Genomic DNA, 66,239 nt, shown 5'->3' with positions numbered 1-66,239 from the left:
TACAACAAAGACCTTTCTTCCTTAGAAAATCTGCATTTTATGTCACCCGTCTCCTGCAGCTTCATCCATTAAAACGGTGACATTGTTAAAGGCGACGGGCTGCCGCTCCCCGCGATGCCGAATTGGATTCTTTTCCACCCCCATTTCTATTGCCGCCAGTGCAGGCCAACAGTTTCCAGTGTTAGCTCTGAACAGACACCATTTATGATTACATATTTCCATGTTAATTCTGCAGTGGCGAGGACTGTGCAAAGCGCTGGAAGACACAAAGGCAGTGAGACGTCATCGCCGTGTTTGTGGTAATCCAGCACTTCTGTAGCGAGTGGCCCCCGCATATCCTACTAATGGAAATGCAGTGAATTTAGCAATCCGATTTGACTTCCGGAATTCAAAACGTGGTTAAGATTGTCTGCTTTTATGAGAACATAATACAGCTTACGATTTTATTTAACAAAATATTGCAATTAATCAAATTACACTCAGACTTTAAGCAGTCTGATCCGATGTGGCAAACACTAACGGAATAATAATAATAAGAAGAAGAAGACACTCAGACTTTAAGCTATACATCCATCCATCCATTTTCGGGGAAAGTAGCCACATCTAAAGAGATAAAGGTGTATCGCACATTTAAAGTGGGAAGGATGTTGGAGGTCAAAGCAAACCGAGCAGCACTCAGACACGACAGGGGGCGTCGGGACTGCCAACCAGCAAAACGGGCGCATTGCGAAGTCAACTGTCGCGTTATTTTAACTGTCGTGATTTCCTCGTGACAGAGTTCTTGGAACATTTAAAGGAGTACTCCACCCAAAATATATTTTTAATGTTACTTACTCCATGTACTTTGTAGTGGTGGCAAAAAAATGTTTACTTGACAAAAGTACATAAGAGAGATTCTTGTGAACGCCACGGCCAGTGGCAAACAAGAAAAATGTCCAAAGAAAAAAAAATCTTGCCGTTTCTTGTGTGGTGTAATCTTCTTGTCTTTTATAGTCCATCCATCCATTATCCAACCCGCTATATCCTAACTACAGGGTCACGAGGTCTGCTGGAGCCAATCCCAGCCAACACAGGGGGCAAGGCAGGAAACAAATCCCGGGCAGGGCGCACGCACACACACACACACGGGACAATTTAGAATCGCCAATGCACCTGACCTGCATGTCTTTGGACTGTGGGAGGAAACCCACGCGGACATGGGGAGAACATGCAAACTCCACACAGGGAGGACCCGGGAAGCAAACCCGGGTCTCCTTACTGCGAGGCAGCAGCGCTACCCACTGTGCCGCCTCTTTTATAGTCGCCAGCTCAAAATGAATGAGTTTTTGCTAAAGTGTTGTTAAATTGTTACTTCCGGAATTGCCAGGGGTATTGTAAACAGTAAACTCCAAAACCTGCGGTGGGTTGGCGCCCTGCCCGGGATTTGTTTCCTGCCTTGCCCCCTGTGTTGGCTGGGATTGGCTCCAGCAGACCCCGTGACCCTGTAGTTAGAATATAGTGGGTTGGACAATCAATGACTGACTGACTGACTGACTAAACTCCAATGACTCGCCGGAAAAACGTTTTGTCTCCCTGCACCACATAAGACTGGCAACTCCAACAGACTCCGGCTTGGGACCTTCAGAGCTCCACTCCATTGAGGAGGATGGCACTTTATATTATATGATTATAATAAGACAGATAAACAGATTATAAGTATTAGAATCATCTAAGTAGGCTATAATATATATATATATATATATATATATATATATATATATATATATATATATATATATATATATATATATATATATATACTGCTCAAAAGAATTAAAGGAACACTTTTAATCAGAGTATAGCATCAAGTCAATGAAACTTATGGGATATTAATCTGGTCAGTTAAGTAGCAGAGGGATTGTTAATCAGTTTCAGCTGCTGTGGTGTTAATGAAATTAACAACAGATGCACTAGAGGGGCAACAATGAGATGACCCCAAAACAGGAATGGTTTAACAGGTGGAGGCCACTGACATTTTTCCCTCCTCATCTTTTCTGACTGTTTCTTCACTAGTTTTGCATTTGGCTACAGTCAGTGTCACTACTGGTAGCATGAGGCGATACCTGGACCCTACAGAGGTTGCACAGGTAGTCCAACTTCTCCAGGATGGCACATCAATACGTGTCATTGCCAGAAGGTTTGCTGTGTCTCCTGCACAGTCTCAAGGGCATGGAGGAGATTCTAGGAGACAAGCAGTTACTCTAGGAGAGCTGGAGAGGGCCATAGAAGGTCCATAACCCATCAGCAGGACCAGTATCTGCTCCTTTGGGCAAGAAGGAACAGGATGAGCACTGCCAGAGCCCTACAAAATGACCTCCAGCAGGCCACTGGTGTGAATGTCTCTGACCAAACAACCAGAAAGACTTCATGAGGGTGACCCAAGGGCCCCATGTCCTCTAATGGGCCCTGAGCTCACTGCCCAGCAGCATGCAGCTCGATTGGCATTCGCCATAGAATACCAGAATTGGCAGATGCACCACTGGTGCCCTGTGCTTTTTACAGATGAGAGCAGGTTCACCCTGAGCACGTGACAGAAGTGAAAGGGTCTGGAGAAGCCATGGAGAACATTATGCTGCCTGTAACATCATTCAGCATGAGCAGTTTGGTGGTGGGTTAATGATTGTCTGGGGAGGCATATCCATGGAGGGTCACACAGACCGCTACAGGCTTGACAAAGGCACCTTGGCTGCCATTAGGTATCAGGATGAAATCCTTGGACCCATTGTCAGACCCTATGCTGGTACAGTGGCTCCTGGTGCACGACAATTCCTGGCCTCATGTGGTGAGAGTATGCAGGCAGTTCCTGGAGGATGAAGGAATTGATACCATTGACTGGCCACCACACTTTCCTGACCTAAATCCAATAGAACACCTCTGGGACATTATGTTTTGGTCCATCCAATGCCACCAGGTTGCACCTCAGACTGTCCAGGAGCTCAGTGATGCCCTGGTCCAGATCTGGGAGGAGATCCCCACAACACCATCTGTCATCTCATTAGAAGCATGCACCGATGTTGTCAGGCATGTATACAAGAACACAGGGCCATACAAAGTGCTGCATAATTTGAGTTGCTGCAATTAAATTTTGGCAAAATGGACTAGCCTGCCACATCATTTTTTCACTCTGATTTTTGGGGCGTCTTTGAATTCAGGGCTCTGTAGGTTGATCATTTTCATTTCCATCAAACGATGTGCCATCCTTTCGTTCCTAACACATTACCCAGTCTATATCAGTATAGATATCCAGGAGGATTTCTTTTTCCCATTGAGATCTGATGTGTTTTCAAAGTGTTCCTTTAATTTTTTTTGAGCAGTTATAATATATATATATATACACAGTGGCGGTTTTTGATATGGGTGACATTTTTTTTTTTTGCACGCACACATGCTGCCCTGACATCATGCCAGTGCATTTTTGGGAGTGCAGGGGCACCGATCGGTTTCCCATTGTCCATTTGCTAGGTGGGCGTACTGCTTGCTGTGAGGAGAGGGTCGGGGATTCCCCTGTGTGAAGCTGATGCCAGCTCAGTGCGTGTGCCCTCTCTATTCTTTATCACAGGTTAGTAAATTCGCCATAATTGGAGTGCACATTACAGGCTTTAAAACGGTAAAATATCGTCAATGAGATTTTGAACATGTTGATAAATTGATTTGAGTTAGTAAGAGTTTTTATTTTTTTTTTTTATGGATATATACTGTATGTTTGCCTGCTAACTTACTAATGCAAATGACTCGCGTAGTGGAGAGTGGCAGGTGGAGAAAGTTAACCCGAAATAATAAATTATGAACTGCAGCTCTGAGAGAAAAGCTTTATGTAGTTGTTAGTGACCTGGTGAACTGATGACTGGAGATGGTACTAAAGTGAAAATTCTTTACACAAGAACGAAATATTTTAGTGCAGTAATAAATGTAACATTTGATTGTGTATCTGTTAGACATTACATTTCCAGTAGTTTATTTTATTGCACAGATTTCGTTCAGTGTTTATTAGAACGCCTGGGGGCATCAGAGGGGGTGTTCGCTCAGGGCACCAAACAGGGTAGGACCACCCCTGTATGTCTATACACTCACCTGAAGCATTATTAGGAACAGCTGTTCAATTTCTCATTAATGTAATTATCTAATCAACCAATCACATGGCAGTTGCCTCAATGCATTTAGTGGTGTGGTCCTGGTCAAGACAATCTCCTGAACTCCAAACTGAATGGCAGAATGGCAAAGAAAGGAGATTTAAGCAATTTGGAGCGTGGCATGGTTGTTGGTGCCAGACGGGCCGGTCTGAGTATTTCACAATCTGCTCAGTTACTGGGATTTTCACGCACAACCATTTCTAGGGTTTACAAAGAATGGTGTGAAAAGGGAAAAACATCCAGTATGCGGCGGTCCTGTGGGCGAAAATGCCTTGTTGATGCTAGAGGTCAGAGGAGAATGAATGGGCCGACTGATTCAAGCTGATAGAAGAGCAACTTTGACTGAAATAACCACTCGTTACAACCGAGGTATGCAGCAAAGCATTTGTGAAGCCACAACACGCACAACCTTGAGGCGGATGGGCTACAACAGCAGAAGACCCCACCGGGTACCACTCATCTCCACTACAAATAGGAAAAAGAGGCTACAATTTGCACGAGCTCACCAAAATTGGACAGTTGAAGACTGGAAAAATGTCGCCTGGTCTGATGAGTCTCGATTTCTGTTGAGACATTCAAATGGTGGAGTCAGAATTTGGCGTAAACAGAATGAGAACATGGATCCATCATGCCTTGTTACCACTGTGCAGGCTGGTGGTGGTGGTGCAATGGTGTGGGGGATGTTTTCTTGGCACACTTTAGGCCCCTTAGTGCCAATTGGGCATCGTTTAAATGACACGGGCTACCTGAGCATTGTTTCTGACCATGTCCATCCCTTCATGACCACCATGTACCCATCCTCTGATGGCTACTTCCAGCAGGATAATGCACCATGTCACAAAGCTTCAATCATTTCAAATTGGTTTCTTGAACATGACAATGAGTTCACTGTACTAAAATGGCCCCCACAGTCACCAGATCTCAACCCAATAGAGCATCTTTGGGATGTGGTGGAACGGGAGCTTCGTACCCCGAATGTGCATCCCACAAATCTCCATCAACTGCAAGATGCTATCCTATCAATATGGGCCAACATTTCTAAAGAATGCTTTCAGCACCTTGTTGAATCAATGCCACGTAGAATTAAGGCAGTTCTGAAGGCGAAAGGGGGTCAAACACCGTATTAGTATGGTGGTCCTAATAATCCTTTAGGTGAGTGTAGATATATATAAATAATAGGGGGGCTTTGCCCCCTGCTGGTGCCCCTCTTAAATGGTGATACATTGGGAAACATTTTTTTTTGGTTTGTTCTTAACTTCTCTTTGCTAACCCTCACGCGCGCCCTGCCATTCGCTTGCCTACCCTTCACCCGCCAGCAGTGGGCGCTGTTGTGAAGAGGGGCACTGAGCACACATCAAGAAGACGCGGCCGCTCCTCCGAAAGCCTTCTTAAACGGCGATGCATTGGGACGCAAGTAACAGGCGTTTCTTTCACCTCCTCTTTGGTCGAGAAGCTGTTGACTTGCGGCTGCTGCTGTCGCTGGTGCTGCGTGGTCTGCCTTTTGTGCGGAGCTTCGAACGTTTAAAAGCCTGTGCAGCGCCTGAATCTTCGATCTCTGTTCGCTGTTCCGTTATCTCGCCTCTGACTAATATATTCGGTTTGTTCGCGCTAATGCGATCTTTACTCTCATTTTTTGGAGACTTTTGAATTTTCCCACTTCCGTTATCTCTAACCTGCTCTGCGGCTGGTGAGACCAAGATCAACTTATTTGGCTCAGATGGTGTCAAGCGTGTGTGGCGGCAACCAGGTGAGGAGTACAAAGACGAGTGTGTGTCACCTACAGTCAAGCATGGTGGTGGGAGTGTCATGGCTTGGGGCTGCATGAGTGCTGCCGGCACTGGGGAGCTTACAGTTCATTGAGGGAACCATGAAAGCCAACATGTACTGTGACATAGTGAAGCAGAAACTGGGCCGGAAGGGCAGTATGCCAACATGATAACGACCCCAAACACACCTGAGGGTAAAGGTGCTGGAATGGCCAAGCATGTCTCCAGACATAAAACCCTATTGAGCATCTGTGGGGGGTGGAGAGAGATATCCTCAAAACAGAAGGTAGCGGAGGTCAAGGTCTCTAACATCCACCAGCTCCGTGATGTCATGAAGGAGTGGAAGAGGATTCTTCAACCTGTGAAGCTCGCGTGAACTCCATGACCAAGAGAGTTAAGGCAGTGCTGGAAAATAATGGTGGGCAGCCACACAAAATATTGACACGGTGGGCACAATTTGGACAGTTGTCACTTAGATAGATAGTGTGATAGGCACTATATAATATAATGTTAACGTTTACCCCCCCAGGTGGAATTGAAGAGTCGCATAGTGTGGGGTCTCCTCAGTCTGTCTGTCGCTGAAGCTGCTCCTCTGTCTGGAGATGATCCTGTTCAGTGCATGCAGTGGATTCTCCATGATTGACAGGAGTCTGCTCAGCGCCCGTCGCTCTGCCACGGATGTCAAACTGTCCAGCTCCATGCCTACAGTAGAGCCTGCCTTCCTCACCAGTTTGCCCAGGCGTGTGGCGTCCCTCTTCTTTGTGCCTCAATTCTGTCTCTTGAGCTCTTCAGGCAGTTCCTTTGACCTCATGATTCTCATTTGCTCTGACATGCACTGTGAGCTCTAAGGTCTCATATAGACAGACAGGTGTGTGGCTTTCCTAATCAAGTCCAATCAGTAGAATCAAACACAGCTGGACTCAAATGAAGGGGACCTCAAGGATGATCAGAAGAACTGGAAACACCCGAGTTAAATATACGAGTGTCACAGCAAAGGGGCTGAATACTTAGGACCAGGTGAGATTTCAGTTTTTCTTTTTTAATAAATCTGCAACAATTTCAAAAATTATTTTTTTTTGTCTGTCAATATGGGGTGCTGTGTGTACATTAATGAGGGAAAAAATAATTTAAATGATTTTAGCAAAAGGCTGCAATATAACAAAGAGTGAAAATTTGAAGGGGGTCTGAATACTGTACTTTCTGTACCCACTGTATGAATGGAGAGAAAAGCCAAGCAAAAACACAACACACACACACACACACAGAGACAAAGACATTTCCAAGTAGAGACTTTTTATTTCTCATTTGTGATTATTATCAGCTTGGGGGAATATCCAATAACAATGCCAAATAAAAATAATAATAAAAAAAAAAAAAAATTCTTCTCCCTCCTTCCCACCCCAGCCCACCCTCCCAACATGCAGCAGTTATTTCCTTACCTGGGTCAGGATTGCCATTGCAGAAAGTGTAATAGAATTTAACATCTTATTACTTACAGATACAATATTGGGGTAGAGGGATGAGGGGTGGGTGGGGGTAACGTACCCATTTCATCAACCCAAAAAAAAAAAAAAAGTTTAAAAATGAAAGATGGAACAACCGCATCTTTTAATTATGACATTATCTTACGTTACATTACATCACACAGGATCTTAAGAACACAAAAAGAAAATCTCTCATCAGTTTTGTTTGGTGCAAAAAAAAAAAAAATAATAATAAAAAAAAAAAAATTGTGGAAGAGGAGAAATTAATAAAAAAAAAGGGTGGTGTGGTGGGGGGTCCACTGTTCGAGACGGATGAGAGAAAGACCTTTTGCCAGTTGAACATCAGAATGAGGAAAATCCGTTTAAAATCATTTGCTTCTTTTCGTTAAGAAAGATTGTTGAGCACAGCCCACATCAGTATAAGCCAACTTGTCAAGACTTTCCGGAGAAAAAACACTTCAACATGAAGCTACCATACACAGTTTTGAAAAAAGTATACAAGCTGCAGTTTATTCACTCGGCTTTAACGTAAAGGACAGCTTGGGCCTCGACTTCCCTTTGCCCAGAATGAGTTTCTGCTCCTCTTTTTGCTGACGCTGCCTTTCTTGTTCTAATTTCATCCTTTCCTCGTGAATTTTTCTTTGCTCTTCAACAATTTTCAACTGCTCCTCAGCCTGTAGTGGGGGGGAAAGAAGACGACAAAGATACCATTAAAGATTCAAAAATAGATAGACAGATAGATATGAAAGGCGCTATGTAATAGATAGATAGATATGAAAGACACTATGTGATAGATAGATAGATGTGAGAGGCACTATATGATAGATAGATAGATTGATGTGAAAGGCACTATATAATAGATATGAAAGGCACTATATAATAGATATGAAAGGCACTATATGATAGATGTGAAAGGCACTATATGATAGATGTGAAAGGCACTATATGATAGATGTGAAAGGCACTATATGATAAATAGATAGATATGAAAGGCACTATATAATCAATAGATAGATAGATAGATACTTTATTAAATAAACCAGAAAAGCTGCGATCGGAACCCAAAGATGCGAGTCGCCTGCCTATCCCACTGACAGCAGGTCGCAAAAATGTCTGCCCGCTGGTTCAGCTTTTTAGGATTCTCATTCCTGCCTCTCTGGATGTTTGGACTAACGGGCAATGCTTACCTTTCTCTTTTCTTATGGAAATAATAAAAGCCATTTAAACCCCACTGAGTCTGCCCGGCGATGGACTGGCTGGCGCCTTCTCCAGGGTTTGTTCCTGCCTTGTGCCCCATGCTGGCGAGGGTAGGCTCCGGCAGACCCCTGCAGTCCTGTTCTGGACTAAGTGGGTTAGTGTCTGACCAATCACAGAGTCCCAATACTGTGTTGGTGGGCAAACTGAAATGGCTCTAATGAACCCACCCCGTCAGCGTCCTCCCTTTTCAGGTGACTTCATGCACGGAGCCATTGCCACACCTGAAGATTCACAGCTTTGGGACCCTCTTCTGTTCTAATCCCACGCCACTCTCTAACCCTGTAGCAGTGCTACCATTAGTTAGAACTGCATCTCCCGGCAGTCCTTTCAGGGGCTGTTGGGGGTCAAAGGTGGCCAGAGGGGTTTAAAAGGAGGGCAGGGGTTGAAGGGAAAAAAAAAAAGTTGGTTTTGTTTGTTTGGCGCTTGTATTTATCTGTTGAATTGCCTGCCGTTTTTCTGCCATACATCTTCGTGTCCTGGATTGTATTGTTTGTTGGGGTCTGGAATCATTGGTCTACCTGTCTACTGTTTACTGAGGTCGGTGTCTGGATTCATTGGCTTACCCGGAAGAAGGAGTGCTCCTGAACCATTCATCTGTCATCATACTTCAACAATTACCGGTAGGACTGTGTTTTTCCATTTCCCTCTCTTCACGCAAATCGCTGGACTTAACTTCACCGCTGCTCATTTCATGCATGGACTTTACTGCGTGTTTGTCGTGTTTATCTGTTAAATGTAATATCGCCGAAGGGATTAGGGGTGGTATTATTGTTTTCCTTTAGTTAATTTAATTTCATTATACTTTTTTATCGTTTAAATTCCCAGCGTGTTTTTCTTTGTTGTCTCTGTAGTGTGTGAGTGTGTGTGTGTGTCGTGCCAAGGCTGGGGTTGTCCCTGGTAACCCTCGAGTAAAATAAATAAATCACCGTCACTCACGACGGTGTGAATCTTAGCGGCTTCTGATCACTACAACCCTCCTAAATCCAGGCTGGCAATGGCAGTTGGGTGGCTTCAGCATAGGGTGCAAGGCAGGAACAAAGCCTGGAGAGGGCGCCAGTCCCCACACACACACGCGGGCCAATTCACCAAACCAGCACATCTTTGGACAGTCGGGGAGCAACCAGAGGAAACCCTCAGAGACCCTGGGAGATTCAGTGGTGTCACGGGACCCTGGTGTCCTCACTGTGAGGCAGCAGTGCTGCTGTACTAAAGACAAGCCGTCAATCAAATAAAATCAATGGAGCTGAGCTTCTCTGTACAAGAGCCCCCCACTAAGAGGGGCTTTGCCAGAAATGTTCTGTACCTTCTATTGAGCAAAACATCCATCTTATTCAAAACCTTCTGCCCCTGCTCAGTAAAATCAAAAAGCTCAAATCTGAGTAAATACTCATTAAACGCCATAGAGAAATCAAAGTTGGTTTTGATGTAAGGGCATCTGGTTTTAATGCCAACTTGAATTTATCAGTCTAATAATAACTAGGGGACTTCGCTCGCCAACCCCCCAGCCTGTGATATGCGCCAGCCTCTTCGTGTCTCTGCCGCTCGCGTATGTGGATTTCACTTTCACCAAACAACAACTCTTAATTCTCGCAGATACGCCTCCTCATTGTATAGAAACACGACTTCTCCCTGATGGCAACCCGAATTAGACGATCCACAAGTCTCCGACTTAAAAGTTTAAATCCAAACAATATCTACAAACTTCTGTCATATCACCCATGTCCAAAGATTCAATCACTTTTTGCTGTTCTGCTATTTCACTGAGTAATAATTTCCGTTTGTTTGCGCTAATGTCATCTTTACTATCCTTTTTTTTTTGAGACTTTTTAATTTTCGTACTTCCATTATCTCTAACCTGCTCTGCTTGTGTATTGCGCTAACGTTTTTGAATTCTTTACGACATTCTACTTTGTCATCTGCTCTTTGTCTTTTATTTCTGGCCCCAGGCCTGGTGAAATCTCTTGGCACAAAGTCTCGTCTGGCGGGATGTGAAAGTATCTCTCTGAAAAAGTCACGTCTCGTCTCCTTCCAAGATTTTTTTTTATAATGTAGAGATAATAATAATTATTATTATAATTTATTAGAGGGCATCTGGTTTTATTATTAGACTGATGCTGCTCAGCTCAGGACCACAGACAACTCACATCTGTGTGGACAATTCCTTCTCAATCTTATCCTCATCACTGACTTTAGCTTTTTTAGTACAAAGCTATAAATCCTTTTTGTGCCTCGACAGTATTACCTTGTCCAAAAGTACTTTTTTATTTTTATATACTAAATGGCTGTGTAAGGTCGTGCTGTAAAAAGCCCAGGCTCCTAGAAACTACTGAAGTCATCAGAAAAGAAACTGAAATGCAGAGTCGGTGGGTTTCGTTTTGCTGATGTGCTCGCCTCACTTGTCTATCAATGGCTAAGAGAGTTTGTCTTTCATCGGCATTTTCACTTTGATGGCGGAGTCGCTTTCTTTCAGCTTCATTGCTGTAGCCTTGCACTTCTTTCTTCGTCCGACTCATTAACTTGGGGCTGCCTTGCCAGCTCTTTCAGCTTCATGCTGTAGCCTGGCACTTTCAGTCCGGATAGACAGACAGACACACACAGACTGTTCCACTCATAGACATTCATGTGTAAGATTAATTTTTAATTTGCTGGCCCCAGGCTGTGCTGTTAATGACTTGGGAACGGGCAGTGCAGACCCGAGTGCGACCAACATCAAACACTGACGGGCAGCACGGTCATCCTGTCAAGAATTGTTCAATTTTTGAAAAAAGCTGTTGCTACAAAAAATAAATAAATAAAAATGGCCCCTTCATTTGTACAGTTTGCTTGATGGCCAAAAACAATTTTTCATTTTTCTTTCCCCGTTTACCTGCTCCCTGCTAGCCCACTTCAGAGATGGTGGCTGTTACCTTTTTTTAGCATGTGGAAGCCTTTTTGAGATGTCAAATATCTCCTGAACTAATAAATACATTTAAAAAAAAATTCAAAAAGGGTCTTTCCCAGCATGAAGTGAAATTTTCTCGCACTTGTGAAGTCTCGCTACTCAGAACTTAGGATGAACACAATAACCATTTGTGGTGGGTGGTCTACGATTATAGCAAGGATGTTACATTAAAAAAAATGTATCTTGCTCTTGTAGGAATTACAAGACCTCAAAAATTGCACACATATATACACATATACTGTACATATACATACATATATATATATACATATATACATATATATATATATATATATACACACACACACACACAAGTTGTGATCGAAAAGTCCGGTGAAAGCAAACAATTCACTGCCGGTCCATCTTAGAGCCGATCTTATCACCAGTTTCAACTCGTTTGATATCGTCAGTCGTTTGTGAGCCACTGTTGAATTCAAGTTTGCCGTTCATAACGGATATCGAGCAACGCGTTAACATAAATTTTTGTTTCAAATTGTAAAAAGCTCAGGAAACCCATCAGATGTTAAAATCGGTTTATGGTGGCACCGCACCGACAATTAAGTCCGTTTTCAAGTGGTTCGATCGATTTCGTAATGGATCTGACTCAGTTGAAGATGAGAAAAGATAAGGACGTCCTTCAACTTCAATAACCGAGGAAAATGTTGAAACGGTTTCATTCTTCATCACGACAACACTCCTTGTCACACATTCTTTCTAGTACGACAATTTCTGTCGAGCAAAAACATTACGCTGTGTCGGCATCCACCTTATTCACCAGATCTGGCACCGTGCAACTTCTGGTTGTTACCTAAATTGAAAATGACCATGAAAGGCAAACGATTTCAATCCATTGAGGACATCCAGGCAGCAACGACAGCCCAACTAAAGACATTCTCGAAAGGAAACTTCCAGAACTGCTTCGTGAAGTGGCAGGAGTGTTGGGATAAGTGCATTTGAAGTGGAGGAGAGTATTCTGAGGGTGACTAGCAGTTGGAAATCTTTTACTGCAATAAATGTTTCTTTTTCTTTTTTTTTAAAACATTCACCGTATTTTTTGATCACATCTCGTATATATTTTTGTTTTGTTTATAACCTTTTTTTTTCCTTTTTGTAAAACCTGACTTGTGTTTGGAACATTATTTGATTTTAATAAAACCAATAAAATTAAAAAAAAAAAGTTAAGAAGGCAAAACTGGGATGTGGGACCATAAAGGTTGAGAAACACTGGTGTAAGGAAGGCAGTGCGGATTAAATAAGTCAGAATTAGAGTGTGTGTAGAGAATGTGGGGCAGCGCCAGTCTAAACAAACCTTAAAGGGCACACCAAGAATGCAAAGACAATTTCTCCTCGGGGATTAATAAAATGTATCAAAATAAAGTAAAAGTCAGAAAACAATTATTTATTTAGTATTATTATTATTTTTTTTTTTTTTACAAGGTCTCATAACGAAAGGCTTATTACTGTGGTTAGTTTTGGAAATTTCTAGAACATTAAAACAATTTTTCCTGTGGTCCTTGGTCATAAGTATGAATCACCTCAACTCAGTTGTAAACAGCACACGAGTATCTGTCATATCTCTATATCTATATATGTACATATGTATATACTTGATATATGTTGTCACACACGTGCCACTAGGAGCGAGCCGAGTGGACCAAATGGAGGCGATTACCTGCCAGGCCGGGGGTGGCACGGTGCTCTAAACCTATTTCTGTTATCTCTGCAGACCAAATACAGGAAAACCTGCCCGATTTAACGTCACTTCCTGTTCTGGCGCCCAGACTGACGTCACTTCCTGTTTACAGTATATAAAATCTCCATCTTTTCCAAACCAGTTCAGTTCAATCTGGGAACTCAACCTGAGAGCATCCTCTTATTTCTTTAAACCTTTTGCAGCCAGGGACAATATACAGGTGGCTGCTCCAAACCTTTTTCAGTGTGTTGAGACTCATTCTTTTACTATGTGTGTGTATCTATATATCTACACACACACACACACACACACAGTATAAACACACACACACTCTAGGGGAGGAAAACATAAAAAAAGCCAACACTTGGACTGAAATGTCAACCTTCACTGCTGCAATAACAATAAACAAATGAGAACAATAGGAAACAAAACAGCACAGCACAAACAAGCAGAGAACAATGCCAATTGTGTACAACACCAAAAGTCAACTGGGAATCCTTCCATAAATTGTGTGACCACCGACCTCTTGCAGCCACTACTGCTTGACAACTCTGGTATAATCAGCTTAACTGAAATGGTGGTGGTCGTGGTGGTGGGGGGGGGGAGGTGGGGGTGGCATTACCTCGTGAAATCTCACTGCTGACCACTGGCTGAGGGTCATGTGAGTAGATGTTGGGCATTCCAAAGGTTAGGAGAGCACAGAGCAGGCATTGTTTCTGCTGGCAGTTGTTCCTGTTGAGCAAGGGTAGTTTGGCCATGCCCTCTCACAGGGACCAGTCTGATGTGTTGGTTGTGCTGTGGTCACACAATGGCAACCAGATCATGGAGTCATCTGTCCAGCTCGTTTGTTACAACATACATTACAGACAGACTACCAGCATGCAGCATTCCACCCAGTCTCTTACAACTGGCAATACCCTTGGCATTATGGAATATACAGAAATCCGACCAAAGAAGGCCTTGGTCTTGATGTGACCCACAAGCTTTGTAAAGGTGACCTGATCAAGTGATGCTGCATTTCAATCACTGGGTAAAATTAAATTTGACAAGTTTGATTGTGGCTGGCAAAAAAGGCAATGACTCACTGCACAAACTGGGCTGCTGGTCTGAAGGCTAACACACAACTTTAATCTTCTCACTCCAGTAATTATGGATCCTTTTTCCCCATTTACATATATATTAATAAAGTTTATTTATTCTAATCTACACACATACACACACAGACTGATTTCTATTAGAGCTAATCACGTCAACAAACTTGTATCCTGACACACTCTGTGAAGTTCAGATTTTGCCACAATATCACAGTCTCTTTCCACCAAGATGACAATTAACTCTCAGTCAAGTTTAGCTGCCACGTAGATTCAAAGATATGGTGGTCAGCAGTACAGAAAGGCCGTCTTGAATTGCTTGCCTACAAATGCTGGTCCACAATTAATTAAAACATAATGTATATATTGAGTAAGGCCTTGTTCACACGGGCGTTAAAATCAAGCGTTTTTTTTGCGTTCGTAGCGTTCGGTGAGCGTGGATCAAGCGCCGAGTGTTTTCTATACGTAGGAGTCAATGAGAGTGTTCACACGGGCTTTGGTGACGTGCGTTTGTCCAGCTGCGCATTTATACGGCATCAAAAAAACGTTGCATGCAGCTTTTTCTTGGCGTTCAAAACCCAACGAACGCAAGGAAACCGCTTCTAGTTCGTTTTCTGCGCGTTTATTTTACACTTCTGAGGAGCGGGGGGGTAGGGGGGGCATTTCAGTGCATAACACCGGTGTAAGCGCATACTCGACTACTGTTTCCTTACCTCAAAGTGACAAGTAGTCTCTCTTCGGGGCTAACACCAAGTCGCATATTGGTTGATCGGCGTGCAATGTGGCATTGCACCAGCTGCAGCAGACAATCAAAAGTGGAAACCGACATCCGACAGTAATTAAACTTTCGTGAAAATGTTCGCATTTCTTCATAAAGCACAAAAAAACTTCCTTTAACCCGACGTTGTGCAGTCAGAGGATGAACTTAGTAGCGGTGGCGATTTTTTCTCTCCTTATGTCGCCGTATTACAAGTATTTTTAAAACAAGAAGATTAATATCTAACATAGCAAAATGGTCCATATTGAAAGGAGGCACCTCAAATAAAACGACAAGGGCTTTCATATCCAGTTCCCGACACTGCCTCCACAGGTTAACACACAAACTACAATTTGGACTGCAGGCTGGCGTTAGACAGAGACAAACGAACGCCGGTGTAGAAGTCAATTGATCGCCACCACAAAATGCAACATAAACGTCTAGGTCGTTCAGAGCAAGTTCGTTTATCCAAAACCTTAACGCCCGTGTGAACAAGGCCTAAGTGTGCGTGTCTGTGTAGAGATACAGATACAGTTCATGTTAATAAGAATTCTAATTCTTTACTTATTCCTTTATTCACTTCTCAAAGCACTTTACATAGACAGTGGGGAGAATCTTTAACCACCACCAATGTGCAGCGCCCACCTGGGTGATGTGATGGCAGCCATTTGTGCACCAGTACACTCACCACACATGAGCTGTTAGGTGGTGAATTGGTAAGAGAGAGATAGCCAATTAAACACGAGGGATAATTAGGGGGCCAGAATGACCAGGCCATGGTTGGCAATTTAGGATACACCCTGCTCTTTCCAAAGTGATCTTTAATGACCACAGACAGTCAGGACCTCAGCTTTACATCTCATCTGAAGTACAGCACAGTGTTCCCATCACTGCACTGGGGTCCACATTCAGAGCACAAGGTAAGCTCCCCCTGCTGTCCTAACCAACACCTCTTCCAGCAGCAACCCAAGCTTATCCTAGATGGTCTCCCATCCAAGCACTGGCCGGGCCTGAACAGGCTTAGTTTCAGGTGGGTGACCTGTTTTCAAGTTTAAGCTATGAATATTATTTTTTTTCCTATGAAAGTAAGCACACACACACCTCAGTTTTCACATTTCAACCATCAACAAAGATCTAAAAGTGAAATAAATCTAAAATGCCCCATGCATTCTGCATCACATGCAAATTTAAAATCTTCACAGGCGAGTTTCAAAGATGTGAAACTGAATCGGTACTGATTGGCAACGCTCTGCAAGGCCTCATTTCAATTCCACACCACTCGGATATTCCATTCTTTTCCTGCCCATGATGCAAGTACAAAAGCTTTGGCAAATTACTCCACAACTACTGCGCTTTTACAAAATACACAAAAAGAATCTATCAGGCACTTGTTTTATTTTTAAAGGTAAACGCAATAGAAACGTGACCACCCAGAAAAGGACTCACTGATGTCAAACTGAAACTTTATCTCAGCGAAAAAAAGCCAAAATAAATCCAATGTGATCAAATATTGAGCAAAAAGTGAACACAGCCAAGGAGATTAATATTTTTTACAGGTACTGTGTGTGTGTGTGTATATATTTTAGGGGACTCTGCCCCCTGATTGCTTCGCTCGCTCATCACTGGGTTTAGTTAACTAGATATACAATTTTAAGAGATTGTCATTTTCATGGAAATTGTTACATATGCATAATTTTCACTTTTACTTTAAAACCTCAGTAAAATATTTGGAATTAACTTTTCTTCAAGATCACAATGCATTTTGATTCCATGTTTGAAAACGCAAAGTATAACTGCGCGTAAGTGAATTTAGTTTCTCTCTAATAAATTGCCCAACTTTTTCGAATGTTTGTCCCTGCTTACTCTTCTTTGCTTAGTTGTTGACGTGTCATCTAGAACGTATAAAATTATAGTCCTGATAAAATTTATAAGAACTGAGTGTGCAGGAAGTGTGTCTGCCAAAAGCATTCACTCAACTGAGAGGTTAGATGCCCGTGGTATTGTTTGAAAATGGTTGTTAAGTATGGCGTGACTTGAAAAAAAACTCATGTTAAAAGTCTCCGTCTCACGCGACTTCATTCCAAGTTTTTTTTTTTATTATATATATATATATATATATATATATATATATATATATATATATATATATATAATAATAATAAAAAACTTGGGACGAGACGTGACTTTTTGAGAGACTTTTTGAAATTAGATAAATAGATAGATCTATTATATCTATATATCTATATCTATATATCTATATCTATACACACACATACACACATGTATACATATACACATATATACACACATATATATATATACACATATACACACACACATATATGGGCTGTAGAGTGGGTAGATAAATCCTTCAACTATGACTCCTCTGTATTTAACATGTTAAAGTATTTTCCATGTTGATTAAAGGAAGGCAACATACACGTCACTTAACCACAGAACTACTGGCTAGGAGGCTGACTCTCTTATCATATTGGCCAGTTTAAACAAAAGACAAGGCCCGCTGAACACACATCAGGCCATAGCACACACCTCCACCTCCATCATTACACTTGTTTACACTCAAATGAACTTGTTAAACACATTACATTATATCTGAAATAAAATGAAAACACTTTTTGAAATGTACCCTAATCCAGATTACAATATGTGAATGTCAGGCTGTATAATAGCTCAGTTGAACTTCCCACTAGTAGTAACACAACAATGCACCGGGCTTTATTCTTACATCGGATAAGTACTTAATTCTGACTATTGTTTGTGAAATGGGACATTTGAACTTGCTGTATTTTTTTTTCATTACAATTTAAATTTATTACGAGTTGGTACATTTTTGCCAATTCCGACCCCAGGTACCCAAAATTGTCTCCAACAGCCCTGATAAATAAATAATTAATTAAATTAATTTTATATAGAGAGAGAGATGTACTGCATATAGGAGTGGCAGCAGGAGATGCGGCTTGGTGAGGCACATTGCTGGGAGCCCATGTGACTGCAGTGACCTGAGCCTGTGATGAAAGGTTGGCTGCGAGTGTTGGACGGATGTCTGAGTTAAACAGAGATGTCGATTTTAGAAAAGATGCACCAAGGCTTGAGTGTTTTCTTGAACAGATTCCTGTATCGTGATTTTAACCTCATTTTTAATAAATATTTATTTATTGGATTGTTATCCCCTCCACTTTCACTGATTAATTTATTTATCAGAAGAAGAATTTGATACACTACGCTACTGGAACAGTTTTTTTGTTAAATTGATTTTAATAAAAAGCACTGACACCTTTTGCACCAACCCCTTTCTGGATGTGTGTGTTCCCTTTTGCCTGCTTCATCTCTGTCTATGACTATCAGCAGTTTTGGGTTGAAGAGGCTCCAAGAAAAGGCCAAGGCGCCAGCCCGGACAATCTCAGGGTGAGGTTGATTATTTCCTATTGCAAGTGTATATACACCGATGAGCACAACAATACCAAACACCACCTTTCTAATATTATGCAGGCCTCCTTCATGAAGCCAGAACAGCTGTGACCTGTCGAGGCATGGACTGCACAAGACCTCTGAAGGTGTCCTGTGGTGTTTGGCACCAAGACTTTAGCAGCATATCCTTATAGAGTACTCTTCTAAAAAAAATAAATGTATATAAATACATATCTAAAAATCTACAACTACTAACAACCAACTGCATCTTTTTGCATTAATATAAGGAGTTAAAAAATAGAACGACGCAACTTTGACTTGAGAGTGTACAAATGTACGAAATTTGTTAACTGGCAGGAAAGACATAACGACACATTCCTAAGCCTGGCATTTTACCACCCCAATGCTTTGTGCCATTCATGGGAGCACTGGAGCCAACTGTGTGCCTGCATGTGTTTCAGTGCACTCAGGTGAACAGTGACCCTGCACCACAAGGATGGATTCTTTCACTTAAAGCATCGTAATAAACAAAGTTAATGCCCACATGACTACAATGTGAAGGATGGCATGTTAAGTGACACAGACAGAGTACTGGAGATTAAACTAGCCATCAAATTTCTATAAAAAAATACAAGGCAGAAACTTTCAGTCAGAACTTGAAGTCAAACCCAAGCTACAGGACAGCACTGGCAACATTCCAAGAATGCACTTAAAATGCATGTTATTTCTTGCTCTAAAAAAGTAATACATTAAAAAAACATCAATGACTTATTAAACAGAAAATATGAAATATGGAACTAAAAATGTGCTGACAGCACTCCATCATTATATTCAGATGTTAAATACGGTGTCCCGCAGTGCTTAGCACTTGGACTATCATACCTCCACTGTGAACTATCATTAGAAAACATCAGTCATTTTTACTCATGCAGATGATACCCTGCTGCACTTTTCTTTTAGAACAGAAGACGGTGTTCTTAATCAATTGTGTCAGTGAATTAAAAATGTGGATGGATAAGACCTACTCGTCTTAGAATACAAGAACAGAAATGTTATTTACTCAGAGGAAATGATGGGGGCAGCCATAATATTAATAAAGTATCTATCTATCTAATATTCTTAATTGTTCTTTCAATTTTTCACCCAGTTGATGCAAACAGTAGGGTTTAGTAAATCAGCACACAATCTTTTGACACCAGTATGTCTTTTAAAAGAAATTACAGAAATATCTATAATATGTATTTTGTCCAGTTTAAAAGCAGGAAAAGTAAGGTCTGAGAAATTCCACTGTAGATTGCCCAGGAAGGTGTGAGTGGCCGCAGTCTTTCGGATTTTGCTGTAACTCAGTGAGGACCCCCAAGAGGTTTATTTTCTCCATTGATGCTGCTGACTGGAGGTTTGATCTTCCTCTCCTCCGTTGCTTACTGGACTTAACTCAATGATAATGTTAGCGGACAGTTCTGTTTATCAATATGGAACTGCTCTGTCTATGTATTGCTAGGGGGCTTCGCTTGCGAACCCCCCAGCCTGCGCTATGCACCAGCCACTTTGCCTCTGCCACTCCCGTTTGTGGATTTCACTTTCACCAAACAACAAATCTTGCAGATACGCCTCTTCGTTGAAAAGAAACACTACTTTTCCTTGATGGCAACACAAACTAAGATGATCGACAAGTCTCCGACTTAAAGTGTAAAGCCAAACAATATCTACATACTTCTGTCATATATTTGATCTCTTTTCGCTTTTACCTTTTCATCAATATCGTATAGAATTTTGATTCCGTGTTTGGACGTACAGCGTGACAACGCAACATATAACTGCGGGTGAGTTAATCTCGTTTCTTTCTCTCTACACGAACTGCGTCTGACAATAGCATTCACACAAATGAGAAATGATTGAACTGTGCGAGTGGTTGTAAATGTTTTAGATGTGGACAGGACTCTTCCAAACCTCTTTGCATAAAGTCTTGTCTCGCGGGATTTCACCAAACAACAAACCTTTTAACTCTCGCGTATACGCCTCTTCATTGGGAAGAAACACTACTTCTCCCTGATGGCAACACGAATTAGACGATCTACAAGTCTACCGACTTAAAGTTTAAAGCCAAACAATATCCACATACTTCTGTCATATCACCTATGTCCATATATTCAATCTCTTTTCACTGCTCCATTATTTCATCGAGTAGTAATTTCCATTTCTTTGCGCTAATTCGATCTTTACTATCAGTTTAATGAGACTTTTGAATTTTCATACTTTTATAATCTCTAACCTGCTCTGCATGTGTTATCACGCCAACATTTTTGAATTCTTTACGACGTTCTACTTTGTCATCTACTCTTTGTCTTTTATTTCCGACCCAGGCATGGTTAAATCTCTTGGCACAAAGTCTCATCTCATGGGAGATGAAAGTATCTCTCCGTGACAAAGTATCGTCTCAGGACTTTTTTATAGAATAGAGAGATGTAATTGATAATGTGGTGATTGTATTTTGGCATTTTGCCTGTGAACTTGTTAGAGCACTCAAGTGAAGAACGTCCTACAAAAATAAACTGAATTATTACCAAGTTAATATGGCACGTAATTTATATGACTAATGGATGATACCTGTATATTGTAATTAGTTGGTTTTAATTGCATGTTGCAAGTCGTGTTACAAGGTCAACATATTCATTAAGTAAATAAAATTTTCAAACACAGTATCTCCAGTTCAGGGTTGTGAATGGCTATTCAGCAATTCCACAAATACAAATGAGAGCATAAAATTCCAACATTGTTTCTTTTTTCCCAAATGAATTTCAGTCGATTTTGATTTAGCAACTTCCATTTGTGAACTTGAAAAAGAAACAAGCGAGTTTTGACTTGGATGATTACGCAGTAGCCATCACAGACAGTGATGTGTCGTAATGGACTTTGTTACCGTTTTCAATTACTTTTGTGCACGCGTGGCACAGAACATAACGGGCAGCACCATGTGCAGCCGTGCAGCCGACTCGGTGACAAGTGAGCAGCTCGATTAGCCGCTGGCCATTTCACTGGATCAGTACAACTCACTGCTTGCAAGTACGCATCCCAGCCGTGTTGTTCTCCGGAGTACTGATGAGCGGGATAAGTGACCCTCTTATCAATCCCTCCTTAAACACAGCATAGCACGTCTCGGCTAAGGGATTGGGAGTCACTTACTGTGGCTTTTTGTGTCACCTTTATGCCTCTAGCGATACTGTGAGGTACCGTGTCATTATCAAAAACCGTAGAGCATGAGATACTGTACATGCCCATTGATCATTTTGGTTTTGTTTTGTGATTTAAAGCCCATTAACTTTGTTCCACTGTCATTTCATTTACAATTTTAAAATGCTTTCTGTAAAGTAAGATATAAAGCTTTATGCTTGCTTATCCATTAACAAGCATTTCCAGTGCAAGTTTCAGCTCACATACAAAATGAGGTTTCGATCACTGGCAGGAAACCCAAAGGCTACCGGTATTCAAATCCTGCACGTAAGCTTCACAAAATTTTAGTGTGCAGCTCAATGAGGGGCTATCTGGCTTGAAGACAAAGGGATTTTATTGTAAGACAGTCTCTTCAACGTACATACAATTGAATAAAATCTATTCCTACCTCATTCGTCAGCTGCTGGTAGATATTAATCCATCTTTGAAAAGGCTACCCACCAGCATGCCATCAGATCAATAAAAGACAATCATTAAATGGAAACACAGATCAAACTAAGTATAGTACTTGAGAGACAGAGCTTATAAATAACTCCCAAATCACCATTCACAAATTTACACAGATACATACACATATATTTTTAAAACTAGGGTGCCGTCTGCCTAAATACGTCAACTGAAAGGCTCTCAAATCACATCCCCTATCATAAATACATACCAAAAAAAAGCGGCTTTCATTTATAAAAAATAAAAAAAAAAAAAATGTGTGTGTGTGTCATTATTTTAGTAGACCAAGGTGAATAAAGCTCAGAGGCTGGGGACAGTTTAGACCAATTTGATACTGGTGAAAAAAACAAAAATGATGTACTTTGCAGTTTGTCGCTTTCTATAACGTTCATGTAAAGTCTGAAAGTGACAAAGAGCAGCAAAAATACAAGACAAAGAGCTGACTGACCAAAAGCACACTCAGCAGTTAAAAAAGGGAATGGTAGTAATACTCACATGCAAGACAATTCGCTCACTCAAAACACGTGTTATCATCACATTGAAAATGAACTGAAATCTTAAGCTGGATTTGGCGACTTGATCTCTTGCTAGGTTACGTAATGCACAATGATTGGACTCTAGTTGGGCAAGTGAAATCTTAATGAATAGAAGAGCCACATGGCAACCAAACTGAATCATCTCTGCTAACTCTTCACACACATCACCACCAATTAGGAACGTGAATAATGAAGAGGAAAAGGATTTCAACAAATGATGGTGACTACTGGTGCTGTAAGCCTTCCTGCACTTGACAGGATGAGCTGGTACAGATCTTCACAAAATGTTCATTAACAAAAATATCTCTTTTAGACAATAATAACGGCAATGAGAAAAGTGCACTGTTTTTACATAAACAAGGAAGCCCCTAACGTGAACGGCACAATCACTGGGATGTTCTCAGGACAGAGACTGGACTGAAGTATTTCGAAAGATCTCCTAAAGACATTGAATTCACCCACACAGGTTTTACAAGCACATAAGTAGTCTGAAAAACTTGTTTAGTGTAGGAATGGGTGCTACTGTTAACTTAACATCCTGCTAAAGCATCTGCTCAGTTCAGGAGTTCAAAGCACCACAGAGAAGTCTGCACAGAATTTATATCAATGGCACACAGCCTTCTACTCTTCAGGACTTAAACAAAACACGTTGCCGTTGAAAGGCAAGCAGTATTAAATAACTCGGGCCTTCGCGCTTCCAAAAACGTACAGGGCTGTTAGGAACTGCTCAACAGATTTAGGGAGTGCGGCTACTCTTGGGTCACAAGATTACTGAAAAGCTAATTACACAAAAACCTCTTAATTATTTCTTGCATATAGGGCCTATAAAAAGCATTCAACCCCTTGGAAGTTTTAAAATGTCATGTCATAAAACACTGAATTAGTGAGTTTAATTTGTCTTTTATTTCATCGATAACAGAAAAAGACACTTTAATGTCAAAAGTAAAACCAGATATCTGCAAAGTAGTCTAAATATCTCTCTCTCTCTATTATATATATCTCTATATAAATATCTATATATCTATATATATATATATCTATATATATATATATATATCTATATCTATCTATATATATCTATATACTGTATATATCTATATATATCTATATACTTGTATATACTGTATATCTATATATCTATATATATCTATATCTATCTATCTATATATACACACACGTCTATCTATCTATATAGATATAGATAGATAGATAGACATGCATATATACATACATATATTATACCATTAATGGCACACTGCACGTTATACTTGACTTGAGCATTCCTAGTTTTCATCCTCTTTCTCTGTACGTTTATCATTCGTTTGCTCAGAGGTTGATGCTCTTGCTGCTTTCTGAGCAGCTCTTCTATTCTCCACCCTAGCTGCTCACTGCTTCTCTTCTTTCGTCTGCATGTTTTTGCATTAAAACTGACCAAGATAGTTTTTTTGTGTTGCAATTACTTGGTACGTTTTTCTTAATTTTTCACTTAAGCGCCACAATCTTTCTCAAGAATGAATAAAGATATGAAGAGGTAGGGGAAGTGACCGCGAAGGTGGTAGGGAATGAGAACAATGCACGTACGCATGTGCCGCATGGCTGCCTTGCCAAGAGTTGATTCTACAATAAATGAAAACTAAAAAGAGTAATAAAAATCATTGAAAGCGGATAGTAGACGTCATGTAGTGTATGTGTACCAAATTTCAGGTCAATAGGTGAAATGGCTTGCGAGCTACAGGTGATTTAAAATGCTGGACAGACAAACGAACAGCCACGGTAGCATATTACATAAGAAGATAGAATTCAACATCTGTCTGTCTGCTTTTCACAAAAGAACTAAACGGATTTAGATCATTTTTTTTTTTCGTATAATTTGCTTGAACATGCCGGTTGATTTTGTGACTTCTCTCATCATGCTAAATATCAGTTTGGCCGCAGACCGAAGGGAGGGGGAAGCGGGACTTCAGGAGAGGGGAGCTGGGTAGGGCCCTCAGTCTCACCGAGTCGGTCTACGTCTTGGCACTTGTTGGAGTGCACCTTGCCTCCGCTTAACCAGCGGTACCGGTTTGTTCAACAGACATTATCATCTAGAGATTGTTAAGGAGTAACGTTTGACGTTTGTGAGAGACAGATCAGATCTCCACGTGTTTTAGAGGGTAGCTAGTGTTTGGCAGAGATATCACGGCCACATGCTTTTCTCTTCACGCAGGGGACACTCTCCTTGTCAGAACTGAACAGGATCAGATACAGTGCCAATGTTTGACAATGGAGCGTACCTACCTTCCCCTTGGCCAGAATTCCACTTTTTTTTTTTTTTTTAAAATTGATTTTTAAAGTTTGTCCTGTTTCACTACTATGTGGGCGAAGCCACGGGGGACAGCTAGTTAATTATACAAATTACACAATTATTTAGCTCTTTAATAGTCCACCCCTAAATCATCAATAGTGTAGCAGGTTGGTTTCAGAAGTCCCATAATTAGTGCAATGGAGATCACCTCAGTGGGTTTCAGCCGATTGCAGTATAAATGCACCTGTATGTGGAAAGCTGTGGCCTGACCTACACCATAAAGAGAAACGAACATTACAAGCAACTCTGTGAAAAGCACAAGGCAGTGGATGGGGACAACAAAATCTCCAAGTCACTGAATATCTAGGTAAATCGACCATGAGGAAATGGAAATAGTATGGCACAGCGGTAAATGTGCTAGAGCAGGCTGTCCACAAAATTTGAAGACTATGAGTGAGGAAGGCCACCAAGAGACTTGTAAGAAATGTGAAGGAGCCTCAAGCTGCAGCTGCCAAGATTGGAAAGCCCGGGCAGACAGTTGTTGCCAGGGAGCTTTACTGGTAACAGCTTTATAAAAGAGTGGCAAATTGGGGAAGACACACACACACTAGACACATGGGCAGAAAGCACATGGGAGACTCTGATGTCAACTGAGGAAGAAGCGTCTACAGTCTGAAAAGACCAATGTTAAGCTTTTCAGATGACACCATAAGCACCACACTACAGAACACATTACCAAAAACACATGAAGCATGGTGGGAACAGTATCGGGATGTGGGGGAGGCTTCTCTGCAGCAGTCCCTGGAAGGCTTGTTAGGATGGAATCTTAATACATAATTAGAGTAGGAAAACTATGAATGCTCAAGTCAAGTGTATTCACTGCACATTATCATGCAGTGCGCGGTTAATGGTGTAAAATAAAGGCAACAAAATAAAAGGAAATCCATGGGAGAAACCTGGAAGCAGTCTGCAGCCAACCTGCACCGCGTGAGAAGATTAGTTTTCCGGGAAGACGATGAGCCAAAGCAGAAAGCGAAAACTACACAGGAATGGCATCAAAACAAGAGCGTTAATGTCCTGGAGAGGCAGAGTCAGAGTCAACTGAGAATGTGTGTCTGGACTTGAAAAAGGCTTTTCATTCACGATCGCCAAGCGAGCTGAGAGAGCTCAAGTAATATCACAAAAAAAGAATGAGCAAACATTACAGTGTCCCGATGTGCAAAACTGACCTGTGCACACTGATTTGAAGGCAAATACTTGCTTGATTACTGATTTAGTGTTTAATATTTGCCATTAATTTTGACAACTTTGCACAGATCTGTTTTCACTTTGAGATTAAAGTGTATTTTTCTGTTGATTGGCAACAACAAAAAAAAACTAAGAGGTTGCATAACAATAAAACGTGAAAACTTCCAAGGATGTGAATACTTTTTACAGACACAGCATGCGTTATATATGTTCGACGTTACATTAAATGCGTGATGTTGAATTCATAGTACATTCTTTTCCCGTTGTTGGTATTATAATAGCATTGGCAGTCTAAGGACAATTTCTTTGCACACATGGCAAACTTCTGATCATGCGGTGCTGACGAGAAATACAACTAGCATGATTGTTAGTAACATTTAGAGTAAGATTTCTTTATTTTACAACCAAAAAGACTCTTTAATGGCCTTGCAAATAAGCAATGTTAATCTATCACTTGCGTTACAAAGATGCCATCATTGAATCACTTTTGCAATAACTAGAAGTTAAAGCAAAAACAAATTTCAACACAGAGTGAAATTCACCTTAACAGGTGTGCATTTTTATTATGGTCAGTCACACCCTGCTGCTCTTTCATGGCAAACTAATTCACAGTAATTAAAATGTACTGTATATGAAATGAACCATAGCACAGTGATGCTCATGAAATGATGGAAGTTACTTTAGTCAGATGTTTAAAAAACACAGTATGGTTAAATTTCAGGATTGTTTTATTGTCGTTCATTTTATTCCCCTCATACAATAAACTATTTCTGCATGCCATTTTGAGGTCTCCACACTTAAACCTTGGTCTAAAAATAAAACTCTGTTGTCTCCTGAAATAACAAAAGCTTCCACTTTACGTCACGTGGGGTGAGAATTTCCAGGGAAACCACAATATAAAATATACTGAGTTGTTTTCTTCAATGTTTTGAATTAAAAAATTAAGTAAGGGATTTGGCTCTCCGGTAATATGCAATTTTACTGTTCCTTTCTTATTTGGCTGAAGTTCCACTTTAAATCAGATTCCTTTAGGCAAAGAATGTCTCCGCCTATTATACTTAAGAAAAAGCGATGACTCAATTCATTCCATTGAAATTGTTGTTTGTGAAAAGGGATTTTCAAGAATCTCAGCAGCCTACTAAACGGTAATACTGGGAACGTTCATACCCTTTATTTATTTCTGATTCCTTGCGAGATAAACCTTAATGTCTGCAGTAGACCTGACAGCCAATAAATCAAAATGAAATGTCTCATTTTTAAACTAGATTATCTGAGTGCAAACACAACTGTGTACTCAAAATTTAGTGGTCCCACATGTAGTACACTTTATAATAGCATTAATGCTCAGTTTTCACAATAATGTATTTAGTAAAATGTGCACAAAAGTTTCAGTTTTCAAACAATGAAAAGATGTGTTAGAGACTCGACATCTTAATAATAATTCTTTGCATTTATATATAGCGCTTTGCTCAAGGGCCCAACAGAGCAGAGTCCCTTTTGGCATTTATGGGATTCAAACTGGCAACCTTCTGAGTGCCAGTGCAGATCCCCAGCCTCAGAGCCACCACTCCACCCAATACCGCTCTTACAATGTCTGCAACTTCTTTGGAAAGACATTTGTTTTTTTGGGTCAACTATATCAAGCCTTAAGGGGAAATTGTCTTTTCTTAGGACTTCTGGAGGTCAGAGCACAGGGTCAGACATCATACAGCACCCAAGGAACAGTTTTCAAGGTAAGGGCCTTGCTCAATTTGACACCTGAAGTTGGGTTAGCTGTAGTTTTTCCCCATAACAGAATAGCAGAATAAAACACATCACTGCTTGCAAACTGCATGTTTCCTGTGAACAATGTGAGGAGTCCTCTAACAGGAGGCAACAAAAGGATACGACCAGAGTGGAGCCCATGATAATATTTATCTGGACTTTCAGAAAACATCTGATCAAGTGCCATATGAGAGGTTCGGCATCAAACTAAAAGAAATGGTGTAGCATGTAGATGGGGGCAGACACAGGAAGCAGAGGGTGATGGTGCGGGGAATCTCATCAGAATTAGCTTATTTTAAGAGTGATGGCCAGAAGGGGTCAGTGCAGGGGCTGCTGCTATTTTTAATATTTATAAATGACTAGCTGATTACCCAGTGGCTTCACTCACTGAGTGCAAGGAGAAAAAAAAGAAAATGTAGTATATAAATTATTAAACAGTAAAACATTAACATGTAAGAAGTAAAGATACATTGAGCAGTACTGGAGTGCTTTCGGGTAAAGTACATTTTAAAAGGCGCTATAACACAACAGCTAAGTAGCACTAACAGCAGCTTAAGCGTATTTTGATCATCTCTCGGTAGCAGATCCCTTGTGAAGGCGCTACATGACCGATGTGATATAGGAATTACATTTTCTATGCGATCCTGCAAATTTCTGCCCATCAACCTTGCACTACGTGCCTGTGATTTAAGAGAAAAATTATTCTGAGAAATGTGGATGCTGCCCTTTCTGTGCTTAACGGGCAGAAGGTCCAAACAATTCCCAAGTCCAAAACTTAACATGAAGAGGTCGGTATATCTTCTTAGATGTAAACCCTCCATCTTCTTAAAAGAATTCATCACAAAAGCAACCTTGAATGTTGCGGGGTTTTAGTGACCCGAACTCGCCTTAAGGGACAGGAAGTGGTCGTGAAGCACAATTTACAAAGAGAGTTTTGCTTTAATGGCACAGATCACACTCATTCACAATGACTTCCACTCTCCCAGGAGCCGACAGGGCACTCGAAGTGTCACAAACAGTGCAAGAAGAGAGGGTGCCGCCCGAAACTGCGAAGCTCTCGACCCGGTGGAGCAGTCCGACATTCTGTGCCTCCGAGCGTCCACTTTGTTCTCACGACCCCCTCGCAGCTGAAGGAGGTGTCGTCTTCACATTGTTTACAGCTCGGTGCAGTTAAAAAAGTAGAAAGACGCAAAGCTGTTTTTCTCATCTCTTCTACTATCAAGTACTGCCAATTAAAAAAAAGTTATAATGAGGCAGATTCCATGACAGTCACGTGGATGAATAAATAAAACTTCTCTGTCAGAACGCCTGGCGGCGGATGGCTCAGCGCTGGAGTCGAGAGAGGAGGGCTGGGAGAGGGTGACGCGGGGCGCACTTCTATGGGATACATCGACGTGTTTGTGTTTACTTCTTTTCAACATCAGTAAAATAATTCTCACAAAAATAACAATTCGTAAAGACGATATAAAAATGACGTCCACAAACGAAGTGATTAGTTCCTGTATTATAATATGTTCTGGGGTCGTACGTAATTTCTGTTTCAAACACGAAAAGAATTTTATATATTTAGGTAGGAATATAAGGAACAAGCTGGTTAAGTTTGCGGATATAACCAAGACGGGTGGAATAGCAGATAATTTGGAAGCTGTTATATTGAAGGACTTGGATAGCATACTGGCTTGGGTAAATTTGTAATGAAATTTAATGTCAGTAAATGTGAAGTATTACACATAGGAAGTAAAAATGTGAGATTTGAATGCACAACGGGAGGTTGGAAAATCGAGAGCCCACCTTATGAGAAGGATTTAGGAGTCGTAGTGGACTCTAAACTACCGACTTCCAGACAGTGTTGAGAATCCATTAAGAAGAAAACAGAGTGTCAGGTTATATAGCGCCTTGATGTGTGGAGTACAAATCACAGGAGGTTATGCTCAGCTTTATAACACACTGGTGAGGCCTCATCTGGAGTCCTGTGTGCAGTTTGGGTCCCCAGGATACAAAAAGGACATAACAGCATTAGAGGTGGTCCAGAGAGGAGCGACTAGACTGATTCAGGGCAACAGGGGATGAGTTATGAGGAAAGATGAAAAGAGCTGAGCCTTTACAGGAGATTAAGAGGAGATCTGACTGAAGTGTTTAAAATGACAAAGAGAATTAGTCCAGTGGATTGAGACTGTGACTTTATAATGAGTTCATCAAGAACACGAGGACACAGTTGGAAACTTGTTAAGGGTAAGTTTTGCATAAACATTAGGAAGTTTTTCTTTACACAGAGAATAATAGACACTTGGAATAAGCGACCAAGTAGTGTGGTAGACAGTAAGACTTTAGGGACTTTCAAAACTCAACTTGATGTTTTTTAGAAGAAATAAGTGGATAGGACTGGCGAGCTTTGTGGGGCTGAATGGCCTGTTCATGTCCAGATTACTCTAATGTTCTAACTCTTTTCTCGGTAACCCTCTGAATATATTCCACTGCTCCACTTAAGTGAACAGATCATCAGCATTTTGTGAAGCATGAATGACTAAAAGCACAAGTCTCAGTAGTATGTTTCTATTGTATATCAGTGATACACTGCGACTATTCTATTGTATTGATTTCCCCCTCCACGCCATCAAAACACATACCAGTTTAGCTTGAGCATCAGCAATTTTGCGGTTGTTCTCTTCTAATATTTTCTCCAACTCCTCCCGTTTAGCTCGTTCTTCTTCCTAAATGGAAGAGATGGTGAAGTGTTAGATTAAGCAGCAGCAGTTGTAAATGTGTCACAATCCTAACTTGCTCCCTCCTTTAAATTCTTGAGCCCTGACCATTAAAGACAATCAAAAAGCAAACAAACAGTCCTAAAAGCCACCTGCAGTCCTTCAGAACAATTACAAATGCATATACGTATATACAGAGAATTCAGGATTAATGTAATGAATATGCCACAACACATAAAACAGCACAAGTAATATTATCAGACAATTACAAACTGGCTATAAAACGTTCACAGACCAAGACTTCATTTTTGACTTGGATGCAATGTACCTTCAATTGAGTGGGTGAGGCAGTTTTATCATGAAGCCGTTTCTTCCTAAACTCATGGCGCTGTACCTTTAGTAACAAAATACTCTCAAGAGCAAGAAGACTATGTTACAAATGTTAAAATCCTTAAGATGTGTTTAAGTGGACTCATATTACTGTGTAATTGGTATAAGAATAGCAGCTATGTGTCAGGTCAGGTGTGGTTACCTAAAGCTATCACAACTAAACGTAAAATAAGAGAAATAACCATGATGAAAAGGCCAGACAGGCACAGCTTCCCGCTAACACTGTGTTCACTCAGAAACGGTGTGTTCTTTAATCCTGAAAACCCTGTATGCACATATACATTATTATTCTGGTATATGATACATCAGCTACAATGTAAGAATCTCCCAGATTTAGACACCTTTTTTTTCCCTGTAACAATCAAAATCCCTCCCACCAACTAAACCAAACATAATTAAACCCTCCCTGCTCCAAAAAGTTTAATAAGTACTTATATTAAATGAGAAAAAAAAAAGCACAATCAACATGGCCATCTAGAAAATATTTTTACAGCAATTATTTTGTTTAAAATAAAGAAAAAATAAAGAAAATGGAATAGTTTGGCTCACCAATTAATGAATACCTACGCATTCTTTACCTATACTCCTTTTACCAGCATTAAAAGTTGAATATTTACTGTCTTGTCCAGTGTCCTGCAGAGACAGAGAGTGCTCCTCGGCTGCCATACGTGCCAGCTTCCTCTTTAAACTGATTTGTACTGTTAGCGTGGCAACACCTGCATCTGCAGCTCAACCATTTACAAGAAACAACATACAAAATGCAAGCTGAGCTGAGGAGTGCAGATGTTTATGGTAAGAAGGAACAAAATTATGTAATTCATCATTCCTAAGGCAAACAATTAATAAGAAAAATACATGTACTGTTAGTTATTAAAAAAAAAAAAAAAAGTTAAATACAAGTGTTAATCCAAACTCTATGGAAACTGTTGGCCTTATACACAGGAGTAAATGATCAGCTCAAGAGGACCAAAACAGAGCTCACTAATAAATGGATCTTTTAGGCATTAGGTCTGCATGTGCTTCGCAGACAAGATTTACTTAATTACTGCGTGTAATTTAAAAAAAAAAAAAACATGCATGTCAAAAATGAGTGTAAAAAAATGAACTAAAACTTGCCTGCTATTTGACTGTTTGGAGTAACTGCAAACCAAAAAACATACAAAACGGGGAAGGCATGTTATGAAATATAAGTATGTATATCTACAGCAATTTTATAACTGGCAACAATTCTAATATTTAACTTTCTTTCTTTTTAGTTGCTTTTGTGTGTTCAATCCATAGTGCGTGTAAATATCTATCTATTGAGCTTCTATAAAACGGAAAATTCCCCCCTGGGGACAAATAAAGTTCTTTCCTTCCATCCATCCATCCGAATATCAAGTTTCTCGGTTATAAAATAAAACACAATTTATTCAGTTTAAATGAGCTTAAGGGTGCCTAACCCTGATGCACATCTCACACTACGCATCTTTGATTTTCTGGATATGTGGTTTTTGGTCTTTCTGCAATGTTGGTGCAGCCCAGTGTGTACCAGCCGCTCAAGACAGCTCCTAGCCTTACAAGGATGAGCGGCCTAATATCACACAAAAACTCAAGCCACACCATCCTGGAGTACAGAAAAGGTAGAAGAACTAAAAACGGAAAGATCCAGAAGGACCAGGGCACTAGTACGTCACTTTAGAGGGCCATACACTGGCACAAGCAACCTGATTGTGAAGTACAGTAAAAACCATAAAGACTTGCTATGCACTGTTAAGAGTTACTGTTTTATTACACTCCCTTTTTACTACACTGTCAGGTTACATTATAAGATAAAAGTGCAGTGAAGAACTCTAGGAAACCTTGAAGAAACACAAAAACCCAACAAACAACATGCATAGATTTCAAATGCAATGACTCAAGTGTAATCAAGAAAAAATGCCAATGTTTGGAGGTACATTTGAAGATCAAGAGACAAATGGCACAAATTTTTTAATTTAACATAGCAAGTTCGTATTTCACCGAAAGACATTCCTCTATTGCCTTTACGGCCTGTGTCCTAAGTAAATGATGCGTTTCGCTTCTTATTAGGCGAGGGCAGACATGGCATTTTATAATCCTCTCCCAGAAAGCTCAAGACAGTTATTAGTAGGTACTGAAAAGTGTTTCTGAAGAATCAGATCAATTCCTTAATGGCTCCATTGAGCACTAAGAAGGGCCGTGTAAGGAGGCCTAATGATCAGGTTGCTCGTATTTATAGTCTTACATCTAAAGCAGGATATAAGGAAAACAAAAACCACCGCACCCGAGGTAGCGACATTAAGCCACTCGGCTACGTTTTAGATAAGGGGGAGACCAAATTGTTGAGTGAGGATTAATTTATATTTTATATTTATGTGTGTGGATATATAAAGAAAAACAAGGCAAGAATAAAACAGAAATGCAAAAACCTGTTTATTTAAAAAATAAAAAAAAGGAAACAAAAGTCAATTTTCGTTTTAACTTTTTCCGCAGCCATGGCAAAAGTTTCCCATGCATTCTAAGACCAGTGAATTGCACCAAATGTGCATAAATAACTTATCCCACCATACAGCAGGATTAAAAATACATATGTATGGACCCGTAGCCCATATTTACCATGTAAAAAAAAATCAAACTTTGTTCGTCGTCTTCTTGCTTTTTTTTTTTTAAATAAAAAAACTGTTGCAACTTCCAGAGATTTAGAAGCAGCAAGAGTAAACATTCCAGGCCCGAAAGTTTTGCCATGGACTGTCCCCTGCATTTCCAACGACCAAGCGTTACCTCTCTAGCTTTCTGTGCTGCGAGCTCAGCTTGCCGCTGACGCTCCAGCTCCTCGAGCAACTGTTTCTCCATGATGCGCTTGGCCTCCTCCACCCTCCGGAGCACCTCACGCTCAATCTCATCTTTCCGTTTTTCTAGTTCTTCTTCCACTCTCTTGGCGACCAACTCCTCCACCCGTCTCGCCGTCTCTTCTTCAATCAACTTCTCTTCAATCTCCTGTTGGCGACTGGTGAAAAGAAGCACAGATGGAAAGATTTATAAATAAGCGGACAGATAAAAGAAAGGACTTCTCTGATAATTTACAACAAGAAATGCATTATGAGATACGAGTCTATGAATATTCACACAATGACTTAGGAAAATCTCATGTAATGCCACCCATCTCCCTCTCTTTTTAACCTGATAATGAAGCTCAAACCTCAGAGAGTTGCACCATGGTGTGCTAAATGCTTCCTGATCGCCCCATAATATAGAACAATTAGCCATCCCTCGCGGCTTCACCCGTGTATTAGTGAAACAGGACAGTGAGGAGGGCCCCGCCCGACTCCCTACTCCAGACGTCACTCTTCTCCTGCCCCTCGGCCTGCAGCCTCTCTCTTGGATTAGCACGAATGTATCGCTTCTGCAAGTGAACTATGATTGTTAACGCGATGAGAGAATTCACAAAATCAATTGGAATGTTCAAGCAAATTATAGGAAAAAAATAAGATCTAAATCCGTTAAGTAGTTCACTCGTTTACTAGATGAGCAGAGTTAAGGTTACGCCCAAAATTACCACTACTAAGAAAACATTAACTTTTCTTTGGTCTACAGCAGTGGTTGTCAGAGTGTTTTGGACCAAGCAGCACATTGTTAAAAGATACTGTTGATCACATATGGCCAAAAAGCCACTCATCCTTCTATATAAAATCAGTCGGGATTGTCCTTCCGTCCTGTGAGTGCTACGCAGGCGCGGAGTTTCACACACGCCCCGTCCATTTTGCAATGCACGATTTGTAATTTCGTTTTTCCAGGTAAAAGATGATTTTCTACTGCAGACTGTGCGATATCTTCTTCTTCTTTCTTACTATATAAAAGCGGTTGGGATTGTCCTTCCGTCCCGTGAGTGGAAAGCGTAGCAGTATTCCGCTTATCACAGACTTACTACTTGCAGCTTGCGGTTCGAAGCGACATGATGTGAGCAGAGTTCTGGTGCTCCCATCGTTCCCTTGCTTTTGTGCGCGATGCGCTGGAAAAATAGACAAAATTATGTCTCTGGAAATTAGTAATGTTTATGGAGTACCATCACCGTGTAGTAAATATCAGGGGGGTTTCAAAAGGGCGACCTCAATATAGAAAAGTTTACATTTCATCACAAAAATAACAAACTACGAGTATTAAAGTAATACCACTCAAATGCAATATAATCAAATTAATGAGTTTGTATAATATATCAAATTGATCAACATACTGAATTGCCTTCAGAAGTGGTCAACTTAAAAGGCGGGTCAGCCTAGTTACAATAAATTCCATGTGACAGGCATCACAATCTTTTCTGCTGTTCTACATTTACTTGTGTAAAAAAAGTGTAACTACCCAAGGGACAAACGGCACACAAAGTTAAATAGTGAATTACTAAGCAGAACATGGCAATTTATTGGAAAGCAAAATGTGCGTGTCTGGGGCGTATTGGGCATACAACTGAATAGCTTGACAATTGCATTATGAGATACAAAGAACCCTCGATTTTTCTAATGGATGTTTGCTGTTGTCTGGTGTTTGTCATTCATCACTGTCATCTCTCTCTCTATTAGATAGATAGATAGATAGATAGATAGATAGATAGATAGATAGATAGATAGATAGATAGATAGATAGATAGATAGATAGATAGATAGATAGATAGATAGATAGATAGATAGATAGATAGATAGATAGATAGATAGATAGATAGATAGATAGATAGATAGATAGATAGATAGATAGATAGATAGATAGATAGATAGATAGATAGATAGAATATGTAACTTCTGTCTATATGTCAGTCTGCTTTTCACAAGAGAACTACTTAACGGATCTAGTTTGGTTTTTTTTTTTGCGACTTCTCTCATCATAGTTTGGTTGCAGCACGATTTATTCATATGAATACAAGAGGGAGTCTGCAGGCTGAGGGGTGGGAGAGGCGAGACCTGAGGAGAGCCGTGTGGGACCCACCTCACTCACATGCCGGCCTGTTTGAGTCGCTCTACCTCTCACCACGTGTTGGAGTGCACCTTGCCTCCGTTTAGCTAGCGATACCGGTTTATTCAGCAGACATTATCATCTAGAGATTGTTAAGGACTAACGTTTGACATTTTTGAGAGAGAGATCAGAGCTGTGTGTGTTTTAGAGGGCTGCTGCTGATTGGCAGAGATATCACGGCCACATGTTCTTCTCCCCACGCGGGGGAGGCTCTCCCGTCAGAGCTGAACACGATCAGATACAATGCCAACGTTTGACGTTGGAGCGTGCGTACCTACCTTCTGCTTGGCCAGAGACACCTTGCCCACTTTTTACATTTTTGGGAAAGAGATCACAGCTACATTCTTGCCCCTGATAGCAAAACCAAAAATACTGTTTATCAAGAGGCCCTCGGATTACAAAAGCTATCAATATAAATTCTTCTCAACACAAATTAAATTTTTATAATTGATTTTCAAAGTTTGTCCTGTTTCACTACTACACATGTGGAGTGTTGGGGACAGCTAGTATATTATTTATGAAACTTGACTTTGTGTAAAGTTTCATACATTATTCTGTATAAAAACAAAAGATTAATCATTTTTTCTGGGCCATCAACGTGAACTGCATGTGGAAAGGAGCAAAAAATTAAATATATTTTACTTTTGTCATTCAAGCACATTATTTGTTTACAGGGCTAACCTTAAATAAACTGACATGCAGAAAGTACAATACAGACTTCTTTGTCCGGGGAGCCAATGAAGTACAACTGCTTTAAAAGGTCACAAGCAAGTACAGTATTTGGCAGCCAAAGCCTTGGAAAATAGATTAGGGGTCATTCCAAAATAAACACAATGACATATTTGTGTGTTTCAAGGTACACTGTCCACCACCTAATGCAGAGAAGTTAAGGAATGAGACGAGATAAAAAGAAGAATTATCAGGTCAGAATGAAGTCAGTGCCTGATTACATAAAGTGCATCTAATCTGATCTAATAAATCCTAAGGGTGTTGTACTGTGTTAGCCATTATGGATTTAATGAGAAGTCAAGTAAAATGACGCCTTTTATTGGCTAACTCAACAGATTATAATATGCAAGCTTTCGAGGCAACTCAGGCCCCTTCTTCAGGAAAGATGGCCCGAGTTGCCACAAAAGCTTGCATATTATAATCTGTTGAGTTAGCCAATAAAAGGCGTCATTTTACTTGACTTCTCTTTAAATTCCATGGGGATATTCATACAGCAGCACAAATGTTAAAAACAAGAAAAGAGACTCACAGGACAGATAATACGGCCAATCGGACACCTGACAATCACACATCAACCTTGTTACAAAGCTTTGTTTCTTCTATCCACACTGCAGCACAAGCCCCGACATTTTTAGACAGGCAGTCCCCGGGTTAGGTACGAGATAGGGACTGTAGATTTGTACTTAAGTTGAATTTGTATGCAGGTCGGAACAGGTACATTATTTTAATTAATGCTATTGTTGACCAACTGTAACCAAGTACTCTGCCAATGAATGATAAGAGTTTCATTTCTCTCTGACCTTTTATTTCTACTTTATTTTCCATGGTGATGGCTTTTCTCTTCTTTACTGTATCACCAGCACTCGCATCAGATTTGTGTTTCAGAGACATTGTTGAAGGGTGATGGCAAAAGGTTAAGATGAGCACTTCTGCACAGCACTGCACAGCCACCCCTCGTCAGCACGTCTGGTGTACGTCAATGACAGACATCTTCCTGCTATGTACCTAACAGTACAGGCAGGCTTGCTATTGAGAATGAATGGGGTTATCGAGGGGCACTTCACCACCCGCCCACCACACAGTCACCTCCACTTGCATACAGTATGTTGCCTGCAGCTTCCGCCCACCAAGAATGAACAGGGCGCGGCCGAAGGTGGGTACTGAATCGTACCACCACCGCCCTCATTCAACAGGCAGCCACCCGAGGCACAGTACAATGCTGCCCCCCGCAGCCCCCCCCATTCACCCTCAATGGCCTCCGTTCAGCCACAACCAGGTCACTGCTTGCAGAATCATCAGTCGCCCACCGAGAAAGAACAGGGCAGCCTTTCGAGGGACACTGCAAGGCTGTGTGGTGGGCAGGCAGTGAAATGCCCCCTTCAGCCCATCAAGCCTTCATCCTGCACACGAGCAGTAGCTGCGGCCCCGGTGACTTTGGGTCCCAGGTCACTGCTTGCCGAACACCCAGCCTCCCCTGAGAATGAATGGGGTGTGGCCCCCACTGCTCCATTCATGAACTGGAGCTGCCCGAGGCAGCTCCTTCAGTTGGAAAATAATGCATCGACAAAGTGAACGATTAAAACTCAAATATATAAAACTATGCACTTTCATCTGCCATGAGTGCTGAAAACTTTAGATTGTCCAAATCACAGCCAAATAACCATTAATCTAAGCTTCTCATCCCACAATTGTTTCACCTTTTTCCACAAAAACACACATTTTTCTTATAAATGTAAACATTTTACATATATGCACTGTATTTTTTTTCTTCTTCAGTCACTCTCTCCTTCCGAGTCATGATCTACAAACTCAATATTTACATTAAGCCGTTAGATGGCTGGTTCATTTTCTGTGATAAGGTACTATTGAAATCCATGAGCTACACTGCTGGTGCTTAATTATTGAGATGCTTAGCATTCTCCTAGCAGTAATTGCCTTTAAGTACTCGCCTTCCTCCAAAAGCATTCAGTTAAGGCAGATTTGTGGCATGAGGAGTCAAAAAATAAAACATTTGCCAATTGATATTACTAACAAAAACACCTACGCGATCTATTATACCAGCCCAAGATTTAAGTGTGACCAGACAAACTGGCCAACCTTCCCCATCTGAACAAAGCCGTTTGTTTGTATTAATTACGTATTCACCTGACGCTTTTCAAAAAAATAAAAAACAGGGTTTGCCGATTTTTGGTGTCTCTGCAAGTTACTGGAAAGTGTTTATCCAAATGAAATCGCAGTTCATCTCCAATGTCATTACAACAAATATGCTGTTGACGGCAGCTAAGTAGTGACTAACTGTGGATTCTTTACTCACTGGAAATGTTTTTCTACAATACACTGCTGTAAAAGCAGCAGCCTTTTTAAAGAAGCTCTGAATTTCCCACCGTTTTCCTTTTTTGTTTGATTTATTTAAAGAACTTCTGTAAAAACCCAGATTTATAAATGGGGACAAATAAACTCCATCTATCCATTCAGTGGCACTTCAGAAAACATAAGAGTGGTAGCAGTAATAATAGTACAGTCCTGTGAATGGAATGTAGTGAAATTGTTATTCGCAAATCTGTCCAGAACACAACACCTCACCGCTCAAATATGCAGACATTTTCTGACAGGGGTACAAGTACAGTTGGATGAGTTTAACAATTCATCCAAATTGCTGCCGAGGAAAGGAAAAAATAATTAACCTGGGGCCTCATGTATAACGCCGTGCGTAGAACTCGCACTATAACATGGCGTAAGCACAAAAGCTGAAATGTGCTTACGCACAGAAATATCCAGATTCAGGAATCTGTGCGTACTCCAACTTCCACGTTCTTCCGCTACATAAATCCCGGTCAGCGTGAAAACTAACGCTCGTGCGCACGCTTTATGTAACACCCCAACTCCTCCCAGAATTACGCCTATTTGAATATGCAAATCAATATAAATCACCGTTAAGCTCAGCCTTCTGTGAAAAGACAATGGGAAAAGCACGGGGGGAAACATAAGAATTTCAGCGAATACCAAGTGGAGGCAAAGGAAAAACATACTATTGGTTTAAATAAACCGTGGTATAATCAACAAAAGGAAGATGGTTGAGTGACATAGCGTGTTGGAGAAACTTGAAAGCTCACGTTCACAAAGTCACACAGTGCCGGAAATAAAAAAGAAGTCACATATCAAAGTCGCTATGAAAAGGCGAGTTGTAGCCCACTGTCTGAGTGTCATATGAAAGCTTATTAGGGTACAGAGAAAAAAGGCACACAGTGGGGGAAAAAGCATGAAATGTCAACTTCAATCTCGACATTTCCACTTTAATCACGTAGTTTATTTTGTCATTTAGTAGAACATCATAAACTTCATCTTAAAATCGTTTAATTAACCAGTTTCTCAAATTACATCGTAATTACAGTAGCACGTTAAATGCTTTGTTTTGTATTTGATTTTCTATGTGCCTATGTGTGTGAATCACTACTTGCTTCTTAAACTGGCTCTCTTCCTCCAACTGGACACAGAGTCCATTACATTCATGATATTACAGCTCTCTGAATAACTAAAATACTGAGATGTATACGTGATGTCATTTTCATGACGATAGGAGTTAAGTCACATTATTAAACATGTGTTTCACTTCGATGAAATAATTTATTGCAGCAATACTCAGGGGCTTGTGGTGGCACTGGGCAGAGGAAGAATCGGTGGCTCCTTCGCCCGCCAATGTCAGTAAGGTATCTTATGCACGGTGGATGGCCACGTCCATTGCAGACACTGCATAGCCGCATCATGCTCATGACACAAGCATTTAAGTTTTGCCGAAATTTGTCGCTGCGTTTTTAGCTGTGTTGTTAGCTGTGTTGTTATTTTCTCTTTCTGTTTTATATTCAATATATATTGGCGTAGCCAATATTGCAGTCCTTGCTTTTCTTTCCCCAAGTAACCGATCGCCACACAATCAGCTCTGTAATAGAAGTTAAGCCATCTGTACGCTTATCGCCGATTCTTCAAAACGTTTAAGAGACACTGAAATATCTTCGTAGTACATGTTTAATTATTCTATCCTTCACGACACTCCCAGTGAAGAATAGAGATTATTTAAATGAAGTTAAAGTTTTATTTGTATAATTTAATAAGCATATTTGCTGCATTTCACCTTAAAAATGATATCGTCATCATATGTAAATATGCGCTTTATAAACTGCCTCAGGTTGTGAGATATTATAACTGTAGTGCAAGTTTACAGTGGGGTGATTGTACTTATAAGTACAAACAGTTCCACAAGGAGCAATTCATTGAGTGCGTTTATAGGTCTTGGGATTAAACTGTTTGTGAACCGCGAGGTCAGTACAGGAAAGGCTTTAAAACGTTTTGCCGTGGCAGAGACAGCGTGTGCTTGATGCTGTATACCGATAATTCTCTTTCCGATCAGCTGCTGCTGTGATTCACACTCAGATAAAGTGATATAAATACTCTTGAGTGGTGCAGTGAGAGTAATATGGAAAAAGATGATCCGCTGTGGCAACTCCTAACGGGAGGAGCTGAAAGAAGAAGAAGAAGAAGGAGAAGTTAGAGTAACAACGCTAAAGCAGTTATGGTATTTGGAATACTATGGCTGTTCCCTGGACCATTATATTGTTACAAGTTAATTACAATCAGATGCGTTACAATAATAAACAATATGCGGTTAATTTCAGTGTATTTATAAAGCCGCGTCAGGAAAATAAGGTGTAACCTCACAGGAACAGTAGCACTGCTTTGACGCTGGGTGCCGCTAGTCTGCAAAACCGAGCGGAGAACTTGCGTACGACAAAGTATGAGGCACCGCGGAAAAGTGCGTCGCTTTACGCCAAGTGTAGGTTTTATCCATCGCGATTTAAACGTGGAAAAGTTCTTACGCAACATTTGTGTGTACACACCGTTTATACAGGAGGCCCCAGGTCTACATAAACTGCACAGCCACCTTCAAATTCATTTTACTTTAAATATTTGCTAAAATACAAAGGTTACACTTTGTACAGTAAAGCAAAAATGTATGATTGCAAAAAATAAAGAACATTAGGTTGAACTTTTGCAACACAAGTATTTTAGAAATCTTGTACATACAGCAGACTAAAAATCTTGCGGTCTTGTATACGCTCAGAACATTTACTGAAGTGCCATCTCTCAGCTGATTAGGAAGTTCACATTTAACTACTGTATATACTCACATATAAGTTAGGTCTTGAAACACGAAAAATTGATCATAAAAATCAGACCCTAACTTATACACCCGTTCAAAAATACAACACACTTCTTGCTTCTTACAATCTCACACCAGTTTCTCAGACAATTTCTTTCGCCACTTCAACCACTTTTATTTTAAAACCAGCTTCATATTTTCTTCTGATCGAACGCTCCATCGTAGATAAGGGACGCTCTTACGATAAAGGTGTATGAGGGCGTGAGACACAAAAAACACAAATCAGTGAAAACGTCACTTTGGAATAGTTTGGTTATCATCATGTAGCCATTTAGGCACAATATATAGAGAAAAAAAAAAGTCATTGTGCTCCGTGGTTACTCTCTATCAGGTGGGTGTTAACATATCATAATCTCTTAAGACCAACAACAGTTTTCCGCATTCGACTTATATGGCCAACATTATAAAATATCAGAATTATACGGTAAAATCAAGCCCCCAACTTACCCACAGGAGAACTTAAACGTGAGAATATACAGTATCTCTGTATAAAATCCAACGTCTTATCTGTCTGCTTTTAACTAAAGAACTGCTTAACGGATTTAGATCAGGTTTTTTTCTATAATTTGCTTGACAATTCTGGTTGATTTTGCGACTTCTCTCATCGCACTAAGTGTCATAGTTCGTTTGCGATACCGATTTTTCTGCACAAATCTGAGAAACACGCTGAGGGAAGTAGGTGGGGTTGCCCTCCTCATTCACACACAAGCATCGGGGCATTCCTTACCGCTGCTTAGCTAGCGAGCGAGAGAATTACTTAATGGATTTAAATCGGATTTGTTTTCTATAATTTCCTTGAACATTCCAGTTAATTTTGCGACTTCTCTCATCGCACCAAGTATCGTAATTCGGTTGGAGGAAAGATATATTTTCGTTAACCCTGAGGGGAGTGGGGGGAGAAGCGTGATGTCAGGAGTGAGGAGCCGGGCAGGGTCGGTCCAGTCGAGTCGGTCTAACCTTTGCATTTTGGAGTGTTCCTTGTCTTCGCTTAGCTGGCGATACCTGTTTGGTAACTGATTTTTAAAGTATGTCCTGTTTCACTACTACACAGGCGGAGCACAGGAGACAACTAGTTTATTCTATAATCTTTAAACATTTTCATAAGATAATTCAGTGCAATTGCTCCATTTTTATTTTCAGATTTAACGCCTTTAGCCAATTAGAAACAAGGTCTTAACGTTTTGGACCACATAAACAGAAGAGAGGCCAAGATATCTTTCTATTATAAAAGAAAATCTTGAGACGAGGCTATTGGCAAGAGATTTTTTTTTTTTTTTAAGTCCCGCCCTCCTCTCCACCATTTCCGGTTCACGGCCCACGCCAGTGGTCCTCTCACTTCTCATTGGTGTGAATGCTTTTGTCAGACACAGTTCCTGCGCTCTCAGCTCTTATAAAGTGAGGAAAACCTCAAAATGTAAGTTCCCAAATAAAGAAAACTTATGTCCAAATCTGTTACCAACAAAGAAATGAGTACACGGGAAGTCCTAGCACCAAGAAACGAAGTAAAATGAATTAACGTGAATACTGTTGATCGGTTACACATCAAATTGGTTAAATGCTTATCAATAGACTCTGCTGAAACAGTTGGTGGTGATGGTGCGGAAGAAGAAACCATCAACTTACAATATCTCGTAGAATATCTACAATCATTAACACCGTCCAAAATACTGTTGAACGAAGGACGTATCATAATGTTATTGTGCGATTTATGTCGGAGTAATGGGCTATGCAATGGGACAAGATTAGTTTTATTCAAATTTGTTTAATCATTTCTGACATGTAAACTTTTAACAGGCGACAAGAAAGGTAATGTAGTAAATCTAACATGAGACACCAAAGGAGATCTTGATATGCCTTTCTAATTAAAACGTTTACAGTTTTCCGTTACAATAGCTTTTGTTGTGACAATCAACAAATCACAGGGACAAACATTCAAAAAACTATTTATCAGAGAGAAAGAAACGATATTCACTCACAGGCAGTTATATGTTGCATTCTCACGATACTGACAAAAAGTTAATTCCAAATATTGTTTTCACTGAAGTTTTACAGTAAAAGTGGAAGTTTAAAAAGTATTTGCGTGTTAATTTCAAAGCCAAACAGAACAAAATCGTTTATTACGTTTTACTATTTTTTACTCTAGTTAATTACTCGCTGTAATGCACAATAATTAGTTCTATTATGCATATGTAACAATTCTATGTAACAATCTGTTTAAAATATACATCCACTTCCCGATACGCGAGCAGCACAACTGCGAAGTTGCTAGCATGTAGCACCCGCACGGGGGTTGGCGAGCAAAGCAGGCAGGGGGCAGAGCCCCTTAGTAATTAAAAAACAAAAAGAAAAAGGCTGAGATTGCAGCTGAACTCGTCAAAGCTGTAAAGCCTTCAAAGTGGCACTGGCAATTGACAAGTTAACTAGCTGTCAGAATTTATGCTGGTCATACGGACTGAAATTGATATTGCGATTATTTTGATCCAAACTGTGATATTCAGTATTTCTCAATATGTTTTCAAAACAGCTTAAAGATTGAAAATGAATACTATATAGATATAAACAGATTTTCTTCAGAAGTCCAAAATCTGGTATATTTTCTCTATTTTACTATTTTTGTTGCATTGTACGTATTTATTGCTGGTGGCATGTCTATCGTAATGGCTGTAACATATGTGATATCGGAGACACTCAATATCTTTAAAATAATATTTAGGTTTTACTGTATATAAACAGTGTGTTTATATACATAATTTCAATGAATCTTACCTAATATCTAAGAGAATACAAAGGGATTATGCTGTATAACTCTGCGGGGAATATTTATAAACAGTGTGGGAGAGTTTATAAGGGCTTAAAATATATAAAAATAACCATAGAAACATATGGTTTCTACTTCGCGGATTTTCACCTATCGGTCTGGAACGCAACCCCCGCGATCGAGGAGGGATTACTGTAAACAGTTTTTTTCTTCTTTTTAAAATGCTTAACAATTTTATGAATAATGGTGCCTTAAAGAAAGTTTTTTTCCTCCAATTTTGTTTTATATCTCCTCAATGTATATTTGAGATTCCATTGTATGTATTGCATCTGTGCCTGCCAGCCAGTGAACACTGCGCTCTCTCAGACTGTTTAAAAAAAGTAAAGTCCAAAGCTCTTGATTCATTACAGAGCTTACAACTGATCATAACGCATGTGCAAATGTTAATTATAAAGCAGTTCATGTATAATAAACATCATTTGTAATGGTTGCAAATTATGTATTTGCATATCGGTGCTTTTTCTTGCCTGTAAAAGTCTATGATGTATGCAGGTATTTATTTTATCGCAAAATTTACTAGCATAGTTAAGTACTGTTTTTGTGGCTGGGCATTTCATAGTTTGCATACATTGCTGTTAATTTCTTCTTGAATCTTAATTTGATAGGTAGGTACTACACATTGGTGGCACCAGACAAGAATCAGTAAGGGGCACTTGAAAGTTTGGAAGTTTCACTTCCACTCTTAATAAAAAGTAAAGTGCCATCTCCATGTTTATTTGGCATTACAAAATTACAGGGTTTTATTATTAATTGGTATTTTATTATCCTATGACTAACCACTGCTCACAAAGTAATATGGTTGTATATCCGACTTCCTCCCGTAATCTTAACAGATTCAGACACCACCAAGACAGTATAATGCAGGGTCCCCAGACCTGAAAGGGACACGCTCCTCAGATAACTGCAGGCTGTCAGAGGGGATGGAGATATGTAGAGAAGGCGGCCAGGACACAAGCATGCAGGAGCTGCTAAGGACACTGCACTTACACAGAACTCTGACTGCGTGTCACCACTGCTAAAGACCATCATATGTGTGTGGCTGCAGGTGACCCTAAGATGTACTCATGAGGCCAGCAGTGAGTGTGTGTGTGTAGGAATTCGGACAAAGCATTTAGAGGCACATGGAAGCACAGAAGACCAAAGGAAGGTGGTTGCATGTTCAGCTGCTGAATAACCTTTTCAGGGCTAACAACCACAAGCTTTCCACATAGTTCTTAATACATTTCTCTGTTTGCTGCACCATGACTTCATCACAGTTTATAAATGTTAATTCAAAATGAATGTGCTATATGCTGAATATGCATTATTGTAATTAGGAAGCCAAATTCACCTGCTATGCAAAACACAACTTAAAATTAAGAAAAAAAAAGGGGCCAGAATGAAGTTTATCCCCATACCTGATACACAAATACTGAATAAAACAAACACACACACATACACACACAAAACTGCAAAGACACTTGTTTTTATTCCCACTTCTAACATGTCAGCAATGGAGATGGTGTTAAATGGATGCATGAGGATTTATGCCGCAGAGATATCAAATTTCTGGCGTGATGTGAATTACTCGTTAGTGTAGTTATCAGTCTGTCATCTTGGGGAAAACCAAACCATTTACATAAAGAAGCTCTAACCGTACCTGTTTTAAGCTCTTGTTCTCCTAATCCTCACTCCCATTTTCTCCCTCAGGCTTATCACTGTCAGGCAACATGGGTGGAGTTGACATAAACTGAACTTCTGTGATATTGGCTTTTCTTAAATATCAAATCAAAATTTCAGTATATTGCCCAGCCCTAATCAAAATCTGGCAGACGTGCGAGACTATGGAAATGGGAAACTGCACTGACAAATCTGCATAGAGTCACATAATTTGTGATCACCTCCGATTTCTAGTCATATAATCTAACATCCTCAAGGTAAATGTGGTCATTAAGTATGACACCAATGGCTAGAAGTTGAGCAGTGGGCCACCAGCTTAATTCATTGTTACTTCTGCACTTTCAGAACCTCGTCAACATTCCCAAGCTGCTTGGCCATTCTCAGAACCCACAATTTGTGAAGCCCAACATCTGTGTGTTTTTTTTTTTTTTTTTTAAATCAACAGCACTTTCTCCATATATATATTCTTTTTCTCTGCTGTAGTTTAAAATGCACACTATTATGGCAGACAACTATGCACATGCTAAACAACAGATTAGTCTGTGCTGTTATGATCCTGCACAAATGAGTTGCACACAGTTTTCTGTTTGATTTGAATAAAGTGCAGAAAGTGCTGCAATTTTTTTTTCAGCATTTCCACACACAATTGCGCAGTCACCAGCGCTGTTGAATATTTGCTGGCTGCAATGACACAAATAATAACACTGATACAGCCAATAAAGATTTTTTTTTTCCATTTGACATGGATATTTAGAACATTATACTGTAAGTAAGGCAAAAAAGGAGCTGGTTAGTTAATCTGGATAACTAACGGCTATGTTGGACCAACATCCCCTCCCTTCCAGATACTTTTTTTTTCCTTCTTTTCTTATTCTACATTCAAAAAAGCCCAGTATTATGACTTTTACATTACAAGACATTTAGAAAAACTTATATTATTTGCTATTGCTTTAAATGCCTCTCTCTTTTTTTGTTTTTTCCTATTATTTTTCTCTTGTTCTGTGTAATCTGCTCCTTTCAATGTATCCTGATAGTGACAATTAGAAAAAAGCAAAACACATACCCGGGCAAACAACACTAAATAATGTAAGGCTGCAACTTGTCTAATTAGTCAATAATGGAAATGCAATTAGGATGAACATAAATAAATCTACGTGTATATATCTATATGTGTATTTCTCTCTATTTTTGTATATATATAAATAAAAATCTTGGGTCGAGACGTGATTTTCTCGGAGACCTTTAACGTCCTGTGAGACAAGGAGGACAGCTGCTGTACAGGCTTTTAAATGTCTGAACTGCAGCACAACATGTAGATCACGTAGCATGGCACAAGCCAGCTTATCAAGAATAGAGGAGGTAAATAAAATGTGTTTGTTTCCCACCGTATCACCGTTTAAGAGGTGGTTTTGGAGGAGCAACTGCATCTCCTTACCGTGCGTTCAGCCCCCCTCTTCACAACGCGAGCGACAGAGACGGGGAGAGGTGGGCGAAGCAAGCAGGGGGCAAAGCCCCCTATTATGTATTTTATATATATATATATATATATATACATACATACACACACCCATATATATATACACACACACATCTATATATCTAGCTATAGTTCTATGTATTTATATATCTACATATTACTACTTAATTTTGATTAAAATGCATTAACATACTTGCTTCATTGACCCCAAAACACACAAACTTGGAAATAGAACCTAATTTAGTTAGGCTAGGAGTCCAATTAAGAACAGAAGTTGGTTGGAAGAAAAACCTGCAGCCACAGGGGTCCCCAGGATCGAGTTTGGGAACCACAAATTTAAAGTACCTTGTAATACTGAAACTAACCTGCACAATATAACATTATTATTATTACTCATTATTTGTTAGACACCTCTGTCCAAGGTCACTTTACAACATTTGTAATACAATTGGATACATTTCCTTTGTTTTTCCAATTGGAGTACAAACAGGTGAAATGACTTGCTCATGGTCACACAATGGTGTCAGTAGTGGGATTAGAACTCACAACCTCAGGATCTGAAGACCAGAGCCTTACACCACTCAGTTCTTGATGGTAGGTGGAGAATACATTATTCAAGTTACTCATATTTCATGAAATCAGGTGTATTTGTATTTATTCTTACCGGAATACCCATAACAGCACAAAAGTAAAAAAAAAGTTCATTACATTTACACACACATATATGTACACACCTCTGTGTAATAACAAATGCAATTAAGAAAATGTTATATAATATAGAGTGGAACTAATGGCCACATTGAAATCTTCAGCATGGGGGTTATGCAGAGAAAAATAAAACATATCTAGGATCAAAGGCAGCCAAGGATAGAGAATTAGTTGCAGAGATAACCCTCAGACACCAGTGTGGATGGCACATTTGGAAGAAGGTATCAGGAGTGTTGCACAATTGAAGAATTAAGTCGTAGCTTGAAGATAAGGTTGTTAAGACAGTGATATGACCAGCAATGATGTCTGAAGCTGAGACGTGGGCAGTAACGGGGGGCACAGGAGAAAAAAAGTTGAATGTGGCAGAAATGAGAATGGTGAGGTGGAGGCGATGAGTTACAAAAACAGACGATAAAAAAAGGTGACAAAATGGGGTACAACAAAAGTGGGAGAGATAGCTAAGAAAGTACAGGAAAGTGGGTTTAAGTGGAATGGACATGTGATGAGGAGAGACAACAAACGTGGGCAAAAGAGTAATGGAAATCGAAATGCAGGTAATGTGAAAGCACGGGAATTCAAAATGGAGATGGATGGGTAAAGTAAAAAAAAAAAAAATGAAGGAAAGGGGTTAGACATGGGAGGACCGAGGTGCATGGAGAAGTGTTGATCAGGCACATCAACTCCCCACAGAACTGAAAAAAAAGCATAACAGCGGTTAATGCCTAGTACTTCACTCCCTTGAGGCTATGGGTTCAAATCATGATATTGAAACCGTGTGGCCATGAGCAAGTCGTTTCACCGGCCTATGCTCCAACTGTAAAACCAAAAATGTAACCAATATCATCCGGACTGCTGTATTTTGTATTGGAGAAAAGCTTGAGCCAAATAAGTTAATGCAAGTTCGAATATATCTATGCATGCGGTGAACACATTAACGCATTCATTATGAAAATCTTCATTTACAGAATGAACTGTTAAATCCCCGGCAACAACTGCGCATGTCCAATTCGAAGACGGGCCTGAACATGGCACTAGTATGTCACCTACTCCGCAAAGATTGCATTTACATAAGGTACTTTATTAAGAAATGTGCATTCCGTGTGTCACGAATATACAATGACACGTTGCCTTTTTCCCTCCTCGTTTCGCCGTAGCCTAAGGTTTGATTTTAGAAGCTTTCTTTATGTGGCACTCACTGTTCATTTACTGCTTTGTTCCAGCAACTTACATTTTTCTCTGTCGCTCCAGCTCGGCCTTCTTCTCCTCCTCTTCTTTTTTCTGTTTCTCGTCCAGGCTGCTCCTTTTGCTCACCGTCCGCCCGAATATGTCGATACGATCGGGCGGCGAGGCGGCACGCTCCCTTTCTCTCTCGCGGTCCCGCTCACGCTCTCTCCGGGAAACTGCGGCGGTGGCCGAACGGGAACGCGACCGGGACTCTCTCCGTCGGTTCCTCTTGGCTTCGCGAGACTTGGATCGTTTTTTTGCCCTTTCTTTATCTCTGGACCGGGATCGGCTTCGCTTCTTGTTGTGTTTGCTGCTCTTGGCATGCTTAGAGCGGGACGAGCTGCGGCTGCGGGAGCGACCCATGACCGCCTCAATCTTCTTCGTGTGCACAGTCAACCGCTCGATTTCAAATGAGCGTTTTGCACCCAGTAATAATCCTTTTCTTCAGCCAGATAAAGAGCTGCAGCTTCAAAAAAAAAAAATACAGCAGAAGATCCGATTCTAAGTCTAAACTAATTGCACTAACACAGCAAACGTCTCCATCAGGCAAAATGGCGGCTGGCTCTTTTCTCCCAACATGCAGCGCGCGTAACCCTAACCGGAAGTTCCCTGTGTGACACCGGAGGCGAGTCCAAACGGAAGAAGACGCTTTCCGTATTTGCATGATGACTTGTTTTGTTTATGTTGTAAACATTTTTGTTAGGTTTTTACAAACTCAAAAAACAAATATCATGTTGGTAACATTTCACATTTATAAATCCATAGGTATCAGTCAGATTTTTTTTACATTAATAAACTATTAATGTTTGTAAGTTTACATTTGTTTAATAATTATGCCGGCCAATCTTTTTAATTATTCTGTCTTTATAATTATAGTCAAAGTTTTTTCCCGATGATGTAAATTATTAAAACAAACTTTTTTTTTTTACGTTGAAGACCTGTGTTGAAACATAAAATGACAAATGTCAGTGACGCTAAATGTTTAACTTGCAATGTCTTTATTGGTTTATGATGAACTGCAACGATGGATTTGACAAAGCAGTATTAGAAATGTGTGGTGTGTTATGCTCAGTTTCAGTAATGTAGTAAACATTTAATGTTTTGGATATTCTGTCCTTAGCCACGTCGCTATTCTTTTAATACACATCAAGGCATGGCCTACAACTGTAGGAGCTGCCATGCAGTTTGGTCAGATAAACATATAATAAAAAAGTATGAATTTACATAAGCCTCCCAAATCTGGAGAGTTCATCAGACGTGTAAGGATTTACTTCATGAGGCAGATGTACCTAATAAGAAAGAATATAGGTGTATCTCAATAAATTAGAATATCATTGAAAAGTTAATTTATTTTAGTAATACATTTCAAAAAGTGACACTCATATATACTGCTCAAAAGAATTAAAGGAACACTTTTTAATCATCCATCCATCCAGTTTAGTATAGCATAAAGTCAATGAAACTTATGGGATATTAATCTGGTCAGTTAAGTAGCAGAGGGGGTTGTTAATCAGTTTCAGCTGCTGTGGTGTTAATGAAATTAACAACAGACGCACTAGAGGGGCAACAATGAGATGACCCCCAAAACAGGAATGGTTTAACAGGTGGAGGCCACTGACATTTTTCCCTCCTCATCTTTTCTGACTGTTTCTTCACTAGTTTTGCATTTGGCTACAGTCAGTGTCACTACTGGTAGCATGAGGCGATACCTGGACCCTACAGAGGTTGCACAGGTAGTCCAACTTCTCCAGGATGGCACATCAATACGTGTCATTGCCAGAAGGTTTGCTGTGTCTCCCTGCACAGTCTCAAGGGCATGGAGGAGATTCTAGGAGACAAGCAGTTACTCTAGGAGAGCTGGAGAGGGCCATAGAAGGTCCATAACCCATCAGCAGGACCAGTATCTGCTCCTTTGGGCAAGGAGGAACAGGATGAGCACTGCCAGAGCCCTACAAAATGACCTCCAGCAGGCCACTGGTGTGAATGTCTCTGACCAAACAATCAGAAACAGACTTCATGAGGGTTGCCTGAGGGCCCAAATGTCTACTACGCCCTGTGCTCACTGCACAGCACCGGGGAGCTCAATTGGCATTTGCCATAGAATACCAGAATTGGCAGGTCCACCAATGGCATCCTGTGCTTTTCACAGATGAGAGCAGGTTCACCCTGAGTATATGTGAAAGACGTGAAAGGGTCAAGAGAAGCCATGGAGAATATTATGCTGCCTGTAACATCGTTTAGCATGACTGGTTTGGTGGTGGGTCAGTGATGATCTTGGAGGCATATCCATGGAGCGACTCACAGACCTCTACAGGCTAGACAACGGCATCTTGACTGCCATTAGGTATCAGGATGAAATCCTTGGACCCATTGTCAGACCCTATGCTGGTGCAGTAGGTCCTGGTTTCCTCCTAATGCACGACAATGCCCGGCCTCATGTGGCAAGAGTATGCAGGCAGTACCTGGAGGATGAAGGAATTGAAACAATTGAATGGCCTTCACGATCCCCTGACTTAAACCCAATAGAACATCTGTGGGACATTATGTTTCAGTCCATTAGGCGCCACCAGGTTGCTCCTCAGACTGTACAACAGCTCAGGGATGCCCTCATACAGATCTGGGAGGAAATGCCACAAGACACCATCCGTCGTCTCATTAGGAGCATGCCCCGACGTTGTCAAGCATGCATACAAGCTCGTGGGGGCCACACAAGATACTGAAAAGCATTTTGAGTAGCAGAAATTAAGTTTTTGAAAAAATGGACTAGCCTGCCACATCTTCATTTCACTCTGATTTTAGGGTGTCTACACAATTGAGCCCTCTGTAGGCAGAAAACTTTTATTTCCATTAAAAGACTTGGCATCCTTTTGTTCCTAAGACATTGCCCTGTCGTTATTTGTATAGATATCCAACTTCATATTGAGATCTGATGTATCTAATGTGTTTCTTTAAAGTGTTCCTTTAATTTTTGTGAGCAGTGTATTATATAGATTCATTACACACAGAGTGATTTATTTCAGGTGTTTATTACTTTTCATTTTCTTTATTATGGCTTATAGGTAATGAAAACCCAAAATTCGATATTTCAGACAATTGTGAAAAAGTTCAGTATTGTTCTGTGACAAGACCCTGGAGGTTGCTGAGGGTTGTGTTATGGTGTTACTGGTGTTCCCAGAAGGAGGTGTTTCATCTCACGGGGCACCCTGGATATCATCGAGAGGAGTCGCAGCTCACGGCTCAATGGCAACTCTGGTCTGTACTGGGAACTGAGAAAGACAGCTGCAAGGGCTCTGAGGGCAGACAAAGTGGCGTTTGTTAGAGGATTCTGTGAGCAAGTGACACACCATCTGTGGTCTAGCGACCCACGTCCTGCTTACAGAGGAATCAAAGCATTATGCACATCTGAATCTGTTCTTCACAGAGTCACAATCAGGGCAGCTGATGGAACGGTCCTTACGAATGACACTGCAGTTGTGACCCTTGAGGTGTTGTTCAAAGCTGATCCTCCGGCTAGGATGTTGGATATCTCTGGTCCTCTGTTCTTGTGGCTGATCCTCCAATTAGCTGTGAGCTTCCCAATCTCACTGAGATTGCACAGGTGGTGAACCAGCTGAATTGGGGGTGGAGGCTGCAGGGATCTGTGGTATCCGGGGTGAACTTCTCCAGGCTGGTAGTAAGGCTGTCCTCCTGGCATTGCAAGCATTCTTTGCTTCCATGTGGGAGACTGGCATTATCCCAACTGACTGGAAAACGGGACTTGTCCCTATCTGGAAAGGGAAGGAAGATCGCCTGGATTGCAGCAACTACAGGGGGATAACACTGCTCTCGGTGCCAGGTAAGGTCCTTGCTAGAGTCCTCCTCAATAGGATCCGTGATCACTTGCTCACCTACCAGCGACCAGAACAGTCTGGTTTTATGCCTAAGAAGTCCACCATCGACCACATCCTGGCACTGAGGGCTCTCATGGAAAGCAAATGCAAATATCGGCAGAGTTTCTTTGCAGCCTTTGTCGATTTTTGACAAAGTTGTACGACTCAGTTGTTCGAGCTGCCCTGTGGGACATCCTGAGGATTTGCGGAATCCCCTCAAGGTTGCTGGATATCATGGCCAGCCTGTACACTGGTACTGTTAGTGCTGTACAGAGTGGAGGCAGGACCTCTGTGTTTTTCCCAGTTGATTCTGGGGTTCGTTAGTGGTGTGTTCTGCTCCTACTCTGTTCAATGCTTGTATGGACTGGGTGTTGGACAGGGTCGTGGGGTCCGGCGGCTGTGGGGCATTTGTTGGTGAAGATAGATTCACGGATCTTGACTTTGCTGACGATGCTGTGATCTTTGAGGAGTCAATGGAGTCTCTGATGGAGGCGCTTGAGAGACTGAGTGAGGGGTCTGAGTGTCTGGGCTTGCGAGTGTCCTGATAAAAACCAAGATCCAGGCCTTTAATGACCTCTTAGGCATGGCCATCATCAGTGTGTCTGTCTGCGGAGAGAGTATTGACCTTGTTGAGAGGTTTACTTACCTTGGCAGTGACATTCGTGTCTCAGGTGACTCATGCTATGAAGTCAGTAGACGGATTGAGAGAACATGGGGGATGAAGAGGTCTCTGAAAAGGGGTGTGTGGTGCTCCCGATATCTATGCAAAAGGACGAAGGTCCAAGTCTTTAGAATCCTGGTGCTTCCTGTCTTGCTATATGGTTGCGACACATGGACGCTATCCAGTGACCTGAGACGAAGACTGGACTCCTTTGGTATTGTGTCTCTCCGGAAAATCCTTGGGTCCCGCTGGTTTGACTTTGTGTTGCTCATGGAGTCCCGAATGAGGCACATTACCTGCATTGTGAGGGAGTGTCAGTTAAGGCACTACGGCCATGTGGCGTGTTTCCCTGAGGGTGATCCAGCTCGTAAGATCCTCATTGTTGGGGACCCGAGTGGCTGGACCAGGCCAAGGGGTCGCCCACGTAACACCTGGCTGGAGCAGATAGATGGTCATTTCCGGAGGGTGGGACTGAATCATGTGTCTGCCTGGTGGGTTGCAAACCGGGATCCCAAGTTGTTTCGTTGTGTAGTGGGTGCGGAAACGCGCTGTACCAGTGTATGCACCCCAACTTGACTAGTGTCCCACTCCACTAACCTGCAAAGGGGTCCTGAGCCTTGAAATGGTCTCTCTGCCTGGTTCAGTAGGCCACACAATCATGAGGAAGACTGCTGGCTCATTGTTAAAGAAGCTGGCTGTTCACAGAGTGCTGTATCCAAGCAGATTAATGGAAAGTTGAGTGGAAGGAAAAAATGTGACAGCAGAAAAAGGTGCACAAGTAACAGGGATAACCACAGCCTTGAGAGGATTGTGAAGAATTTGGGGGAGAGTCACAAGGAGTGGACTGAGGCTGGAGTCAGTGCTTCAAGAGCCACCACACACAGACGTGTGCATTGGGGGCATGGGCAACAACTGTCACAGCATTCCTTGTGTTGAGCCACTCCTGAACCAGAGACAACCTCAGAAGCGTTGTGATAATTCGTCTATCTTCTCTGATGAAGGCATTTGCCATGTCGATGTGAGATTCTGTGTGTGATGCTGATGTTCAACCAGATTGGGTTATGTCAGTTAAACTTCCCATCTTAATGCTTTCTAGCCATTCATGAACTTTTCATTAAGTCCTGCTGAGTTCACTTCCTTACTGGTAAACATCCTTCAATGAATATCAGAAAGTTTCATTAATTCTGCCGAAAGAAATGTCACTACGGCATGTTGTTCAGAAATAGTGCAATCCTGTAGCAGAGTGCCCATGTTCATTTGACCTTGGTTTCAACTAGACCAGAGGTGGGCAATGTCAGTCCTTGAAATCCACAGTGGCTGCAGGTTTTCATTCCAACCCAGTTGCCTAATTAGAAACCAATCTTTGCCAGTCTCAGACCTTATTTAATTTTATGGCTTGTTAATCTCCACAATGTAAGGTTCTTACATCATAGATTTTTTCCTTTACAAAGATATCGTGCAAATCATTTGAAGCCTACAACGTATAATTTTCAGTCTGTCAGATTTTTCTATTAAGTTTTTTATTAAATCAAACAGTGTATGATAAATACACACAAATGTAAATGGAAAAAAGCTAGATAGAGAACTGCTGGCTGCTTTGTCATTTACATTTTATTGCTAATTAGAAGCCATTAAAACACTGAATGCAGCTGTTTAAGAGTGAAATAAGCAATTAAGAGTCGGGAACCTTAACATGTGAAACCAATAAAATAAAGCATCAAAATGTCACTTAAGCAATAAGTGCTTCATCAGCAATAATTGACTTCTCATTAAGAAACTGGGTTAGAACAAAAACCTGCAGCCACTGCGGCCCTCCAGGACCGACATTGCCCACCCCTGAACTAGACAAACAGAAGAGCCCTGCTCTGTGTGTGTTTGAACTTCCCATAAGCCACTGCAAATGTGTTGTGTCAGCTTCTATCCGTTGCAGTTACTGTGTAATTTTCAAATTGCCTTTACTTGTTGATTTACCTTTGTAGATAGATAGACAGATTTGAAAGGCACTATATAATTGATAGATAGATAGATTTGAAAGGCACTATACAATAGATAGATAGACAGATAGATGTTAAAGGGACTTTTTAATAGATGGATATTAAAGGCACTATATAAGAGCTAGATGGATAAATATGAAAGGCACTGTATAATAGAAGATAGATAGACATAAAAGGCACTATATAATTGTTAGATATTAAAGGCACTATATGATATAGATAGATATGAAAGGCACTGTATAATAGATAGCAAAATTCTTGAGCTCAGACAAAATATTACAAAACAAAGCCCAACAGACAGCTCTACAACACCCACCCAGACAGACGTCCAGTCCAAGTCAAGGACAGCCCCTTAGTGTCCCATCTGTTGTGTCCTGCCCCAGCTCCTAGGGGCCTCCCGCCTGCACAGTGGTTCCATCCAAGTCAAGCACAGCTCCTTAGTGTCCACCCCCCGGGCCCTGGTCCAGCACAACTCCCATAAGGTAGGAAACCCCTGCAGTGCCTCCCTTCACCCTGCCATTCTCAACATGGATTGACTGATTGGGTGTTCATTCTCAGATATTAATATGCCCCATTTTCTTTTTGCTTTTTTCCTCTTTTTTTTGTCTTTGGTTGCTTAGCTTTTCCCAGGCTCCCTTTATCCCAAGCCTCAGTCTAACGAAACAACACCTTGGGCATTTCCCGTTCCCTCCACCCCTGACACCTTTAGTTGTCTGAAACAGTTAAATTCCAAACATGAAAGCCTTTCAGTCCTCGATATCCTTTCAAAGCCACCTGGAATCAATCGCTTTGAGTGTTTGAGAGGGACGGTTCAACTCTGCTAGCTTCACGCCTGGCAACACGCCGGACAGCTTTGGTCTGTGAGGTTTCCTGAGGAATGTTAAGTTAAGAAAATTCCTGTGGATAGCCAGTGGAAGCTTATTAAATTCATATTTTAAGACATAGCTGTTCCCATGTGGTCCTTTCTGGGTTTTGGCGATAGACAATTTAAATCTTCATCCAGGAAAGAAGGCTTTCATGTTTTTTGAGTTATTTAAATACAAGAGATGTCACTAATGAGAATTAGAATTCACTTTATTACTCAGGAACTGTGCTAAGAATTTGTCTTGATAGTATTGGTGCGATATACAATTACAATGAAAACAAAAGATAAAAATGAAATGATAAAAGGCCAATAAAAATATAAAGAGATAAAGTAGGATTCAAAAAGAGCAGGTAGTCTGGGGTTCAGATGTCCTCTATAATGTTTAGCAGAAAGACACCATTTTTCCTTGATGTCCTCCTCTTCTCCACAGTTTCAAACAATTCTTGCAGACTTTCATTTAAGGGGATTTGCAGACATTTGGGTCACACCACATTTTTTCTGCACAGCCCCCAATTTCAAGCCATCATATTTAGGACTTTGTCGCATATCACTTGCGTGTAATGAGTGCTTGAAGTCTGCCATTCACAGTCATCTACAGGTTCTGAGGGTCTTCTCTGGTGATGCTGTGCCAAGCCTCTAATGCAGCCATCTTCAGCTCCTTCTTTTTTTTTTTCTTTTTTTTTTCTTGTCCCCTTAAGTTTCTCTTCAGCATATGGAAGGACTTCTCACTTGGATTTTAATTGAGTGACTGGCTTCCATTTTTTTTACATTTCATAAACTCCTGTATGGAAGCGTATTAGGGCCACGGGTGAAAAAAATACGGACACAGTGAAGAAAAAAAAAATGTTCAATTTACTAGATTTTCTCAAACCCCTTCATTAATTAATGTAGCACATTAAATGCTTTATATTAAGTGTTCCCCGACCCAGTTTTTAATCTCTATGCGCTTCTTCAACTGACTTCCTTTTGCACTGTGAGGCGCAGACAGCGATCGCCGCACATTGACTTCATGATGTTCCTGCTCATTCAGGATACTAAGAGAAATACTTGATATCTTCTTCACGATGAAATGCATTAAAGCATGTATTAAACATGGGTGGCGGGGGGCACGGTGGCGTGGCTATAGAGCTGCTCCCTTGCATTAATTCATGAAGGGGTTTGAGAAAATCTAGTAAATTGAACATTCATTTTAAGATGTTTAGTTTGCGACATTCTACTGACAAAATAAACAATAGAACAAAGTGTAAATGTCGACTTTAATCTTGACATAAATGACGAGAATAAAGTGGAAATTTCGAGAATAAAGTCAACATGTCGACTTTAATCTCGACATTTAGACTTTTTTTTTCTTCGCTGTGTCCGTATTTTTTTTTTTCACCGTGGCCCTAATACGCTTCCGTACTACGGATGACCTCAGCAGTATGCTTGGCTCATTATATTGTCATATATAGGATGAAGTGCTGTCCAGTGAGTTTGGGGGCATCTGCTGGAAATTGAGTAGATCAGACGTTTCTCTACACCTCAGAATTCACTGAGCCGCTGCCATCACCAGGTCCATCATCAGTGTAGAGAAGTGTGCCAGGACCTGTGGCACCCATACCATGCACTGCCATGTTTAACAGAAGAGGTGGTCTGCTTTGGATTTTGGGCCGCTCCTCCATGACAAGATAATGACATTACAGTAAGATCTCAAGATGCCGGTCTGCTTATGATTCCAAGGATTTAATAAAATAAGAGTGGGATGCCGAGCTTATAGTTAGAGGGCACCTAAACTGTGGAGTGGTCCTGACTCCAGGACTCTAAACAAATCTGAATCCTCATATGTGATATCATCTCTTCTTGCATTTTGCTCTATTCTTGTAGTATTATACTTTTGTACTATTGTATTGTATTTCCGAGATGGCAATGACAGATTGGCCATCTAGATCTAGTTACAGGGGGCCCCTAAACTGTGGAGTGGTCTGCCTGGTATTATAAGAGATGCCCCTTCGTTCTCAGCTTTCAAATCCTAGCTCAAGACTCATGACTTCAGTTTAGCACACCCTGACTAGAGCTGCTGATTAACTGTACAGACTGCATCTCTGTTGTCAGTCATTAGCACTAAAACATAAGTAACATGATAGTTAGAATTTGATACTAAAGTTTTACACTGCTGGCCTAGCTCTCTTTCTCAGAGGTGGGGGTTGATTAGTTTCAAACCTTTTTTTTTTTTGTAAAACTCAAGTTATGTGTATGGAGTGTTATTTGATTTAAACAAAAATCAATAAAATTAAAATATAAGTTTAAAAAAAAAGCAAATAATTTGTTACTAACCCTTACCTGTTATGTTTCTCTTTTCGGTACTCGAATGTGGCACTTGGTGCCACTGCTCTACCGCCAAGTTGTTTGCCTTCCCATCTCTGATAAGGGAGCACTGGAATCATCGGTTAGGAGGGACCTTTCATCTGATTGGCTGTGCCAGCGCTGACTGTGCTTGTTGGCCGAGGTCTCCAGGACTCTAAACAAATCTGAATCCTCATATGTGATATCATCTCTTCTTGCATTTTGCTCTATTCTTGTAGTATTATACTTTTGTACTATTGTATTGTATTTCCGAAATGGCCATGACAGATTGGCCATCTAGATCTAGTTACAGGGTCCGTAAACTGTGGAGTGGTCTGCCTGGTATTATAAGAGATGCCCCTTCGGTCTCAGCTTTCAAATCCTGGCTCAAGACTCACGACTTCAGTTTAGCACACCCTGACTAGAGCCGCTGATTAACTGTACAGACTGCATCTCTGTTGTCAGTCATTAGCACTAAAACATAAGTAACATGATAGTTAGAATTTGATACTAACCCTCACCTATTCTGTTTTTCTTCTCGGTACTCAAATGTGGCACTTGGTGCCCACTGCCCACCTGCCAAGTTGTTTTGCCTGCCTAAGGTAAAGTCATCTCTGATAGAGGATCGCAGGAATCATTTTGTAGAGGGGTCCTTTCATCGGATTGGTTGTCTCAGCTGTGGAATGGCCAATAGGGGGAGGCAGCTTGATGGCCAAGGTCTCCAGGACTCGGATTATGTGATATCATCCACTGTTGAATTCTGCTTATTTCACTATTATATTGTATTGCGGATTACTTGTGTTCTGTTCTGTGTATTGTATTGTATTGACCCCCTCTTTTTTGACAACCATTGCACACCCAACCTACCTAGAAAGGGGTCTCTTTAAACTGCCTTTCCTGATGTTTCTTCCATTTTTTCCCTACAAGGGAGTTTTTCTTGTCTTCTTACAGAGTCAAGGTTGGGGGGCCGTCAAGAGGTAGGGTCTGCTAAAGCCCATTGCGGCACTTCTTGTGTGATTTTGGGCTGTACAAAAATAAATTGTATTGTCATTCTGGTGAGGTTCATCTTTGTCTCGTCTGCTCTCAAGACATTTTCCCAGAATTCTGCAGTCTTTGTCACAAACTGTAATCCGGCCATCCTGTTTTAGTGCTCTCTGTCTTGCAGTGTGGCCTTCTCTGTGTTTCGGTTCATGAACTCCTCTGCTGATAGTCCTCTCTGACACACACACATCGGCCCCCTGAAGACTGTGTATAATCTGTCAGACAGGTGTTTGTTGCTTTTTCTTCACTATAGTGAGGATTCTTCTTTCCTCAGCAGTGGTGGTCTTCCTTGGCCTACCGGCCCCTCTTTTTAATTACCGAGCCCACCAGTGTGTTCTTTCTTCTTCAGGATATTCCAGACAGCTGATTTTGGTCATCCTAAGGTTTTCCTGATGTCTTCAATTGTTTGATTCTTGTTTGTCACCCTCATGATGGCTTCTTTGACTGTCATTGTCACAGCTCTTGTCCTCATGTTGAGCAATGGCAGCTACAGACTCCAAAGGGTAGCAGCCAGCTGGGGTATCAAATGAAGCCATGAAACTCACCTGAGGAATCACAAACACCTGGGACACTGATTGTCCCAAATATTATGGTGCGGGGGTTGGCATGTAGGAAAAGTGTCATGTGACCAAAATGCCTGCAAATCTCCTTCAATGAAAGTCTGCAATGTGCAATTTAATCACAAAGAGGGGAAAATCAAAGAAAAAGGGTGTCTTTGTCCCAAACACGATGGAGAAGAACCTTAGAGTAACTGCAGATTTTTCGGTGACGTGTTGTTTTTAGCTTTCACTGCACAGAGAGGTTTGGCGAATTGAAGTGTCTGAAAGAGGTGATGTCCTAAGTGAATGATTTTTGTGGCCCACTTCCTTACCCTGGACTCATATTGGACTTGCATGTGCAGTAAATTACAGCTTATGATGCTTTCACTGGTTCTGCTGATGCACTACAGATTGGACTCAGCAGCAAACTGGTTGAGATCGGAATGGACTCGATGATGGCTATGAAGAACTAGATGCTCATGGTGATGGAGCTGTTGTTGGTAAGTTCTATCTTGATAATTCCTTTCAATTTCGCCGAGCGCAGGCTGTTTAACTGAAGGTAACAGTCAAACACAACTACATACTTTACAGATCACTCATAAGAGCATTCAAATTTGAGAAACGAAAGGAGACCCTTCAGGCCCTCAAGCCCCCTTTGTTTAGCTAATAGCTAAAATGTCCCAATATATCATCCACATTCTTCTTAAAGGTTGTCCACTACTCGGTACTTTGTTCCAGAGTCCCACAACTCTTTACATGAAAAAATGCCTCCTGGCTTCAGCCTTAAAGTATCAGTCATAGTTACTTCTTCACAAACACGCCACATATGCACTTGCCATGTGAAATTGTGCTGTAACATTAATAGTATTTTATAAGTTAAAAAAAAAAAAAAAGATCTTTTCTGCACTGGAACTTCACATTGGACGCTACGGGGTGCGGAGGAAAACCTTAAAAACTTAAACTGTCTTAGACAGGACGTGTTTGTGTGTTGGTCTGTGTGTCCATCTGGTTTCTATGCCTCTGTCATTCCAAAACAAACAAACATTTTTAGTGATCAAATACAATGCATTTTCATTTCCAACAGATGGCACATCACAAAATGTTTTAACAATAAAATACGGTACATTTTTCATTCCAACAGATAGCACACCGCAAACATCTTTAGTAGTAAAACACGTTACATTTGTCATTCCAACAGATGGCACATCACAGACATTTTTATTAATAAAAAATGGTACATTTGTCACTCCAACAGATGGCACATCACAGACATTTTTATTAATAAAATATGGTACATTTTGTCATTCCAACAGATGGCACATCACAGACATTTTTATTAATAAAAAATGGTACATTTGTCACTCCAACAGATGGCACATCACAGACATTTTTAACAATAAAATATGTTACATTTGCCATTCCAACAGATAGCACACCACAAACATCTTTAGTAGTAAAATACGTTACATTTGTCACTCCAACACATGGCACATAACAAACATTTCTAGTAATAAAATGCATTGCATCTGTCATTCCAATAGATGGTGCATCATAGATGTTTTTTGTAATAAAACACATTGCATTTGTCACCCCAACAGATGCTGCGTAGCACACACTGACACTGCTTTTACAAATCACCATACTAAATGGCACATAACAGAGACCTATGGACTGCATTTGCCCTTCCAACAGCATCACAATGCATTTTATGACTACAAATGTTTCTGATGCACCATGTGTTGAAATGGCAAGTGCAATGCCTTTTTTTACTCCATTCATTACAAAATATATTTCAATAGATGATGCACTGGAAACATTAATGTTGAGGTCTACATTGATTACTTTGATTTCTCTCCATCTTAGACAGGCAGCACAATGTGTCTGTCTGTGTGTCCTTCTGGTTGCTATGTCTCTGTCATTCCAAAGGATGGTGCATCACAAATATTTTTAGTAAAAAAAAAAGTGCATTGAACTTGTCATTCCAACAGATGACGCACCACAAATATATTTAGTAAAAACTGCATTGCTTTTGTCATTCCAATAGATGGCATACCACAAACATTTTTAGTAATAAGAAGCACTGCATTTGTAACTCCAACAGATGGTGCTTTATAGACATTGACACTGCTTTAACAAATCATCTTACTAAATGCCATATAACAAAACATCACAAACATTTGCAATCCTGCATTTTATTACAACAAATATTTGTGATGCATCGTGTGTTGGAATGAAACATGCAATGTAATTTTTACTCGATTCATTACAACAACAACAACAACAACATTTATTTATATAGCACATTCTCATACAAACAGTAGCTCAAAGTTCTTCACATAATAAAGAATAGAAAAATAAAAGACACAATAAGAAAATAAAATAAGTAAACATTAATTAACATAGAATAAGAGTGAGGTCCAATGGCCAGGTGGGGCAGAAAAAACAAAAAAAAACCCAGACGGCTGGAGAAAAAAATAAAATCTGTAGGGATTCCAGACCATGAGACCACCCAGTCCCCTCTACAAAATACATTCCAATAGATGCACTGGGAACATTAATATTGAGGTCTACATTGATTACTTTGATTTCAGCCCATCTCAGACAGGTAGCACAGCTATCCACTTTAACAAAATTGTAAGTGTCAGTGTGTCTGTGTGTCTGTCTGGTTTCTATGTCTCTGTCATTCCAAAAGATGGTGCATCACAAATGTTTTAAGTAATAAAATGAGTTGCCCATGTCATTCCAGCAGATGGTGTGTCACAACACTGCTTTTACAAATCTCAAACCAAATGGCATATAACAGAGACATTTGCATTGCATTTCTCATTCCAACAGATGGCGCATCACAAACATTAACACTTCTTTTTTGAAGCCCATACTAAATGGCATATCATAGAGACAAATGCATTGCACTATGCTCTGCAAAAATTATAGCAATAAAATACACTGCACTTTTCATTCCTACAGATGGTGCATCATATTGATACTGTTTGTACGAATCACCATATGCATTGCATGGTGCACTGCAAACAGTAGCGCTGAGGTCCACATTAATTACTTAGAGTTCAACCCTTCTTAGGTGGGTTGCACAGCTAGTTTATATGCACATTTTATTAATCCTTTATATTATTTTTCCTTGAAGAATCTAATTCTGTTATTCATTTTTGATTTCCATGTCATTAGATTCAAATTCCTTTTTATTAAGTTTACGTTGCTCTGTGTTTATGTAGTCATCATGAGACTGTGATCGTCCCCATTGATGACATAATAGAAGTCACAGTATCAGCATGGTGGTATTGGCACTCTGTGTTATGCCGTCCTTGATTTTGTGGTGATTTAGCTTCCTAAACAGGTGCAAAGGTTTGTTTTGGGGTTCTTTTAACTTTGGCTTTGTCTTCAGGAATACAGTAGTGACGGCACAGAAACAAACAGACTCCTAATTGTCCAAGTTTCACATGCAGCGCTTTAATTGGGTGTCCTCAGATGTTTAGAAACAGCAGCCAGCTGATACTAAAACTGCCCTTCCTCTTCCTGTTTATGACTTGGGAATTTTCAAGCCACATGGGTAGAAGGCATTATCTCATCTGCCTATTTGTGGCCCAATCATAAAGGCTGAAAACAAAGATCACGAAACCTCAATTGAGCCTGTCAGGTACGCTGAAGATCTGCTGTCTTGATTGGGTCCTAATGGGATGTAAAGGCTGGTAAACATTCAATACTGGCATCAGTGGCACAGCCCTCCAGATGTTGAGATGAAATAAGGAATAAACTTCTCTCAGTCATTTTAACTCTTATTAAATGTTTGTAACAAACCTCAACTTTTGTCGTCTTAAGCAATTGTGTTCTAATTCTGCACCATATGCTCCATTTCATATCTTATTACTTGATACACTCCATGAAATTGTCTTGGTGCCGAGTGCTGCCAGTCTGTTTCCAGCTCACACTGTTAGCTCTGTCAGCCCTGCTCTTGTTAGGATTGCCTCTCTGTTTTTACGTAGTCTGTTTGTCTAGCAGTGACTTTTATATGAACTGTGTCTGTTTGTTTTATTGTGCCCTTTATATGCATCTGTCTCTATAAAATACAGCACCTTTCACATCTGTGGGTAAGTCAACATGTCTTAAAGTGACTTTCATACGTATTGCCATGGATAGACTGGCATCTCATCTGAGATGGACTCCATTACCTTAAATTTACAGGAGGACAGTATGATGGATGGTCACAAAGAGAGGCATGGCTGGTATGGAGGGCCACTGTGACAGAGGGTACACTGGCATCCTGGCAGCAATGGATGGAAACACCTTGCCAGGCTGGGAGGACAGAAGAAAAGAGGGACAGTGGGAGATTACCTCTCATGCTCATGTTGTCCCCCAGTACACTGGGTGGCACAATTGCTTTTGCCAAGCCTCTTTTAGGATGCCCACATGGCAGCAAATCAATTATGTTTCCATAACTCTATGTGTTGGGTTCTGTGGGTGTTGACTGGGGATGTGGATGGATGTCAGAGGGTGAATCCTCAGTCCCCGTTTGGTTCCTGAAGATACCTGAAGAGATTAGTTTGGCACTGAAGGGATTTCTGAGTTGGGTTTAAAAAGGAACCCACCACATTGCCAAAGGAGTCACAGTTGGGTGAGGAGGAAGGATAAAACTTCGATGGGCAAATTGGAACTGGAATAAAGAATTAAAACTGTGTTTGTGTTGGATAAATCCTCAATAAAGATACTTTATTAAATAAAAATAAGCATTTTGAACCTGAGACTGGCCTGGGTATGAGGAACTGTGACTCCTCTTCTATCTATCTATCTATCTATCTATCTATCTATCTATCTATCTATTATATAGTGCCTTTCATATCTATCTATCTATCTATCTATCTATCTATTATATATTGCCTTTCATATCTATCTATCAATCATATAGTTCCTTTCTT

The 66,239-nt window shown here is 40.6% G+C and overlaps 1 protein-coding gene across 1 annotated transcript; it reads right to left on the bottom strand.

The window, feature by feature from the left end:
- Positions 1–7,469: 7,469 nt before the first annotated feature.
- On the bottom strand, positions 7,470–50,601 carry arglu1a (arginine and glutamate rich 1a). The gene is made up of 4 exons (XM_039745932.1): positions 50,025–50,601; positions 33,971–34,196; positions 30,725–30,808; positions 7,470–8,093 (listed from the first exon to the last, which is right to left on the bottom strand). Exons 1-4 carry the CDS (start codon positions 50,381–50,383, stop codon positions 7,929–7,931), a joined length of 834 nt encoding a protein of 277 aa, XP_039601866.1. The 5' UTR covers positions 50,384–50,601; the 3' UTR covers positions 7,470–7,928.
- Positions 50,602–66,239: the final 15,638 nt, after the last annotated feature.

Source organism: Polypterus senegalus, chromosome 2 (assembly GCF_016835505.1).
Source record: "Polypterus senegalus isolate Bchr_013 chromosome 2, ASM1683550v1, whole genome shotgun sequence".
Lineage (NCBI taxonomy): Eukaryota > Metazoa > Chordata > Cladistia > Polypteriformes > Polypteridae > Polypterus > Polypterus senegalus.
The sequence above is the reverse complement of the archived record's forward strand: the minus strand, read 5'-3'. Positions and strand labels throughout refer to the sequence as shown.

What these genes read in the sequence shown, in the direction of transcription:
- arglu1a (XM_039745932.1), bottom strand. Translation starts at nt 50,383, where the DNA reads ATGGGTCGCTCCCGCAGCCGCAGCTCGTCCCGCTCTAAGCATGCCAAG. An exon ending in CTGGAGCGACAGAGAAAAAT is followed by an intron (nt 34,197 to 50,024) that starts GTAAGTTGCTGG and finishes TCTTTTCACCAG; the next exon opens with TCGCCAACAGGAGATTGAAG. An exon ending in CTGATGCTCAAGCTAAACTG is followed by an intron (nt 8,094 to 30,724) that starts GTATGTGTTTTG and finishes CCCCCACTACAG; the next exon opens with GCTGAGGAGCAGTTGAAAAT.